Raw genomic sequence first — 72,089 nt, forward strand, 5'->3', positions numbered from 1 at the left:
GCGAAACGACTCTCGAAACAAATAATTTACTAAAAACGAACCCTCTTTGAACGACGTCATATTTTAAAAGAAGAAGAAGCACATTTCAATATCACGAAACACCATTTCCCAAAATTTTACCTCAAACATATTTTGCCAATTTTTTTGTTAAAATTTTTTATTTTATAATGCATAATTGTATATTTGTATAAGGGATTGTGTCTCCTGCATTATTCTTCTTTCAAAAACCAGCCGTTACCGCTGCCTCTGGAATTTGCTACTAGGAAGAAGCAACGATGTGGAGCGTTGTGAGCAGAGTTTTCCGTCACAAGAAACTGAACCCTCTCACTATTCGCACCTTCTCCTCACTACCCACTGGTCTCTATGGCTTTCACCATTTAAATACCCCAAAAGGCTTTCAATCATTCGTTGATGATGCCATTCAAAGGTAACCAAATTTCACTTCACAAATAACACCATGCCCTTTTTTTTTTTCAATTAATTTATCCACGGTTGGTTAATCGGAAACTCAACTAATCTGGTTCCATTTCATTTTCTCTATTTCCAGCTATAGTGCTATCGTTTGAACTATTGATTGTTTTTGCCACATGCATTTTTAAATTTCCTGGTTGTTATTAGGATTGATTGCGCAATCTTAAAACATGGGTATTATTATTATGGTATGTCAGGTCTGGAGAACTCATCAGTTACATTTCTACAAGGCCATCGGCTTCTGAAATAATGAAAACAATGGATGAGATTTCTGATACTGTAAGTTTGGATTACTTGTAGTTGTATTGTAGTCATTGACTCTTAACTTAATGCTATTGTACCCAAGAGTTGTTGATTTAATAGTTGCGTTGGGATTTGACTTGCCTAAAAGATAGTAGGTTCAATTCCTGAGAATCGCAGTAACTCCTGAGAGGGTGGAGAGGCTTAAATCCGAAATTGGATTAGTCGGGCCCATTCGGGCTTTAGAAGTATCTATAAAAAAAAATGCTATTGTTTTGCATTTACTTGGAATAACTTGGGTGTTTGATGTGTCAGGTGTGTTCTGTTGTTGACTCTGCTGAATTGTGTAGGCATACTCATCCAGACAGGTTCTTTTTTTTTTAATTGATTCACATTCATGTTTTCTTGTGTAGTTAGTAATTTATGAGTTCTTTCGGTGTTAGAATGGTAATTCTTCTGATGTTAGTTCATTTTATTTTTTGGTGAATCAGGGAATTTGTTGAGGAGGCAGGGAAGGCATCAATGAAAATTAATGAATATATACATGTGAGGTGACCGGTGATTCTCGCTGCTTGTTTTTCTTGTTATTTTTGTTGCCAGTAATTTTTGTAACAAGATCAGGTTTAGCTCCTTGCATTTCCTTTGGCAAACAAGACAAGTTTTTGAACAAGATTGTAGCCTGAGAAGAAGAAAAGATCATATGTTGTTGTTGTTGTATATCTATTAAGAGTTTTGGTATGTGTATGCTTTGGTGTATGTTCATAATGAGTATATTTACGAACAGAAGCGGACTGAGGTAGCAAACTGAATGTTTTTTGTGGAGGCTTCAATGTATATTAACAACTTGGTAGACTATAATTTGGTTACAGGATCTTGGTAAGGAAAAGAAGAGACCTCTGCTTGCTTTTTGGTAGGAGTGAGTTGCTTGATGCTGTAAATTGGAAAAATGAAAAGGGGTCAAGCAGGGGTGCTGACGCTGCCACACTTTAGTTTTCTATTAGGTTTACATTAATATTAACGAGTGTAAACTGTAAACATCATTAATTTTCCCTTTTATTTATGTTGGTCTCATGTTGCATTCCACTCCTCTGTATCGTTTCTCAATAAGTTTAATTAATTGTTACGTCCTTTATTTTGTGTTGAAAGTTAGTCTAGCCACTAATTAAGTTTAGTTCTAGAAAACCTCCCTTGTCTTCCTTTGTTATTTGGAAGAAGAAATAGGAGAATCGTAACTTTTATAATGTGTAAGTTATCTTTTCAGTGTATTTTTTATATTAGGAAATCATCTTTCTTTTAGTTTTCTCTTGTATCATGAAAACTTTATGTGTCTTGTCATTTACTTTCCACTAGAACAAGTCAAGAAATAACAGAAAGAGTGAGAAAAAGAGATAAAATGTGTGTGAGAGAAAGAAAGTACTTGTCTCTGAATTTTGAGGATCTATTCAAAACTAATCTCGCTAATGTGATGAGTCAGTATTTGTAATATAGAGTGAGAGATCAATAATAGATCTGAAGTACGTAACCAACTGTACTGTCTAACAACCTGACAACTCAACAGGTAACTAACTGATGCTGACATAAGCTGAAATCAGCTAACAGTAGTGTAACTAACTACAGCTATACAAATGCCTAGACTCAGAGATACATATGCTGTGTATACTCTCCAAAGCAACCTCGCAAACTCAAGGTGTTTGGAGCAACTGTAAGTGGTCCAAGACCATGAATTTGTCTTGAAGCTCACAAAGCTGAGCGGCTGAAAGTGGCTTGGTGAAGGTATTTGCAAGCTGGTTGTGAGCTGGGACATGACAAACCAGTAAACTCTTAGTCAAAACCTTCTTGCGAACAAAAAAGATATCCAATTTCATGTGATTTGTCCTGGTGTGCGAAACATGACTTGAGAGAGGACCACTGTGCTAAGGTTATCACAATAAATGTCTGGGATCTGACTTGGAAATTATAATGTGCTGATTAGAACTTCCAAGCTGACCATGATTTGAAAGAAAGCATTCGGGTAAAACTTAACCCATGAATATTTGGACTCTTCAATCTTGTCTTATAAGTAAAATGTAGACATTAGATTAACATATGATTAAACCGAAGTTACATAAAAATCTATTCCCAATACAAGCATTTAATATTTCCTCTATTTGCTGTGCAGTATCTGAACACAAATCGTGATCTCTATGATGCGGTGAAGAAAGCTGAGCAAGAATGTCATATACTTTCTAATGAAGCTCAAAGGGGAGTTAGAAACTTACGTATTGACATGGAAAGGGGTGGAATTCATCTTTGCCCTGGTAACCATTTTACTCCTAATGCCATGTATGTTCTCAAAAATAATGTAGGGAGCCTTTTCTCTTTAAAAAAGTTTTTTATATGATGTACTTTTTTTGCAGAGAAATTAGATCAAATAAACATGCTAAATATTGAAATTTCTCAGCTATGTAGAGAGTAAGTATGTTTATAATTGATATTTACGCATTAATTTGACACTTATTTTGCTTGTGGTGAAAAATGAACAATTAGTTTTCAGAGCAAACAGTCTGTTTCTCAAGCTTTATGTTTTTATTTCTACTATGTTTGCCCCCTCTTTTGTCTATTTGTTGGTAAACTGGTACCATATAAAAAGAATGGGTCCTTAAATGTTATATAGAAAATGACAAAAGGATTACATGGTTGAAAAATTTGCGCTCCAGTACTTTAATGTTATGAAATCACATTAACACATCTGCTGGACATTGAAATTCCTCATATATGTTTAGAGTAATTGTATGACCAATAAGCAGTGCAACATCGACAACCAAGAAGACTTTTCACACTATGTGGGGTTGGCTATATGGATTAGCTGATGCCATTGGGCTATATCAAAAACCTATGTTCAGTACAAACATTAATAGCAAGGTCTTTTTTATTGGTTTCTCCCAATGACTCTAACTTTCTCTGGGTAACTTACATTTTATGTTGTCTTTTTTGCATGTCCACTCATCCATCTCAACTCTCTCATATTTGGTACACATCGTTTTGTTTTAGTTGGCACTTCACTGCCAAGCATTTACTCATAGAGCATCGCTAGTCTTATTGCTTTTTGGTAGAATTCTCGTGTAATAGTCACTTTGCTAATTGCTATCACAAAATATGGTTGAATCTGTGTGACATCCCTATCAATCTCCCTACCACTTTGTAAGTGAATCCAGGATACCTATACTGTACAACTTGCGATAAGATATGGTTCCTAATTTCTACATTTATAACATTGCTCCCTTGTGTCTTACTGAACTTGCATTCCATATATCATCAATTAGGACTATATGATCAACATAAAACATACATCAGGCACTGTCTCTTGGGATTTGTGTAGTAAGATTTATAAGGAAGGCACTCAAGGTCGATCATTGTTGAAAACCATTTTTTATAGGAAAATCTTTTGTTACGCATTCATAAGTTTTCACAATGTTGTTGCCCTGGCAGACATACCTTTTATAGCCCAAATATGTGCAATTTGAACTCCATTCTTCTCTACAGCCTTCAAAGGACTCGTCATGGCACCCTATCTTAGGCTTTTTCTAGATCAATGAACACCGTATGTGGTCCTCTTCCCTTCCCCCCACCCTTATATAACTTACCCCAGAAAAAAAAAAAACCCTGCAATAAGTATATTGCCTCCATGGTCGACCTTCCTAACATACTACTAAATTGGTTTTCTAATATGCATATCTCTTGCCTTACTCTACTTTCAATCACTCTTTCCCACAATTTAATAGCGGCTCATGAGCTTGATCGGACTACTAATTGCTAAATTTTGTGTCTCCTTGATTCTTATAAATATATATCAAAGGGGTCCTTCTCCACTCATGTTGCATTTTCTTAGATGTCATTATCTCATTGAATAACTTAGTAAGCCCAGTTATACCTTTCACCGCTAAACACTTCCAGATTTCATTTGGCATATTATTTGGAGGTCCGATTGCTTTATCATTGTCCATTTTCTTTTGGTGCCTCCTTTGAATTATGCATTTGTTAATCCTCTCTAGTGGACAAACTAGTTTATTCTTATTGCATGCCCTTCAATGACATCTTTAGAATAACACCTCCATTTTCCTTGATATCTTGCTCAGATACTGAAACTTTTCCATCTTCATTTTTAATGTTTTTCGTTTTATCTAAATATCTTGCTTCCTCTCTTTTCCATCATCATTTACTCTTGTTTATAAATTCTTTCAAGAGACTGAGATTTTGGTGGTGGGTCAGTTATTGAATGCATAGTGATCTTAAATAATTTGTGAAAGTTTTGAGAATCATTATTTACAGAAAATTTGGTATCTTTTGTCATAAGTTAAATGTTACTTCCTAATAGATCCATTAAAATTATATTTACATGTATTCTTAAAGACAACATGAGTTCCATTATTTAAGAATTTCAAGGATGGGTCATTCATTGATAACATGGTAAATCAATTTAGCTTGAGCAACTCTAAACCCAAACAGTGTCTGTTATGATATGTCAATTCAAATGCCTGTAAAATTTAAAGGATCTATACCATTATTGTTTTTTTTAATTGTTTGCCCTTCCTATCCTTCCATTAGTAATCATTGTTACTCTTACTCGTACTCTGCCAATATTTTTATACTTGGATTTAACTTTATTATGAAACAGTTAAATGTAAAAGAATACGTTATGTATTGATCTGTGTCAGGGAGTTACAATATATAGAGATCCTAATGGGCTTAAGTGTAAGGCCCAAACCTAATCCAAACCTAATCCTATACAGTCAGAATACAGTCAGACTATTTACGGATAAGACAGAATCCAATCATATCTAATCAAATCTAATCATATCATATCTAATATTCTAACACTCCCCCTCAAGCTGGTGCGTATATATTATGAGCACCAAGCTTGTTACAAATGTATTCAACCCGAGGACCTCTAAGAGCTTTAGTGAAAACATCTGCTAGTTGATTAGATGAGTTGACAAAAGCTGTCTTGATTTCTCCTGACTGAATCTTTTCCCGAATGAAGTGACAATCAATCTCTATATGTTTGGTCCTCTCATGAAAAACAGGAGAGGATATATGTAGCGCAGCTTGATTATCACAGATGAGTGTCATGGGTTGTTTCTGTTCACAAAGATGAAGCTCCTGAATCAACTGCTTTAACCAGATCAACTCACAGGTAGTATTTGCCATTGCACGATACTCAGCTTCTGCACTAGATCGGGAAACAACAGGTTGTTTCTTGCTTTTCCATGAGATTAAGTTTCCTCCGAAGAAGACACAATAACCAGAAGTAGAGCGTCTGTCCGAGGGTGATCCTGCCCAATCGGCATCTGAGTAACCACAAATTTCTGTATTTCCCTGATCCGAATACAACAAACCTTTTCCTGGTGCTCCTTTGATGTATCGGAGGATCCTCACAGCAGCATCCCAATGTGAATCACAAGGGGAATCAAGGAACTGACTGGCCGTACTGACAGCGAAAGAAATATCTGGCCTAGTCACAGTAAGATAATTGAGCTTCCCAATCAGCCTTCGATAACGTCCAGGATCAGATAACGGCTCCCCTTGTCTGGGCAATAACTTAACATTAGGATCCATTGGTGTATCAACTGGCTTACACGCCAACATACCAGTCTCTTCTAGGATATCCAAGGCATACTTCCTTTGACAGATAGAAATGCCCTGTCTAGATTGTGCTACCTCAATTCCCAAGAAGTAACGCAGCTTCCCAAGGTCCTTTGTTTGAAATGCACTGAATAAATGTTGTTTTAACTGATGGATTCCGTCTTGATCACTCCCGGTGAGAATGATGTCATCAACATAGACTAACAAATAGATGCACTTATCAGGAGATGTGATCCTATAGAACACAGAGTGATCAACTTTACTGCGAATTAGGCCAAACTCCTGAACAGCAGAACTGAAGCGACTGAACCATGCTCGAGGAGACTGCTTGAGACCATATAAGGATTTTCGAAGACGACACACCTTCCCAGGCTCCCCCTGAGCAACAAAACCAGGTGGTTGCTCCATGTAAACTTCTTCTTGTAAATCACCATGAAGAAAGGCATTTTTGATGTCAAGTTGAAGGAGTGGCCAGTGACGAACAGCAGCAAGGGCAAGAAATAGGCGGACAGACGCCATCTTAGCGACCGGAGAGAATGTATCGCTATAATCAAGGCCGAATATTTGAGTAAAACCCTTTGCAACTAGGCGGGCCTTGAGTCGATCAACATGGCCATCAGGTCCAACTTTCACAGTAAACACCCAGCGACAACCAACTGTAGACTTCTGTGGAGGAGCAGAAACAAGGTCCCAAGTGCCATTGGAATGAAGTGCAGTCATCTCATCAAGCATCGCTTGGCGCCACCCTGGATGGGAAAGTGCTTCACCTGTGGTCTTAGGAATAGAAATAGAAGAAAGACTAGAAACAAAGGTGAGATGAGGTGAAGAAAGACGGTCATAGCTCAAAAAAGTATAAAGAGGATAAGGGTTACGAGTAGTACGAGTACCTTTTCTTTGAGCAATGGGAAGAGCCTCTGGTGAAGGATCCGGAGAGGAAGAAGCAACAGCAGTGGGCGATGAGTCAGCAAGAGTCGAGTCGACAGGAGGCATAGTTTTGCGACGCTGATAGGTAAGAAGTGGACGGTCCTCAGGTATAGAAGCAATAGGTTGCTCATTTGGAATAGAAGCACCTGCAGCTGGCAAAGACAAGTCAAGAAAAGGGACAGGAAGAACATGATCAACCTGTGACAACTGAGATGGAATAGAATTAAAGGGTTGTTGATCAAGAAAAGTGACATCAGCGGAAACTAAGTAACGCTTAAGATCGGGAGAATAACAACGATAACCCTTTTGAAGACGAGAATAACCAAGAAAGATACACTGAAAGGCTTTGGATGTTAACTTATCCTTACCAGGAGTGAGATCATGAACAAAACAAGTACAACCAAAGACATGTGGAGTTAGAGGATAAAGAGGAACATCTGGAAGCAATAGGTTATGAGGAATGTCATTGTTGAGCACAGATGAGGGCATGCGATTGATGAGAAAACAAGAGATGAGTACAGCATCTGCCCAGAAGTGAAGGGGAACCTGCATATGAAGAAGAAGGGTACGTGCAGTTTCAATGAGATGTCTGTTTTTACGTTCAGCCACCCCATTTTGTTGTGGAGTGTGAGGACAAGTAGTTTGATGTAAAGTACCTTGTGTGGCCAAGAAATTAGAAAAATCAATAGAAACATATTCCTTAGCATTATCACTACGTAGAATACGAATAGAAACACCAAATTGAGTATGAATCTCAGTATAAAATTTTTTATAAATGGAAAATAACTCAGAACGATTTTTCATTAAATAGACCCAAGTGCAACGGGAAAAATCATCAATAAAGGTAACGAAATACCGAAAACCTAAAACAGACAAGGTACGACTTGGACCCCAGATATCTGAATGAACAAGAGAAAAAGGGGCATCAGCTCGTTTATTGACTCGATTGGCAAAAGAGGAACGTGTATGCTTCCCTTGTTGACATGACACACAATCTAAAGACTGAAGACCGGATAAAGAGGAACCATTTTCTGCAACTTCGAAAGACTTGGATGACCGAGGCGACTGTGGATAAGTTGTGGAGATTCTGTGAGAGAGAGTGCCACTGAAGGACGAGGCACATCCAGATAGTAAAGCCCCCGTGACTCACGACCCACTCCAATCATTTCCCCCGTACCCGGATCCTGCACAGAAACAGAATGGTTAGAGAAAGTAATGGTGCAAGTGAGGGAGTGGATCAACTTACTAATAGAAATTAAGTTATAAGGGATGCCAGGAATGTAATAAACAGATGTCAAGGCCAAGGTAGAGGTCGGACGAGCTTGTCCAATCCCACGAACTGGGGCTTTGGTTCCATCCGCAAGGGTAAAAGAAGGTAAATGATCAGAATAAGTAAGAGATGTAAAAAGTTCCTTATTACCACAGAGATGATCGGTAGCACCTGAGTCAAATATCCAAGTGCCAAGTGATGTAGAATGAGAAACACAAGCAACAGGATTACCAGTATATGGTTGAGACTGAGGAGAAGCTTTCTTGAGAAGAGTTTGGAGTGCAGCATAGTCCGCAAGTGAGAGAGAAACTGAACCAAATGATGCATTGTCTGACTGAGCTATATTCGCAGCAAGAGAGGTAGAATCCTCCGAGAGATCAGTGGACGCTGCTGCCATTTAAAAACAGAATATAAAAGCCGTAAACGAAGGCAAACGATATCCAATCAAGGAGAACCACGCGTCTAAAGTGAGACCCACAAAGAACCAAGCACAGATCCAGAAAGAGGAGAAGAAGGCGAGAAGTTCTGTCCAAGAACGGCCGGAAAAATCCACCGGAACAGTGCACACGCGCCGGTTGAAGGTGGCGCGTGAGCACCACGCGCAGAGGAGAAGAACGGCGCGTGGAGGCGCGTTGATGACGCGACGGTGGTCGGACCACCACAGAACTGGTCGCCGGGATGAGACGGTCCTGATCGCAGGTAGTCTGGGCTGAAAACTCGCCGGAACAGTGCTCTGGTGGCCGGAACAGTGATGAGCGGCGGTTGTTGGCGGCCGGAAGTGGTTCCGGTGGCCTGAACAGTGACGAGCGGCGGTTGTTGGCGGTGGGAAGTGGTTCTGACAGTTGAAGAAACAAGCCGGAGAGACACACGGCTTAGAGAGAAACTCGCCGGAAGAATGCACGGTAAAGTAGAAGAGAACACCTAAGCAGTGGGCTTAGGGTTTTAGCGGAAGCGGATCCCCAGAGCGAAAAAGCTCTGATACCAAGTTAAATGTAAAAGAATACGTTATGTATTGATCTGTGTCAGGGAGTTACAATATATAGAGATCCTAATGGGCTTAAGTGTAAGGCCCAAACCTAATCCAAACCTAATCCTATACAGTCAGAATACAGTCAGACTATTTACGGATAAGACAGAATCCAATCATATCTAATCAAATCTAATCATATCATATCTAATATTCTAACAGAAACATTTAGAGCCTATTGGCTTCCTTCTCCAGAAAAAAGAAAGAATTGAATTTTACTAGGTGACATCATTGCTGTAAATTGTATTTTACTGGAGTTGATAGTACTTGTGAAATGTTTCCTTTTGTGATTGCAATTCAGTCATTGCTTCATTACTTATACTCCCGAACAGTAAACTATAGCATGTTGGAATTAGGCCTGTTTTTGCTGTGTTCTTGATCTGTTTGCATTTTGTTTGGTTTGGTTAGGTACAATGAAAATATTGTCATGGACCCAGGAACTGTTGACATATATCCTTCATCTCGCATCCCTAAAAATTTACATTATCTTGTTAAGCCTATCTCTCGGTCAGAATCTTTAATAACTACGGATAAATCAGGGTCCAGGGGCACCCTTAAAGAGAAAGGATTTCAAATCACAACAGACCCACAAACTCTTGCTTCTTTGCTACAATTTTCATCGGATGATGAGGTAGTTTCTATTTGATGATTTGGAAGTTTACTCTCATATGTTGATATTCGTACTAAGGATTACTCATGAGTCTTTTAAAGGAGTGTCCAGTAAGTTCAGGTGAACTGGAAAAGCATTTGGAATTACATTTAATCTTCGAAGCAACTTACTATTCTTGACTCTATAGTGCTGATGAATTTTGTTGGTATTCTCAAATGAGCCTAAGCAACAAACTTATAGCTCATTTTTCCATTTTGAATTTAGTTAATTTTGTGTGCTTCTCTCTTATGTATTTTAAGGTTAGGAAAATGGTATATATAAAAGGAAATTCTGTTCCACATGCAAATGTTGATGTTCTCAAGAGGCTCATATCTGCTCGACACGAGCTAGCTCAGGTCTGTATCATCATTAGGCACTCTAACTCTCTTTAAGCTCTCTGTTATGTTTTTGCCATAGCATAAGAGTGTACGTTGTCTCTTTTACTCATTTTATATTAATTTTTGGTGCACATGATATCTAGATCCCTATCATAAATTTCTATAAGAATGTAGCCATGGGAACACATTTGACATTCTGTTTTTTTATTTTTTTTTTGTAGAAAAAGAAATTTATTAAGGAAGGAGAGAAAAGTACAAAGAAAGAGGATAACAAATCCTCTCTAGAAAACATTATTGTCTTGAACCAAATTGTTGTAAATATGGAATATTGTTTCCTTTATTTGTTAGAATAATCAGATTAGTGTTTCCTTATTTTTTTATTATTTAGGTTTATTCTTTTAGGCCCATTAGTCTCTCTATATATATCTTATCGCTTTGTACATGTACTTTTGAGAATCAACAATATTTTTTAGTTTTTCTCCTTTCAACTTGGCATTAGAGCTTTGATCTAGGAGCTTTTTGCTTCCGCAACCATTGCCTCTAGTGCGGATCCTTCTTTATGCCTTATGTATCCAAGTCGCCGCCTTTAGTATGGATCCTCTTTCACAGTTATCGTGTCTCAACCTCTGGCTACCAGTTGCCACCAGAAAATGTTTCCGGTGACTTTTTCGATCAAGAAGACAACTTTTTTATTCATAATTTCTAGATCTACAATTCTACTGCACCTTTGCGTACCAGAACTGCTCTACACAGCGGAAAGTTTCAACTGCTGTTTTTATCTCCAGTTGACCACTTTTCCAACCATTTTTCAGACTAGTCAGTCCCAAGGATCTGACACCATTTGGGTCGTGGGTCTTTGTTTTCCCATAAAGCTTAGATATTTTTTTGGTTCGTTCAGGCTTGCGTTGCTCAGATCTGACATTTTTGTCGCTGTTTGGGGACCTCCAGTAACTCAAGAAAGTTAGCGCTCTAGTTTTTGGATCCTTGTGGATACCTTTAGGAAGAAATCTTATTGTTGCTTTTGTGCTATGACTGGTAAGGACACATATACTCAATATTTTTTGGTTTCCGCACTGATTTTGAAATGTTATGGATTGTTGACTCTGGTGCGACTAATCATATGACTTGACAGCTTGATACATTTATCTATTATCAACCACCACTAGTATTCGTACTATTACTGTCGCTGATGGATCCCAAATACTATTCAAGTTCAACCCTCCTTATATCTAAAACATGTTCTCCTTGTTCCCAAACTCTCTCATAATCTTCTCTCCATTCACAAACTTGCCACGGATTTGAAGTGTACTGTAATATTCTTTCCTACTCATTGTCTTTCAGGATCTCACCATCGGAAGGACGACTGGAGTTGCTAAGGAACATGGTGGGTTGTACTATCTCTTTCAAGAACATGTAGCAAATAGTGCTTGGGAACAGTTGTCGATGGCTCATAACCAGTCCACTTCAAAGTCTATGATTTGACTTCAACACAAGCATCTGGGGCATCCACCTTTTAGTCTTCTCAAAACTTTGTTTGTGACCCTATTCAAATACGTGTCTGTTGAATCACTTCATTGTGATGTCTATGAGTTTGCAAAACACTATAGTAGATCTTTTCCTTCTAGCTCCATAAAAAGTGTCGAACCATTTGATCTTGTTCACTTCGATGTTTTGGGACCATCTAAAGTACATAATATCTCATGTGCTAAGTGGTTTGTTTCATTCATTGATGATTGTACCCGAGTAACTTGGATTTTCCTAATGAAGGACAAATCGGACATGCCATTGTTATTCATCCAATTATATCACTTGATTGAGACCCAATTTGGAAAAAATATTAAAAGACTACGGATTGATAATGGTATTGAATACATCAACCAACAACTCTCACAATTTATTAAGGATACCGACATAGTTCATGAACTCACATGTGTAGATACCCCTCTGTAAAGAACCAATTCAAACCAAAAGCTTAAGCTGTGGGTGAGGCTACATTAATAGTTTTATACATCTCTAACATGCCCCCTCACACGAGAGCCCATTGGGCTTGAAGGGTGGATGTTGCATCAGGCCCAACCTACCTGTGCTAAGAAACTCCACAAGACTTAATTAATTATTAATTAAATGGGAGGCGGTGAGAATCGAACCCGTGTCACTGAGGCTCTAATACCATGTAAAAAATCAATTCAACTCAAAAACTTAAGTTGTGGGTTAGGTTACATTAATATTTTTATACATCTCTAAATCCCTCAACAAATCGTGGTTGCTAAGAGGAAAAGTTGTCTCCTATTTGAAGTGGTAGAGCATTACTTTTCTAGACATCTATTTCCCAGCTCTTATTGGGAAGAGGCTGTGATAATTGCAACATATTTGATCAACCGGTTACACTCTCGGATTCTTGGAAATATAAGTCCTGTTCACCTCATGACCTCTTGTTTCCCATCTATCCCTATTATGCAGAGCCTTCAATCTCGCGTCTTTGGGTGTGTTGCATTAGTTCATGTTTGTAAACAACATCGCAGTAAATTGGATCCCTGAGCTCTTAAGTATATCATCCTCCGAGTCGCAATTTTTTTGTCTCCATGGATGTCACTTTTAATGAGTCTGAGTCATTCTTCACTAGTCCTCAGCTTCAGGGGGAGAATAGTTCATAAGCTTCGTCCATTTTCCTCAAGTTTAAGTCCCACTTACCTTTCCTCAAACCTCGTGAGTTAGACTCTATTGAATCTGCCCCAGTTACTACACTGTATGATAATGAGCAGCAAGACTTAGTTGATGTTGCTGATAATGAGAATGTAGACCTAGTTGATGAGGCTGGTAGTTCATTTGATACTTCATCCAACATACCTCCCCTTATCAATTTACAGAAGGATAATCTACACAAGGTTGGGACACCCGAATTATTGTATAATTAGTAACTGCAATCGCTTGAACCATTGGTGAGAGTACTGAATGCATTACTATCTCTATTCCTGAGCCTAGTATTATAAATTCTAATGACTTACCATTGCCTTAAGGAAAGGGAAAAAGTCTTGTACCTAATACCATATCTCTCATTATGCCTCTTCTAAGAAATTTTCTATGCAGCATAAAATTTCTATTTCAACACTCTATTCCATTTCAATCCCAACATCAATGCAAGAAGCGCTAAAAGATGAGAATTGGGATCAAGCCATGCTTGACGAGATAAAAGCCTTGGAGAAAAAATAGAACACGAGAAGTTGTTGATAGGCAAGCAGAAAGAAAGCAGTGGGCTGTAAATGAGTTTGTACTCTGAAATATAATTCAGATAGTACTCTTGACAGGTGTAAGGTGTAATTAATAGTCAAGGGTTACACATAGACTCGTGGCATTGATTATGAGGAAACGATTGCTCCAATGGCTAAAATGAACACCGTGAGAGTTCTATTGTTCGTTGCTGCTCACTTTGATTGGGACTTGACCCAATTTGATGTGCATAATGTCTTTCTTAATGGTGAGTTAGAAGAGGAAGTATACATGGAGATCCCACCTGGATTTGACTCCACAACGGAGAGAATAAAGTCTGTAGGTAGAAGAAAGTCCTATATAGGTTGAAGCAATCCCCACATGCTTAGTTTGAAAGATTTATCAAGGTTATGATGTCATTGGGATACAAGCAGCATCAAGGAGATCTCACACTTTTCTTTAAAGACTCCAAAGGAGGTAAGGTTGCTATTCTCCTTGTTCATGTTGATGACATTATTATTACAGAGGATGATATAGTTGAGAAGCGTGCCCTACAAGAGAAATTAATAATTGAATTTGAAGTTAAAGTGTAAAGAACCAATTCAACCCAAAAACTTAAGCTGTTGGGTGAGGCTACATTAATAGTTTTATATATCTTAACACGTCCCCTCACACGAGAGCTCACTGGGCTTGAAGGGTGGATGATGCACAGGTCCACCTACCTGTGCGAAGAAAGAAATTTCACTAGAAAGAAAGTGGGGGGCGGCGAGGATCGAACCCAGTACACGGAGGCTCTGATACCATGTAAAGAACCAATTCAACCCAAAAGCTTAAGCTTTTGGGTGAGGTTACATTAATGATTTTATATATCTCAACACGTTCCCTCACACGAGAGCCTACTGGGCTTGAAGAGTGGACAATGCACAGACCCACCTACCTGTGCAAAGAAAGAAATTTCACTAGAAAGAAAGTGGGGGCGGTGAGGATCGAACCCGGTACACCGAGGCTCTGATACCATGTAAAGAACTAATTCAACTCAAAAGTTTAAGCTGTTGGGTGAGGCTACATTAATGGTTTTATATATCTCAACACGCCCCCCTTACACGAGAGCCCACTGGGCTTGAAGGGTGGACGATGCACAGGCCCACCTACCTGTGCGAAGAAAGAAATTCCACTAGAAAGAAAGTGGGGGGCAGTGAGGATCGAACCCGGTACACCGAGGCTTTGATACCATGTAAAGAAGCAATTCAACCCAAAAGCTTAAGCTATTGGGTGAGGCTACATTAATGGTTTTATATATCTCAACATAAAGATTTTTGTAAGCCGAGGTATTTTCTTGGGATAGAAGTAGCTCATTCAAAGGAAGGCATTTTTATCTGTCAGCAAAAGTATGTCTTTGATCTCCTTAAAGAAGCAAGAAAGCTTGGATGTAAATCTTCCAATATTCCTATTGCAAATTGGGGAATGAAGAGGAGAGTCCTTCAGTTGACAAAAGACGATACCAACGACCGGTGGGAAGATTGATATATCTAGCTCATACTAGACTTGATCTAACTTAAGCAATTAGCATTATTAGTCAGTTCATACATGACCCAAGGTAAAAACGCATGCACACAATAGGCAAGATTATGCAGTACCTTATGTCCACTCCAGGATTGTTATTCCGGAGTAAGGGGAATCCCTAGAAGTTTATATTGACGCAGATTATGCCAGGTCTGTGACTGATCGACGAACTTCTTTGGGCTATTGTATGTTTTTTTGTGGAAACGTAGTAATATGGAGAAATAAAAAACAAAATGTGATTGCTAGGTCGAGTGGAGAAGCAGAATTTCAAGCCATGGCTCAAGGTATTTATGAATTGTTATAGCTGAAAATCATTCCAGATGATCTAAGGTGAGATGTGAAAGACCTATGAAGTTACTCTATGATAATAAGTCAGCCACTTGTATAGCATACAACCTAGTCCAACATGACCGAACAAAATATATTAAGATCGACCGCTACTTCATCAAAGAGAAACTAGATAGTGGACTAATCACCACTCCATATAAAACCATTAATATAGGTTCACCCAAGTGGTCACGGGTTCGATCCTCATCACCCCCCGTTCAAATAATAAATAATGAAGTATTGTGTAGTTTCTCAGCATAGGTAGGTGGACCTGTGCATTGTCTACCCTTCTAGCCCAGTGAGCTTCGGTATGAGGGGGCATGTTAGAGAAATATAAAAATAATTAAAAGTGCCTTAATTTAATAATTTAAGCTTTTGGGTTGAAATGGTTCTTTACATGCGTTGACCAAGGGACTTCCCACTAACAAATTTCAAGAACTTATTAGCAAGCTGAAAATGATAAATATATATTCCTTAGCTTGAGGGGGAGTGTTAAATATGGAAAATGTTTGTAATATTTGTTTCCGTTATTAGTTAGATTAGTGTTTCCTTATTCTTTAGGATTTGGATTTATTCTCTTAGGTCTGTTAGTCTCTCTATATATATCGTATCCCTTTGTACATATACTTCTGAAAATCAATAATAATTTTCGGTTTTTCTCCTTTTAAGTCAAATCTCCCCAAAACTGAATCTATTGGATGAAAACAGATGAATTGTTGTGTTACATTTCTAACATGCCCCGTCACGCAAGATTCCTAACTTATGCTAAAATTCAACAATTTTATTAGAAGAATAAGGGTGGCAAGGATCGAACTCTAAACCACTTGGTCATAGAAGTTCTATTACCTTGTTAAATAGCGAGGAAACGAGAGAAATATAATCTAATATGTGTGTTAGAATTACAAAGTGGAGCCTATATTATATAGCTAATAAAATAATTACATAATAATTACCAATGTGGGGCTACATTCCTCGTAGTGTTACTACACTACTTACAATACTTACAACATATTCCTAAGAGATTTTCTAGGATACTTCTAATTATTTTAAGATATAATCATGCATACGATGTTTTCTAGATATTCTAACAACATCATTACACCATATACCAATATATATATATATATATATTCTATTATTAAGAGTTTATTATCCCTTTTCTTCCTTCTCTATCAAAACCCCTATAATTTCAACATATATTTCTGTGTTGTGAATTATAAGTAAGTAGGTTTGACTTCTTGGAGGCCATAATTTTATATTTATGGAAAAGTAGTTAAAATGCATCCACATTGACATAGCTTGATATGTTTTTCCCAACAGAGCCAAGTGTTTCTTCTATTTTGACTTCACAACCTATTGATTTTAACATCTGCTTATTTGATCCAGATGATGGGGTGTAGATCTTACGCTGACTTTGCTGTTAAGCCTAACATGGCTTCATCACCAAAAGTTGTTATGTCATTTTTACTTGAGATGAGCAAGATGGTCCGAGCTAAGGCAAAAGAGGTATAGATTCCTGTATACTTTCTAGGGCAGGAAGGTGTTATAGCCATAGTGGCTTGTGCTTGTAACTGGAACAAGTATTTTGTCTTTTCCTTACAATCTTAGGAGCTTAAGTTACTTACGAAATTCAAGAGAGAAAAATCTGGTCAAAGTGATGGAGATTTAAGGCCGTGGGATGAGGCCTATTACATGACAATGATGAAGTCCTCTGCCTATAAAATTGATTCTTCGGTAAATATAATATACCTTAAATTGGATTCTTTGGTAAATATAATATTCCTGCATGTTTTTTTGTCATTAATGCATACCAGTGTTTGTATTTTCACGTTAATGCAAAATCATGTATGCAGGTTATAGCATCATATTTTTCTTTGTCAAACTGTATTGAGGGTTTGAAGGTGCTGGTGCAGTCATTGTTTGGTGCAACCTTTCATAACATCCCTCTGGCACCTGGTGAATCATGGGATCCACAAGTGCTTAAGCTGTCTCTTTATCATCCTGAAGAGGTATTTGGTGTAGAAATCTTTTAATGACTTTGGATCCAATGGATAAAACTCTAAAATTTTGTGATAGAAACTTTTTAGTTAGACAATGATGTTCTATTGTCTAAGCTTTTGTATAAAACTTATCTATGAATAATGAATTCAATATTGAATTTTGGTTCAAAATTTATTAAATTTTATGGTAATATATTTTCATTTATGTTGTGGGGCCTGTATATGTTATTATGTCTCCTTTTAAGAAGTAAGGAAGAAAATCAAATTTAAATGATGAAGTAATGAAGGTATGTGTGTTAGTAATCCCGTATTTAGGAAATTAGGTGTAAAGAACCAATTCAACCCAAAAGTTTAAGCTGTTAGGTGATGCTACATTAATGGTTTTATACTTCTCTAACACGCTCTCTCACTCGAGAGCCCATTAGGCTTGAAGGGTGGACAATGCATATGCCCACTCACCTGTGTTATGAAACTCCACAATACTTAATTATTTATTAATTAAATGGGAGGCGGTAAGGATCGAACCCGTGACACCGAGGCTCTGATACATTGTAAAGAACCAATTCAACCCAAAAGCTTAAGCTGTTAGGTGAGGTTACATTAGTGATTTTATAATTATCTATTAGTAGGTTATAAGGAATAATGATGGACTCAAAGAACCATGTGGGCCAGCTTCAGTTAGTTAGGTCATTAGATTATGTTAGAATAGTTGTTCAGTGTATATAATAGAATAGTCCCATCTTGTGGGCTTAGCCCATTAGATTATTTAATCTCTTTAAATAGATAGCTCTTGTACATTGTAATGTACAATTTTATTAAATCTCAAGTTGGTTCCAGAGCTCTTTCTTCTGGGAACTTTCGCTTCCGCAAAAACCCTAAGCCCACTGCTTAGGTGTTCTCTCCTTCCTCTACGCCGTGCGTCCCTCTAGCTTGTTCCCGTTCACCCAACACTGTTCATTGATGGTACTGTTCTCGCCAGGTACTGTTCATCATCGAAGTCACTGTTCACCTCCGGAGTTACTATTCCGACATCCTTTTTGGGTCATTCCAGGACAGAATTGCTCTCTTTATTTAATTTATTGCATTCATAATGGCAACATCATCTCCTCTTCACTTAGAGGTTAATTCTCCTCCTACTCTTGCCAAAACTTTCGCAAGTATCATCTTCACTAATGTTTGTCCCATTACCTCTTCCAAATTGAAGGGTTCTGATAACTACAAGAATTGGGCCACCTCTGTTTGTGTCTGATTTTTTGGACAGGGTATGGGCATCATCTCACTGTTCAATCTACTGATGTCCCTAAGGTTGAAAAATCTGATTGGGAAATGATTGATAATCAACTTCTGAGTATTTTTTGGCAGTCTATTGATCGAATTATTTTGGATATTTTCTATTCTTTTCAGATACGTTATGAAGTGTGGGAGGAAGCCAAACACCTTTACACTAATGATATCACTTGAGATTAAAGAATAATTGTATATTGAATAATCACATGGTGTATTACAATGTACAAGAGCTCTATATTTAAAGAGACTAAAAGACCTAATAGGTTGAGCTCATACGATGTGGGACTATATATATACTGAACTATTTTTACAACTATTCTAACACTCCCCCTCAAGCTGGAGCATATATATTGTAAGCACCCAGCTTGCCACAAATATATTCAACCCGAGGACCCCTAAGAGCTTTAGTGAAGACATCCGCGAGTTGATCATTGGAGTTGACAAATTCCGTTTTGATTTCTCCTGACTGAATCTTTTCTTGAATGAAATGACAATCGATCTCTATATGTTTGGTTCTCTCATGAAATACAGGATTAGAGGATATATGTAGTGCAGCTTGATTGTCACAAATGAGAGTCATGGGTTTCTTCTGTTCACAAAGATGGAGCTCCCGAATCAACTGCTTTAACCAGATTAGCTCGCAGGTAGCAACTCCCATTGCACGATACTCGGCCTATGCACTAGATCGGGCAACAACAATTTGTTTCTTACTTTTCCAAGAAATCAGGTTTCCTCCAAAGAAAACACAATAGCCTGAAGTAGAACGCCTATCCGAGGGTGATTCTGCCCAATCGGCATCTGAATAACCACAAATTTCTGTATTTCCCTGATCTGAATATAATAAACCTTTCCCTGGTGCTCCTTTGATGTAACGAAGGATCCTAACAGCAGCATCCCAATGAGAATCACACGGAGAATCAAGATCAAGAAACTGACTAGCGACACTAACAGCAAAAGAAATGTCCGGCCTAGTCACAGTGAGATAATTGAGCTTCCCAATCAACCTCCGATAACGTCCAGGATCAGATAATGGTTCTCCTTGTCCGGGTAGTAATTTGATAGTAGGATCCATAGGTGTGTCAACTGGCTTACACGCCAACATACCAGTCTCTTCTAGGATATCCAAGGCATACTTCCTTTGACAGATAGAAATGCCCTGTCTAGATTGTGCTACCTCAATTCCCAAGAAGTAACGCAACTTCTCGAGGTCCTTTGTCTGAAATTGACTGAATAAATACTGTCTTAACTGACAAATTCCAGCTTGATCACTCCCGGTGAGGATGATGTCATCAACATAGACTAACAAATAGATGCACTTATCAGGAGATGTGATCCTATAAAACACAGAGTGATCAACTTTACTGCGAATTAAGCCAAACTCCTGAACAGCAGAACTGAAGCGACTGAACCATGCCCGAGGAGACTGCTTGAGACCATATAGGGATTTGCGAAGACGACACACCTTCCCAGACTCCCCCTGAGCAACAAAACCCGGTGGTTGCTCCATATAAACTTCTTGTAAATCACCATGAAGAAAGGCATTTTTGATGTCAAGTTGAAGGAGTGGCCAGTGACGAATAGCAGCAAGAGCAAGAAATAGGCGAAAGAAATAGGCGAACTGACGCCATCTTAGCGACCGGAGAGAATGTATCGCTATAATCAAGGCCGAATATTTGAGTAAAACCCTTTGCAACTAGGCGGGCCTTGAGTCGATCAACATGGCCATCAGGTCCAACTTTCACAGTAAACACCCAGCGACAACCAACTGTAGACTTCTCTGGAGGAGCAGAAACAAGGTCCCAAGTGCCATTGGAATGAAGTGCAGTCATCTCGCCACCCTGGATGGGAAAGTGTTTCATCTGTGGTCTTAGGAATAGAAATAGAAGAAAGACTAGAAACAAAGGTGAAATGAGGTGAAGAAAGACGGTCATAGCTCAAAAAAGTATAAAGAGGATAAGGGTTACGAGTAGTACGTGTACCTTTTCTTTGAGCAATTGGAAGAGCCTCTGGTGAAGGATCCGGAGAGGAAGAAGCAACAACAGTGGGCGATGAGTCAGCAAGAGTCGAGTCGACAGGAGGCACAGTTTTGCGACGCTGATAGGTGAGAAGTGGACGGTCCTCAGGTATAGAAGCAATAGGTTGCTCATTTGGAATAGAAGCACCTGCAGCTGGCAAAGACAAGTCAAGAAAAGGGAAAGGAAGAACATGATCAACCTGTGACAACTGAGATGGAATAGAATTAAAGGGTTGTTGATCAAGAAAAGTGACATCAGCGGAAACTAAGTAACGCTTAAGATCGAGAGAATAACAACGATAACCCTTTTGAAGGCGAGAATAACCAAGAAAGATACACTGAAAGGCTTTGGATGTTAACTTATCCTTACCAGGAGTGAGATCATGAACAAAACAAGTACAACCAAAGACATGTGGAGTTAGAGGATAAAGAGGAACATCTGGAAGCAATAGGTTATGAGGAATGTCATTGTTGAGCACAGATGAGGGTATGCGATTGATGAGAAAACAAGAGATGAGTACAGCATCTGCCCAGAAGTGAAGGGGAACCTGCATATGAAGAAGAAGGGTACGTGCAGTTTCAATGAGATGTCTGTTTTTACGTTCAGCCACCCCATTTTGTTGTGGAGTGTGAGGACAAGTAGTTTGATGTAAAGTACCTTGTGTGACCAAGAAATTAGAAAAATCAATAGAAACATATTCCTTAGCATTATCACTACGTAGAATACGAATAGAAATACCAAATTGAGTATGAATCTCAGTATAAAACTTTTTATAAATGGAAAATAACTTAGAACGATTTTTCATTAAATAGACCCAAGTGCAACGGGAAAAATCATCAATAAAGGTAACGAAATACCGAAAACCTAAAATAGACAAGGTACGACTTGGACCCCAGATATCTGAATGAACAAGAGAGAAAGGGGCATCAGCTCGTTTATTGACTCGACTGGCAAAAGAGGAACGTGTATGCTTCCCTTGTTGACATGACTCTAAAGACTGAAGACCGGATAAAAGAGGAACCATTTTCTGCAACTTTGAAAGACTTGGATGGCCGAGGCGACTGTGGATAAGTTATGGAGATTCTGTGAGAGAGAGTGCCACTGAAGGACGAGGCACATCCAGATAGTAAAGACCCCGTGACTCACGACCCACTCCAATCATTTCCCCCGTACCCGGATCCTGCACAGAAACAGAATGGTTAGAGAAAGTAATGGTGCAAGTGAGGGAGTGGATCAACTTACTAATAGAAATTAAGTTATAAGGGATGCCGGGAATGTAATAAACAGATGTTAAGGCCAAGGTAGAGGTTGGACGAACTTGGCCAATCCCACGAATTGAGGCTTTGGTTCCATCCGCAAGGGTAAAAGAAGGTAAATGATCAGAATAAGTAAGAGATGTAAAGAGTTCCTTATTACCACAGAGATGATCGGTAGCACCTGAGTCAAATATCCAAGTGCCAAGTGATGTAGAATGAGAAACACAAGCAACGGGATTACCAGTATATGGTTGAGACTGAGGAGAAGCCTTCTTGAGAAGAGTTTGGAGTGCAGCATAGTCCGCAAGTGAGAGAGAAACTGAACCAAATGAATCATTGTCTGACTGAGCTATATTCGCAGCAAGAGAGGTAGAATCCTTCAGTTTGGAAGATGTAATGGGCCCAATATTAGTAGAGATGACTCCTGAGGAAGTTTTGACAGGAGGACAAGGAGAGTTAACCTCCGAGAGATCAGTGGACGCTGCTGCCATTTAAAAACAGAATATAAAAGCCGTAAACGAAGGCAAACGATATCCAATCAAGGAGAACCACGCGTCTAAAATGAGACCCACAAAGAACCAAGCACAGATCCGGAAAGAGGAGAAGAAGGCGAGAAGTTCTGTCCAAGAACGGCCGGAAAAATCCACCGGAACAGTCACACGCGCCGGTTGAAGGTGGCGCGTGAGCACCACGCGTAGAGGAGAAGAATGGCGCGTGTGCGACGGTGGTCGGACCACCACAGAACTGGTCGCCGGGATGAGACGGTCCTGATCGCAGGTATTCTGGGTTGAAAACTCGCCGGAACAGTGCTCCGGTGGCCTGAACAGTGACGACTGGCGGTTGTTGGCGGCGGGAAGTGGTTCTGACAGTTGAAGAAACAAGCCGGAGAGACACACGGCTTAGAGAAAAACTCGCCGGAAGAATGCACGGCAAAGTAGAAGAGAACACCTAAGCAGTGGGCTTAGGATTTTAGCGGAAGCGGATCCCCAGAGCGATAAAGCTCTGATACCAACTCCAAAAGCTAGCTCAAAGGGTGGGAGTGCCCAAGGCCTTATAAACTCCATATTAGTTGCACATACAACCAATGTGGGACTATATATCTCAACACGCCCTCTCACACAAGAGCCCATTGGGCTTGAAGAGTGGACAATGCAACAGGCCCATCCTACCTTTGCTAAGAAACGCCACAAGAGAAAGTGGGGGGCGACGAGGCTTTGATACCAACTTGAGATTAAAGAATAATTGTATATTGAATAATCACATGGTGTATTACAATGTACAAGAGCTCTCTATTTAAAGATACTAAAAGACCTAATAGGTTGAGCTCATACGATGTGGGACTATATATATACTGAACTATTTTTACAACTATTCTAACAATATCCAGCAACTCTATTCTATCATGTCTCAACTCATGAATTTGCGCAAATCATCTGATATTCAGATGGAAACATATGTTGGCAAAAATCGATCTTTGATGCAGGCATACTTGGACATGTTACCTTATCCTTCTGATGCTTCTGCATATTGAAAACAGGTGGAATGTCTCTATATGTTTACTACTCTTTTTGGTCTTCCAAAGGAGTATGATGCTATCCGTGACCCTATCTTGACTAGTGGGGATCCTAGTCTATCACTGACCTACCTACACCTCTTGAATCTCAACAAGAAACCTTTTCCTGCTCCTGATTCATCTTCTGTTGTTGATTCCACTGCTCTTGTTTCCCGTATTGACACTCGCTGGAACAATTGACATGGTCGCGGTCGTGGCGGGGGCCCTGGCATACGTGGTCAAAGACCTCGTAATTATTGTCAGCAACTTGGTCATTTTGAAGATCGTTGTTACACGAAGTATCCTCATCTGTGACCTTCTCTTGCTGTTAATATAGCTCAGTTAGACACTGCATCATCTGGTTCAATCTCTCTCACACCTGCAGACTATGTTGCACTCCAGTCTCTTTTTAGGAAGGCTTCTCCTCAGTCTCAGCCCTCCGCTTAAGATACTGGTAATCCCGTTGCTTGTGTCTCTCATTCTACATCACTTGGTTCTTGGATATTTGACTCAGGTGCTACCGATCACCTTTGTGGTAATAAGGAACTCTTTACATCTTTTATTTATTCTGATCATTTACCTTCATTTACCTCTGCTGATGGACTAAAGCCCCAGTTCGTGGGATTGGACAAGCTTGTCCGACCTCTACCTTGACCTTGACATCTGTCTATTACATTCCTGGCATCCCTTATAACTTATTTTCTGTTAGTAAATTGACTCACTCCCTCACTTGCACCATTATTTTCTCTAACCGTTCTATTTCTATGCAGGATCCAGGTACGGGGAAGACGATTGGAGTGGGTCGTGAGTCACAGGGGCTTTATTATTTGATTGTGCCTCGTCCTTCAGTAGCATGCTCTCTCACAGAATCTCCACAACTTATCCATAGCCGCCTTGGTCATCCGAGTCTTTCAAAATTACAGAAGATGATTTCTCTTTTATCCGGTCTTCAGTCTTTAGATTGTTTGTCGTGTTAGCAAGGGAAGCACACACTCTCCTCCTTTGCCAGTCGAGTCAATAAACGAGCTGATGCTCCCTTTTCTTTTATTCGTTCAGATATATGGGGTCCAAGTCGTACTTTGTCTGTTTTAGGTTTTTGGTATTTTGTTACTTTTATTGATGATTATTCATGTTGTACCTGGATTTATTTAATGAAAAATCGTTGAGTTATTTTTCATTTATAAAAAGTTTTCTATTGACGTTCATACTCAATTTGGTGTTTCTATTCGTATTCTACGTAGTGATAATACTAAGGAAAATGTTTTTTTTGAATTTTCTAATTTCTTGGCTACATATGATACCTTACATCAAACCACTTGTCCTCACACTCCACAACAAAATGGGATGGTTGAACGTAAAAACATACATGTTATTGAAACTTCCCGTACCTTTCTTATTTATATGCAGGTTTCTTTTCACTTCAGGGCGGATGCCGTACTCGCTTCTTGTTTTATTATCAATCGCATGCCTTCATCTATGCTCAACAATGACATTCCCCATAATTTATTATCAGATGCTCCTCTTTATCCTCTATCTCCACATTTCTTTGGTTGTATCTGTTTTGTTCACGATTTCACTCCTGGTAAGGACAAGTTAACATCCAAAGCCTTTTAGTATATCTTTCTTGGTTATTCTCGTATTCAAAAGGGTTATCGTTGTTATTCTCTTGATCTTAAGTGTCATATTGTTTTCGCTGATGTCACTTTCCTTGATCAACAACCCTTTTATTCTATCCCATCTCAGTTGCCACAGGTTCTTCTTGTTCCTTTTCTTGACTCGTCTTTACTAGCTGTAGGTGACTCTCTCCCTGATGACAACCCTCTTGCCTCCTTCCCTGTGAACCTCCCTTTTCTCACCTAGTAGCATCGTCATAAACTGCCTTCTGCGGACTTGACCCTGGGTGACTCATCGCCTACTCTTGTCACCTCTTCACCTCCGGCTCCTTTACCAGAGGTTCTTCCCATTGCTCATAGAAAAGGTATACGTACTACTCGTAACCCTTATTCTCTTTATACATTTTTAAGCTATGACCATCTTTCTATTCCTCATTACACCTTTGTTTCTATTTCTAAGACCATAGGTGAAGCACTTTCCAATCCAGGGTGGCGCCAAGCGATGCTTGATGAGATGATTGCTCTTCATTCCAATGGCCATGTTCCTGCTCTTCCGGAGAAGTCTATTGTTGGTTGTCGACGGGTCTTTATTGTCAAGGTTGGACCTGATGGCCATGTTGGCCGTCTCAAGGCACGCTTAGTTGCCAAGGGTTTTACTTAGATCTTCAGTCTTGACTATAGTGACACATTCTCTCCTGTCTCTAAGATGGTGTCTGTCCGCATGTTTCTTGGCCTCGTTGCTGTTCGTCACTGACCACTCCTTCAACTAGACATTAAAAATGCTTTTCTTCATGGTGATTTACAAGAAGACGTTTACATGGGGCAATCACCTGGGTTTGTTGCTCAGGGGGAGTCTGGGATGGTGTGTAGACTTTGTAAGTCCTTATACGGCCTCAAGCAGTCTCCTCAGGCATGTTTCAACCATTTCAGTTATACCGTTCAGGCCTTTGGCTTAATCCGCAGTAAGGTCGATTTTCTGTGTTTTATAGATTCACATCTCCTGACAAGTGCATCTATCTGTTAGTCTATGTCGATGACATTATTCTCACTGGAAGTGATCAAGTTGGGATTCGCCAGTTAAAATAGTATTTGTTTAGTCAATTTCAAACAAAGGATCTTGGTAAGCTTTATTACTTCTTAGGGATTGAGGTAGCACAATCTAAACAGGGCATTTCTATCTGTCAAAGGAAATATGTCTTAGATATCCTAGATGAGACTGGTATGTTAGGGTGTAAGCTAGTTAATACACCGATGGATCCTACTATTAAATTACTGCCTGGACAAGGAGAGCTATTATCTGATCCTGGACTTTATTGAAGGTTGATTGGAAAGCTCAATTATCTCACTATGACTTGGCCGGACATTTCTTTTGTTCTTAGAGTGGCTAGTCAATTCCTTGACTCTCCTTGTGATTCTCATTGGGATGCTGCTGTAAGGATCCTCCTGTACATCAAAGGAGCACCAGGGAAAGATTTATTATATTCAGATCAGGAAAATACAGAAATTTTTGGTTACTCAAATGTCGATTGGGTAGGATAACCCTCGGATAGACGCTCTACTTCAGGCTATTGTGTCTGTTGTAAATAATTGTATTTGTTTATTTATTTATTTATTTATTATTCTAGAATCTTCTTTGGGCTTAGCCCATTAGGTTATTTAGTCTATTTAAATAGAGAGCAATTGTACAGATGTAATTGTAAAGAACCAATTCAACCCAAAAGCTTAAGCTGTGGGGTTGGGCTATATTAATGGTTTTATATATCTTAACACGCCTCTTCACACGAAAGCCCACTAGGCTTGAAGGGTGGACAATGCACAGGCCTACCTACCTGTGCGAAGAAAGAAATTCCACTTGAAAGAAAGTTTGGGGGGGGGGGGGGGGCGGGGAGGATCGAACCCGGGACACGAGGCTCTGATACCATGTAAAGAACCAATTCAACCCAAAAGCTTAAGCTGTGGGGTTGGGCTATATTAATGGTTTTATATATCTCAACAGTAATATACAATTTTATCGATAAGATTATCTCTTTTTCAACTGTGTCTTCTTTGGAGGAAACTTGATTTTTTGGAAAAGTAAGAAACAAACTGTTGTTGCCTAATCTAGTGTAGAAGCCGAATATCGTGCAATGAGAGTTGCTACCTGCGAGCTAATTTGGTTAAAGTAGTTGATACATGAGCTCCATTTTTGTGAATAGGAACATCCCATGACACTCATTTGTGATAATCAAGCTGCGCTACATAAATCATCTATTCCTGTATTTCATGAAAGAATCAAGCATTTAGAGATCGATTGTCACTTCATTTGAGAAAAAGTTTAGTAAGGAGAAATCAAAACGGCATTTGTCAACTCCAATGATCAACCCGTGGATGTCTTCACTAAAGCTCTTAGATGTCCTTGGGTTGAATACATTTGTAATAAGCTGGGTGCTTACAATATATACGCACCAGCTTGAGGGGGAGTGTTAGAATAGTTGTTCAGTGTATATAATAGAATAGTCTCACATCTTGTGAGCTTAGCCCATTAGGTTATTTAGTCTCTTTAAATAAAGAGCTCTTATACATTGTAATATACAATTTTATTCAATCTCAAGTGATTATAATAGCATTCACGGAATACATATAGGGGAGTCACACAGTTAGTAAGCAGCGAGGCAAGGCCAGAGATTAGAATTTCTTCAAAAATTCTATATTGGGTTGTATTTCTCAATAAGGAGAGGTTACAATATATACAGTGAACCTATGAGTAAAAAATGAAAGCTAAAAAAAACCACTCCCCGTTGATAATTATAAAAAACCCTATGTATTAGGGATGTGATAATTTCCTAAAACATTGAAATATAAGGATTTCCTACACTCCCCCTCAAGTTTGGAGGTATATATTGATCTTTTTCAACTTGCATACTAAGTCTTTAAAGGCTGGTCTATGCAAGATTTTAGTGAGAATGTATGCAGATTGCTCTTTTGTGGGAATGTATGTCATACATACACACACTTCCATCATCTAACCTTTTCTGGATGAAATGATGGTCATCTTCCACGTGCCTGGTCCTTTCATGATGATATTTCTAATTGCTATGGTAATATTTCTAATGTTCTGATAATTTTTTGATTGTACCTAGATTTTATGGTTTTGGAACTTATTTCATTTATGTGTGCTGCCAAAGATCTGATCACCCATATGTAATTTACATTGTCTCTGATTATTAATATCAATACTGTTCTGCATTTTTTATCCATTAATCAGTTTGAATGAACTGAGACTCAAACTCATTTCAGGGTGACTTGGGATATCTCTACCTTGATTTGTACTCGAGAAAGGGAAAGTATCCTGGTTGTGCTCATTTTGCAATCAAAGGGGGCCGCAGGATTTCTCAAACAGAATACCAACTTCCAGTATGTGAAATTTTCTTTATTTCCTTAATAAGATTGATGCATTTAACTAGCAATTATGGTTTTTGCCTTCTGTCACTCAAATATGCAGTGCCTTTTGATGTGAAACACTTTTTGCTTTTAAATTTTTCATAAAGAAGTTATATTAGAGAGAAAAGAGAACAGATACATCTTCCAGTGGAAAAATAAGGTTTTAGAAAGAGAAAGGAAAATTGAAGGAAACGTGAGACTAAGAGAAAACTATCACACCGATTGATCATAATAGTCCAACCCTGTATTTATACTTGTTGTAAAGTTGAAAAATAGGGTAGTAATACTTAAAGGATGAAGTCCCACATTGGTAAACTATTATTATGTGATTATCCTAATCCACCCGACGATATTTTTTTTTTTAAAAATTATGTCATCTATCCAGTTTCTTGCATCTCCTGACGTGTTGTCGTTCCGGCAGCACAGTCATCCAGCGTATGGTCATGCCTTTTTTGTCATTATTCTCCATTCCGAGCTGGTCTCTGATCTGCCTACATCCATGGGTGTCGTCCCCTTCAAAGTTTGTTTGGAGGCCTTATCTTTCTTTGTGACCCCCTTCATTGTGCGTTCGGCCTTTGTTTTGCTGTTTGGTGTGACCCATTGCCAAATTTGGTTCCTCTGCCCCTCCTAAGGATGTTCTAAAGCTTGAGTTGCCCATTTTCATTAATTATGTCAATCTCCCTCTTCGTATAGACAAGTTGGATAATACCAACTAGGACAATTGGGCATTGAATACTAAACTTTGGCTTACTGGCAAGTTTATGTCGACCACCTCACCACCAAGGCTGAATTTGTGCCTGATGTTGAAAGTCATTGCTAGATTAAAATTGATGCCTAGTTGTGCAGTGTCATCATATCCACCATTCATCCATCCTTGATGCAGATTTTTTGCTCTCATCTCACTTGCAAGTCCATTTGACAGCATGCCAAGGATCTCTATGCCAATGAACACAATGTTTATATGGAGTTTGCCGGATCTACTAAGCATTGTTGCGCCTCGGCGGCTTGATGGCTATATGTCTTCAGATTTGGGGAAGATTCATGGCTTTGCCCATCACTGCTACGAGCTCTTGCCCTGCCGAGATACCTGTCAAGGATCTTGAGCAACAAAATACGTTCATGTTGTTAGCCCTTTATAGTTTGCCTCTAGAGTATTATGCCAATCCTAATCAAATTTTGGGCTTACCAATGATTCCCTCTGTTTGGTTCTCTTTGATCTGGATATCATCCAAGCATCTCGATAAGCCTGATGTGCCTACTTCTCTTGTTGATTCCTTAACTCTTGTCCCCAAGGGTTCTGGTCGTGCTTGTATATCTAACAAATTTTTTCCTCAATGTACCTATTGCCATAAGCTTGGTCATTCTGTTGATAAGTGATGGGATCCTGTTGATCGCTCTGCTCACACGATCAACTTTGCCTAGGCCTTCTATTGTAGAAAAAGGGTTTTTGTATATATTGATATTGAATAAATTACATGAGGAGTATTTATACAAGAAAGAATAGCTAAGAATGACTCAGCAATGACTAATCAATCCTAATCACAATCAATCCTAATCAATCTTAATCAATCTTAATCAATCCTAATTAATAGGAAATAAAAACGGAAAATATTTGAATTCTGATTTTCTAAACTCCCCCTCAAGTTGGGAGGTAAATGTTGATCATTCCCAACTTGCCAATCAAGTCTTCGAATGCTGGACGGTGTAGGCCCTTGGTAAGGATATCTCCAGTTTGCTCTTTGGTTGGAACATACATCATACGCACACTTCCATCATCTAATTTTTCTTTGATGAAGTGACGATCAACTTCCACGTGCTTTGTTCGATCATGATGCACATGATTTTGAGCAATGCTAACAGCTGCCTTGTTGTCACAATATAGTTTTATTGGTAGGGAATATGAAATCTTTAACTCTTGAAGAAGTCTTCTCAACCAGATTCCTTCACAAACTCCATGAGCTAAAGCTCGAAATTCTGCTTCAGCACTACTTCTTGCAACCACTGTTTGCTTTTTGCTTCTCCAAGTAACAAGATTTCCACACACATAGGTGCAATAGCCTGAGGTAGATCTCCTGTCTACTGATGAGCTTGCCCAATCTGCATCAGTGTAGATTTCAATCGTCCTTTTATACCCCTTTTTAAAGAATAATCATCTTCCTGGAGTGTTCTTGAGGTATCTAAGCACCCTATAGCATAGTTATTAAAACCGGACCGACCCGATCGGGTCGACCTGGGAATCGGTAAACCGGTCATATAACCGGTCCGGTTGAAGCAACGGACCGGCCATGCATCAGAACCGGTGCGACCCGGCCGATTTTCATGAAAACCGGTGACCCGGCCCGGTCATAAAAAAAAAAAATCCAAATTTTTTTTTTCAAAAAACTAAAATCATAATGGACATATTTGAATATTTTTTTGCTTATTGACTTACATAAATTATGTACCTACAACATTAATATTATCTCAATTGTGCATTATGCAGAAAATTTTGATTTGATTTATAGTTAGAGATGTCATTTTCTGAATTTAAAATCCCGTATCACGATCATTATATTTTTATTTGATCCTTTATTGGATAATAGTATGTGATTTATTATTTTTTATATTAAAATATTTGAAATATTTATTATTTTTTTTAGATATTTGAGTATATTTATAATTTTTTAATTAAATTATAAAATTGCATATAATTACCGGGTCATGCGGTTGAACCAGTGCCCCACTGACCCAGTACATCGACCGGGTCAATGATCGAGCCGATTTTAATAACATTGCCCTATAGACTGCACTAAGATGCTTCTCCTTGGGTGAGTGCATGAATTGACTAATCATACTCACCGCAAAGGCAATGTCAGGACGCGTATGAGATAAGTAAATTAGTTTACCAACCAATCTCTGATATTGTTCTTTATCCACCTCATTCCTATCTTCAATACCTAACTTGGTATTAGGTTCCACGGGTGTCTCAGCAAGCTTACACCCTAACATTTCTGTTTCCAACAAAAGATCTAGAACATATTTCTTTTGTGTGAGAGTGATGCCTGTTTTGCTCCTAGCAACTTCCACACCAAGGAAATATTTGAGAGTGCCAAGATCTTTTAGTTCAAATTGAGCTACTAGATATTTCTTCAAGGAGTTCAATTCCTCAATATCATCACCTGTTAGATATTTCTTCAAGGAGTTCAATTCCTCAATATCATCACCTGTAAGAACTATATCATCTACATATACAATAAGAATAGCAATTTTACCATCCTTAGAGTGTTTGTGGAAGAGAGTATGATCAGTCTGTGCTTGAATGAAGCCTCTTCCTTTGACTGCTTGTGTGAATTTGTCGAACCATTCTCTAGGAGACTGTTTCAACCCATATAGAGACTTTTTTAGTTTACACACTGATCCATTTCCCTTTTCAAAACCAGGTGGAGGATCCATATAGACTTCTTCATGTAAGTCACCATTTAGGAATGCATTCTTCACATCTCACTGTTGCAGAGGCCAATCTAGGTTGGCAGCAAGTGATAAGAGAACTCGGATGGTATTGACTTTAGCAACTGGAGCAAAAGTCTCATGATAATCTATCCCATGAGTCTGCGTGAAACCCTTTGCAACCAATCTTGCCTTGTATCTGTTGATGCTATTATCTGCATTGAATTTTATTGTAAACACCCATTTGCATCCTACTGCCTGTTTTCCCTTGGGTAGGGTCACTATCTCCCAAGTTCCATTTCTTTCTAAAACATTCATTTCTTCAAAGACAACATCCCTCCATTTTTGATCATCGAGAGCCTTATGTATATTTCTCGGTATCTTTGTACTATCCAACATAGTATTGAAAGCACGGAACCCTGGGGACAACTTTCCATATGAAATATGAATAGAAATAGGATGAGTAGTACAAGATTGAGTACCTTTTCTGAGAGCAATAGGCAAGTGTAGATCATTTTCATCATGGCACTCAAGTGTTGGGGTGCTGGAACTAGAACATGGTTCAGAATCCTGGCAGCATGGTTGTTAAAACGTCGTTCAACTCGGTTGGAATGAACGTTTTTACGTTTTTTTGGCCAAAATCGTTTCAGATCGATGATAGAAACGGATTTTGGATAGACTCGGTTGAAACGTCGAGTTAACTCGGTTGACTCGACGTGTTTACCGAGTTAAACTGAAAAAAAAAAGTGAAAGAAATGGACTCTGACGTCGACACAAATAGCCTCATCTTCTTCGCTCTCCGAAGCTGAAGCAGAGGATGTCGATAGAGGGCCCTGAATCTGATTGCTCCGCATCCTCTTTCTGATGTGTGATGCTTCCATCTTTTGCAATCTGTCTTCGTGCTTCGTTCGCTGGTAATCAGGGTAAGTTGAGCGAAGATGGTTGACGAGTTCATCAATGGTAGAATACTTGAACTTGCAAGACTCCAATCGATGACAATGGGTTTCTTGCAATGACCTTCCCCGTTTCTTCTTCCCATCTTCCCACCCTTCTTCCCTCTCTGATTTCTCACCTCTGTTATTCAACTCATAAACCCTAACAAAACTGTTGCGTTTCATATTCTTATCGACTTGGGCTCAATAGTTATTGGATTGGGTTGGCCTAGTTTGCTACTTATGCTTTTTTTTTTTCCATTAATATATTACAGTGTATTAATTGAAATTATTTAGAATATATTCACACACTATAATATCTATAAAATTATAGGAAAAAAATTCAAAAACTCTATCATTTATCTTTTATATTTTTTTATTTCTTATCTTATATGTGAATTTTTTTATCCAAATTCATTTTAATAATGTTAAATATTGGGTTATTTCATCTAATTAATGTTTGGGTTTTAATTTGTATCATGATGACTGAGTTTAAACTTCATTTTTATTTACTTTAGTGTTTGAACTTAAATTTGTAATAACTTATGTATTGGTGTAATATATGTTGGATATATTTATTTATATATATATATTTTTAGTACGTAGTAAACTCTTACGTTTCGTTTACGTTTTTCAATTTTACGTTTTTGCTCACCCCCACCGTTTCTGCGTAGACTCTACGTTTTAAAAACATTGCCTGGCAGTGTAGAGGCTCTGGGTTATTCACACTTTGAGGAGGCTTTCGCCTGCTATAAACTTGTCCCCATTTTGAGGAGGCTCCTGATGGTGAGGATTCTGTAGCTCCCCCTGTTTCCAATAGTAGAGGTAATACTGTGGCATCAATAGGTTCCCATGACTGATCTTCATCTGCTCTTATAGACTCCCCCTGAAGAGAAGTCAATGGAAAGAAAGGTTGATTCTCAGAAAAGGTGACATCCATAGAGACAAAGACCTTACGAAGAGAGGGTGAATAACACTTATAGCCACGTTGAGTAGGAGAATAACCAATAAAGACACATTGGAGAGACTTAGGATCAAGCTTAGATCGTTGATGAGAGGGAATATGGACAAATGCAATGCAACCAAATAACTTGAGAGGCAAGGAAGAGACGCCTCGGAAGGAAGGGAAGGTGCGGAAAAGACTAGAAAGAGGAGACTGAAATTTTAGAATACGAGATGGCATTCGATTTATCAGATACGAGGCAGTGAGAACGGCTTCTCCCCAAAGATATTTAGGAACACTCATAGTAAACCTAAGAGCCCGAGCAACTTCAAGGAGATGTCGGTTTTTTCTTTCTGCAACTCCGTTTTGTTGGGGTGTGTCAGGACACGAGCTTTGGTGAAGGATGCCATGTTGGGAAAGATATTCTCCAAGAATAGAGTTAAAATATTCTTTGCCATTCTCTGTACGAAGAATTTGTATAGCAACTTGGAATTGGGTTTGAACCATGGCATGAAATTTTTTAAAAATGGATGCAGCATCGGACTTGTCCTTTAGAAGATATACCCAACAAACTCGGGAATGGTCATCAATGAAGGTAATGAACCATCTAGCACCTGAAATATTTTTAACACGGGCTGGACCCCATATGTCACTATGAATTAAGGAAAATGGGGAAGAGTCATTGGGATAAGAGGTGTAGGAGAAGACATGGAAGGTCCAGACTCAAAGATAGAAGGTGATGAATCTACTGAAGAACTACTCTCACCCTGAAGATGAGGACTTGTGAAAAAAGACTCAGATTCATGAAATGTGACATCCATTGAGACAAAGAATTTCTGACTAGCAGGATGATAACACTTGTAGCCTTTTTTATCGAGGGCATAACCAAGGAAGATACATTTGAGAGCTCTAGGATCCAACTTACTGCGAAGATGTTTATAAACGTGGACAAAGACAACACACCCAAACACTCGTGGCTGAAGACTCTGCATAGAGGGAACAAAGGGAAAGAATGAAGTCATTGAGTGAATAGAGTGAATAGGACTTACATTGTCAAGGACCCGAGAGGGCAAGCGGTTGATTAAGAAAGCTGCAGTAAGAATGACATCTCCCCAGTAGCACTTGGGTACATGATTTTGAAAAAGTAAGGCACTAGCAACTTCAAGAAGATGACGATTCTTCCTCCCAGCAACTCCATTTTATTGAGGAGTGTCCACACAAGTAAGTTCATGAATCATGCCCTGATCTTGGATGAATTTGGAAAGACGCTGATTGACATATTCAGTACCATTGTCGAATCTTAGTCTTTTAATTCTTTTACCAAATTGGGTCTCAATCATTTTATAAAATCGAAAGAATAACTGTGGTACCTTAGATTTTTCATGCATTAAATAAACCCAGGTTACACGAGTGCAATCATCAATGAAAGAAACAAATCATTTATTACCAGAAGTAAAAGGAACTTTAAAAGGACCCCAAACATAAAAAATGAACAAGATCAAAAGGCTCAAAACTTTTAATGGTACTAGAAGGAAAAGAGATCTGATGGTGTTTAGAAAACTCACAAACATCACAATGAAAACACTCAACAGACTTAGAAATGATGGAAATAAAGATTTAAGCAAACGAAATGGAGGATGCCCCAAGCGTTTATGATGGAGCCAAATCAAAGAGTCGGCAATAGACTGAGACTGAGTCAATAAGGTGATCCTTAGCATACTTTGCAGAAGATTCTAGCACCAAATGCTGGTAAGTCCTGAATCTCTTGTTTCTGAACACGATATTCTTGTCTCTGATGACTTACTCATTGCTTCTGATAATTTACCCAGTGTCTCTGATGACTTACCTATTGCCTTAAGAAAAGAAAAAAGATCTTGCACCCAACATCCTATCTCTCAATTTGTTTCTTCTATTAACATTTTCATGCAGCACAAAATTTTTATGTCAGCACTAGGTTCCATTTCCATCCCAAAATCAGTGCACAAAGCATTAAAAGATGAGAATTGGGTTCAGGCCATGTAAGAGGAGATGAATGTCTTGGAGAAAAATAAAATATGGGAGGTTATTGATAAACCTAATGGAAAGAAAGCAGTCGGGTGCAAATGAGTTTATGCCCTAAAGTATAATTCTGATGGTACTCTATAGAGATATAAGGCTCGGTTAGTCGCCAAGGGTTACACTTAGACCTATGGCATTGATTATGAAGAAACTTTTTTCTCGGTAACAAAGATGAATATTGTGAGAGCCTTGTTGAAACTTGCTGCCCATCACAACTGGGATATAAATCAATTTGATGGGAAGAATGTTTTCCTTAATGGTTAATTAGAAGAAGTTAACATGGAAATCCTGCCTAGTTTTGACTCTATGGATGGAGAAAATAAAGTTTGTAGGTTAAAGAAGGCCTTGTATGGATTGAAGCAGTCACCTCGTGTTTGGTTTAGGAGGTTTTATAAGGTTATGATGACCTTAGGATACAAATAGAGTTAAGGAGACCACACACTTTTCTTTAAGCACTCCCAATATGGGAAGCTTTCTGTGCTCCTTGTATATATTGATGACAGTATTATAACAGGGGTTGGTATTGCGGAGAGACATGTTCTACAAGCAAGACTAGCTTCTGAATTTGAGATTAAAGACCTTGGGAGATTGAAATATTTCCTAGGGATAGAGGTAGCTCATTCGAAGGAAGAAATTTTTTAAGTCAGAGGAAATATGTCCTTGATCTTCTTAAAGAAGTAGGAAAACTTGGGTGTAAACCCTCTAGTACTCCTATTGAGTAGAATCACAAGATTGGTTATGAAAAGGAGTCGTCCAGTTGATAAAGGACAATATCAGCGACTAGTTGGGGGACTGATATATTTGGCTCATACTAGACCAGACCTAGCTTATGCTGTTAGTATTGTGAGTCAGTTCATGCATAATCCAAAAGAAAAACACGTGCTGGCAGTGGAGAGAATTCTTCAGTACCTTAAAGCCACTCCTGGTAAAGGACTGTTATTCCGGTGTGATGACAATCTCTCTTTAGAAGTTTATACTGATGCCGACTATGCTAGATTTGTGACTTACCGTCGATCTACCATTGGTTATTGTATATTCCTTTGTGGTAACTTAGTGACATCGAGGAGTAAGAAACAGGATGTGGTTGCCAAGTTAAGTGCAGAGGCTGAATTTCGATATATGGCTCAAGGCATTTGTGAATTATTGTGGTTGAAGATTATACTTGATGATCTTAAAATAAGATATGAAAGACCTATGAAGCTACTTTGTGATAATAAGTCAGCCATTTGTATAGCTCATAATCCAGTTCAACATAATCGGACTAAGCATATTGAGGTCGATCGTCATTTCATCAAAGAGAAACTGGATAGCGGGTTGATCGTTACTCCATACATTCTTCTGGGTGTCAATTAGCTGATATTCTGACGAAGTGACTTCCATCAGATAGATTTTAAGAGCTTACTAGCAAACTGAGAATGATAAATATCTATTCCTCAGCTTAAGGGGAGTGTTGTAAATAATTGTTTTGTAATTATGTATTTTTATTTATTTTTCATTCTAGAATCTTATTTGGGTTTAGCCCATTAGGTCATTCAATCTATAAATAGAGAGCTCTTGTACATTTGTAAAATATAATTTTCACATAATACAATCCTACTTTTCAAGTTCTTTCTTTTCAAGTCTAATGGCTCTTTAATTTTGTCACATGGGGTTGGCACTGCCAATCCTTTTCCTTCTATTTCTATTAATAATATGCTTTATGCCTCCGGCACTGCCAATCTCTTTATTAAAGATTATGTTGTTTTGTAAGACCGATGTTTGGAGAGGACGATTGGCAACGGATGAGTCCAGTGACCTTTACTAGCTTTCAAGCCCTACTCATGTTTGCTCCGTTATGGATTCTCCTCTCATTGTCCATGCTCAGTTGGGTCATCCTAGTCCTTCCATGCTATAGAAGATAGTGTTTTGTCTGTCAAAATTGTCTACTTTGCAGGGTGTGTCGTGTCAGTTTGGGTAGTTCGTTTCCCTAGAGAGTTGTTTGTCGTGCTTTGTCTCCATTTAGTTTAGTTCATTTTGATATTAGGTGTCCAAGTTGGACTGTGTCTATTATGGGATCTAGATACTTTGTCACTATTCTCGATGTATTTTGGTTACTTTTAATGGAAAATCGGTATGAGTTATTCACTATATTTCAACAATTTTATAACGAGACTGTCAGAAGGACACACGGCGCAACAGAACTATGGTTTCTTCAACAGAGATGGGTCAGAACCTGCTTTGATACCAACTTGAATATTAGAAGAATGTGTAAGAAACTGCAAACATGACTTATAAGGGAACACTCCAAAAGAATCAATGGTCTAAATTCTCTTGTTTTGATTGAAAGAAAAATGAGAAGAATCAAACCAAATCAGAATGGACTGAAGCTTACTACTCTTATTATTCAGCTCCTTCTGAAGTGATGAAGCAGAGTTGAATGGAAAAATACTGACTAATATTTCTTTTGAATAATATTGTACATTAGTTCAGTCTATTATAAAGTCCTAACTAAATAATTACTTGCCTAAAATAATGACTGGTCTATGGAAACAGAATCTTTACAATAATTATAATGATATACAGTGAATATTATGTGACAAGTAATAGTAAAAGATATGGGACTATGACAACATAGGAAACATGAGGGTGACAAAAATAAGTTCAATTCTTTATTATTCTTGTAAATATAAGTATTTATTGTTCCCTGTATATATAAACATCAGTATGCTGAGAGCAGAACACTCAAGCAACTCAGAGAAACCTCTCCTAAAGTTTATTCTGGTTTCTTCTCAAGTGCATAATGGTGAAAATGAGGGTGAAATCAAACTCCAAATAGGGACCTTTTCATACCACTCTCAACTTAAGGTTAAGCAAATTTAGATGTCATTCTTTATTGGAATAATATAGCATTTTTCACCTATTGTGGGGGCAATGATTGCATCTCGTTGCACTCATAGTTATCAAATGCGGATTGCGGCATGTCGCGGCCAACCTCGAAAAACGCTATAGCGTTATAGCGGGTTGCGGTTGTGGAATAACGGAATGGATATATGACAGAAATAATGACAAAAAGAAACATTTTTTAAAGGCAGAGAGAGACGTGGATAGACTAAAAAATCCTTAAATTTTTTCTTTTACACATTTAAATTTAGGACAAAATTGACATTTTGCTTTATGACAGCAATATGGTCGCAATTTGGCCGCAAATGCGATCGCGATGGCCGCTATTGCGTTCCGGTGTGGCGCGGTTTCTTGCGGAGAGGGACCGCAACACCCATACGGCGCGGCTTGCGGCGCAATTAACTACTATGGTTGCACTTTCTGCAACTTTTAGTGAAACTATTCCATATATTTTTCATGGGATAGGTTATTCTACCTACCATTTTTTCTGCCTACCTTTGCCTACCACCCTCCAATACCGTTAGATCAGAATCTTAAGAAGAGAGAGAAAGATAAATGTTAGTTAAGATTCTGATCTAATGGTGTTTTAAAGTGGTAGGCAAAGGTAGGCAGAAAAAATGGTATGTAGAATAACCTATCCCATTTTTCATTTGCTAATTATGTTATCTTTGTTTATGACATATTGGAGATGGACTTCTTATTTCTATTAAACTTATTTATTTTTGGATACCTTGAAACAAGCTACATGTTATTTTCCCTCATGACCTAAATGTTAGGAGTACTTAGTAAATTGTGCTTGGATAACTGATGATAAAAAATAGTAATAAACTGTTTACATTTTCTTGGACTTATGTACTGTTATTGTTCAATAAATATTTTTTTCCTAAGAACAAAATTTATTTATTTTTTAAACAAACATTAATACTCATCTAAGCACACTTTACTGACTAAATTGCTCTATTCACTATAGAGGAGGCAGACTGTTTATTCTTCTGGATGTTGCTTTATTTTTTGATTTTGCAGATTGTAGCTCTTGTCTGTAATTTTTCGGGTTCACGTAATCCATCGGCTGTAAGGCTTAACCATTGGGAAGTGGAAACTCTATTTCATGAGTTTGGACATGCTCTTCATTCACTGCTTTCAAGAACGGTATTCTCTTGAACTTTTGATGAGCAAACTGTTGCTTTACAAAATGAGGACAAAGCTATATGAAGTGGTGGAATCAAAGATGAACATTTGGGGAATTTCTGTTGGTAATGCAAATTAGGCAATTATAATATAAAATAAAATATCAGTTTTCAAAGCTAAATACTTTTGTTTTTCAAATATCTCTACAATTGTGTTCAAGTTTACATAGGGAAACCACATTGACAAATATGCTTTTCAAGAATTATTAAAATGATATTTAGATTATGTGAGTGGTGCTTTGAAAACATGCTGTATTTGTTTTATTTATCATTAATGTGTTATTCTCTAAAGAATATAAAATGTATCCTAATAATAGGGTTAATCATACTTGAAAAACCCTAAACTGTTTGAATTTGCTTGAGAGAAATACTATCACCTCTCATTGATTTATATTGAAAGGTTACTGTTGAGATATATAAAACTATTAATGTAGCCTCACCCAAAAGCTTAAGCTTTTGGGTTGAATTGGTTCTTTACATGGTATCAGAGCCTCGTGTCCCGGGTTCGATCCTCGCCGCCCCCCACTTTCTTTCAAGTGGAATTTCTTTGTTCGCACAGGTAGGTGAGCCTGTGCATTGTCCACCCTTTAAGCCTAGTGGGCTCTCGTGTGAGGGGGCGTGTTGAGATATATAAAACTACTAATGTAGCCTCACTCAAGAGCTTAAGCTGTTGGATTGAATTGGTTCTTTACAGTTACAAAGTCAAATCCCTCAATTTTAGATTTCCAAAACTAAAGTTTACAATGAATGTCAACAATATACAAGGAATATCAACAATCAAATTGTATAAATAACAAAGATAAATACATAATAAAGTAAGATTTACTCCAGTTCTAGTTAATGTAATGATTGTTAGAGATGTAATATAAAATCACGGATGTGTCTTCACCTAATAGCTTAAACTTTGGGAGAGTTTGTTCCTAACATGACATTAGAGTCCCTGTAACCAAATAGTCTAGAGTTTGATCCTTGTCATCCCCACTCTTTTACTTTAGTTTCAGCACAAGGTAGGTGAGCCTGTATATTGTTCACTTTTTAAGCTCAAATGACTCTTGCTTGAGGAGAAATATTAGAGACATAATATAAAACCAATCATGTGTACACCTAATAGTTTAAGTTTTGGGAAAGTTGTTTCATGACAATGATAATGCTATTTCTTTCTTTCTTAATTCAAGAGTTGGCATATTGAAGCACAACCCAGAAATAACAATTATTCAGGGTCAGAAAGCAATGCTTCCCCCACATAAACCATATACCATAGCTTCTCTGTTGGCTACTGTATCTTTATGATTTATATTATTAGCACATTAAACATGTTCAGTTATCAGTATCATAACGTATAATTTATAGCAGTGAAGTATCTTTCTCATCAAATATTCTGAAGCCATAAATATCAACATGATTTGTGCAAATAGACTTAAATTTAAAGACATTGTTTAAATGAGTTTTGAAATTCTAATTATATGAACTGTCTTACCATATTGTGTAATGAACCAAACTACCTTTGCAAACATTTAATGAACATTAGTAATAGAAAGGTTTGGAAAAAAAGTTACTGCTGTCATTTTTGTAATGTGATGCTGTCATGTTCTCATTGCAGGACTACCAACATTTTTCAGGCACCAGAACAGTTCTTGATTTTGCAGAAATACCATCCAACCTCTTTGAGTGAGTAGAATTTGCTTTTACTGTGATGATGAGTAGAATGTTGCCAAAACTATGCTCTTTAAGTCTTAACCCTTAAATCAAGGTGGTATATAAAATAAAAAAGATGTTAAGTTGTTTAAATGGATGATGTTAAAAATATAATAAAATAAAAAATTATTCATCTACTTTTACCTAATTGCTTAAGCTTTTGAGAGAGTTGGTTGCGTGACATGGTATCAAAATTTCCCAAATGATCCAAGTTATCCTTGTCGCTTCCATTCATCTAATAATTTTTTATTAAATATTGTTGTATTTCTTTGCACAGATAAGTGGGCGTGTGCAGTGTCCACCCTTAAAGCCCAACGGGCTCTAGTCTAAGAGGACGTGTTATAAATATAATATAAATATGAAATCATTGATCTGCCTTTACCTAACAGTTTAAACTTTTGGGTTGAATTGGTTGTTTGACAGATGATACTTGATTTAAAGTTGTGTAATTGCCTAATTTTCTTTTCTTTTACAGACTTAAACTCAAATATAAACCCAAATCTGTAAAATTTTATTTTCTTAGCCTGTTAATTTTTTACTAAAACACTGATTTAGTCCTTGACATCTAACTTCATTTTCATTTTTTGTCCTGATATTTTAATCTTCCCAATTTAGTTCTTGATATTCATAAGTTCACTTTGATTTGGTCCTTCTGTGCCTCTATGTCATTACCCACCAAATGGAACTGATGATGTCTAAATGTTAAAGATTCAAGTGGACTGTTATGTCCAGCATGGCACTTCAGGAGTGCTGACTTGTTTTTTTTTATAATAAAATTAAAAATGCCAACTCAAACTCATAATTAAGTCCCTAATGTAATGCCCCGTTCTAAAACGGTTTGTTAACATTGCTTATAATATTAAGCGTATTAAAATCAGAGTAATTAAATGCGGAATTAAAATAAGATAAACGCGGAATTACAAATAAACTTTTTCTTTCTTTACAAATATTAAAACTCATATATGCTTCCTTTAACAATACTTAATTATTGCTTAAATACTTCTAAGTTATCATATAATAAGTCCTCTAACTATTTTTCCTTGATGTATCCATATTTCATCACTGCTCGCTAGGATGCTCGCTTAAGCGAGCTTGTGTCCGCGAGCATTAGGCTTCCTCCCTGATCTGCTTGCTAAAGCGAGAAGTGTAACACCCCGTATATATCCGGTAGTATTATCATTACATCGTATTAAGCTACGCTTAATTAAAAATGCGGAATATTCTTTTTCTTTTCAATTTTGACGTCATTATCAATTACCAACTTGATTACTTAATCAATTTCATAAAATATCGCCTGAATGTAAATTGCAATAAGACATCTACTGAAATACCTCAATATAACATATAAAGTGAGTATCTAAGTCACGGTATTACATCACGTAATCCGGACAATATCCTGATACATTATTACAACTCCAAATAAAACTAAGACATGACTAGTCTATGTGTCATGGACAATCCCCATGCTCACCAAATCAACAGCGTCTCAACAAGATAATCATAAACATAAAATGAAGCTCAAATCATAAAAGCAGCATGCATATCCAGCATCCAACAAGTCAGCATGCATATAACCATACCCCCATGGGACATGGTGGAACCACAACATGGCTAAACCGAGGACACGAAAGCTTACCTTGCAAGCTCACTATCCAATGCCAAGAGTCCTCACAGCTCAAGTCCAACACACAGCAGATCACAATCTGATTTAGGACCAGCAAGTGTATCAACATACATAGCTCAAAAGCATTAACATAAAGACTACGTTCTCCTTTTACGATTTAAGTCTTAAGGCTTCCAACAAAGCCACAAGCCCTTAATCACATGATTCTGACTTAGTTCATTAATTACAGAAGTTCAACTTCATCAATCTAGAGTCCACAAACCCCCAATAGCCTACTGTCCTCACAGCACAGCTACTGTTCTTCGAAATCCCAGAATATTCAGATATTCCTCGGGGCATATCCGGATATGCAATATCCAGATATCTCTTTGGAAATATCTGGATATCAATATCCGGATATCCAGATCCCCATATCCGGATATCAATATCCGATACATATATCTGGATATCAATATCTGGATATTTCACGAGCAAATATCCGGATATTTCGCGACAGAAAGCAGTTTATGCATTTCGCGAAGATATCCTTCAAAGGTTCCATTTTTAATCCAATGTAACGTCCAAGCATGCATCTTTAATCAATTTTAGGTTCAACTAACAGTTGGTTACATGTTAAACTCATTTTCATGCAAAGACACCTCTTTTAATCATCAAAACACATGACCAAAGGTTAGGCAACTCACCCCAAGGCTTAAAACAGAGGATGAAGTGCTCTTGGAGCTCACCAGTGGCTCCTCACAATTCTGACTAAGAAGGTGTACGAAAATGCACAACAAGATGGCTCCTTTCTTCACAAAGATTGACATTTGGAGCTCACAAATGGCAAGACCAAGGCTTCCACTACTCAACCTCCAAACTCAGCCCTCAAGACTGACTCAAACAGTGGCTAAGACTCAGAAAATGCACCCTCCAACCCTCACAAGGATAACTCTCAAGTGTATACAAGCTCAAGGATGAAGAACCCAAGCAAAGGTGACAACTTGAGCTCCAAAAATGGTGAAAAGAGGCAATGGAACAGTAGCCAACCCTCAGCCACCTAGTGAGTCACGTAGGAAAATCTGATTTTAGGGTTTTATGCCCATAATAAGGGTATTTATAGCCACTTACTCAATAAACACACAGTATTAACTTTAATTGCTACACTTAGCATTTTAATCTCAAACTTTGGATTCTTAACCTACTCAATTTTACAAGAATTATCATATTTTTATTATATTTTTCGGAGCACCTTTCCGGTACGCGCTTTTCATAGCCAGTATCAGTTTCTGGCACCAGTTCTCATTATATTGACTTAAAACTCGTTTTACAAGTCCTATATATTATTCTAGTAATTATCATGTACTTATTATAATTTTCCGGGATACTTTTTCGGTACGCATTTATACCGACTAGCAGAACCGGTATCTGCACTTTTCTTCCGAAAAGCGACTTTCAGCATTCTTAATCACTTATCATAATTATTAAAGCCTCTTAATAATTACTAGGGTCAATTATGGAATCATTTCCTAATTTAACATAATTAATCAGTTAAATTCCTTATTTAACGTGCGGGTTCTTACAAGAAGATTAGCGAGCAATTTATTTTTCAAACCGAAGCCACTGTCATCATCAGGCTAGCTCGCTTAAGCAAGCAATTCAGCGAGCAGGCCCTATTTTTCAAAAAGTAATTCCTTTGTTTTCCACTAACAACCTAGAGATGCAATATTCCATTTCTTTACATTCAAGTGTACCTAGTTGATCAATAAATGGATTCCATAACATGTATACAATATCACACCATCTCAATGGTTTTCAACAACGTTCACACATGTTTCACTATACTTTTCAACTACATCTTTAACCATATAATACACAATTGTTAAAGTGACAATTAACAATAGTGCATTGGAAATTTCATAAGTCCTTTACATCAATCCTTATAAAATGGTAGATTATGGCTTCTACACAATAAATAGCATTAAGATACAATGTTTACAAAATACATTAATCCTTCCAAAAATCTTGATTAATACATATGCCAATGTCCTCAACATAATTATCTTGGCTCAAAAGTTCTCCCATTTTGACATAATTACATACATAACCAAAACATACAATATACAACTCCAAAATATGATACCAGCATGCTATTATGTCAAAGGGTACAAAATAAATACAAATATCCACATTCCCTACTTGGGCCTCTTGCCACGGGAAACATCATCTGTGCCACTCGGGGTACCTGAAAAATAATCCCCACATGGGGTGAGATACAATCTCAGTAAACTCAGGGTCCTTGGAGACTCCTCCAACCCTGAGCTCACTTCCATGATATGCAGGCATCAAAATGGCGTTTTGCAACAAAACTCATAAATAATCAGCATATAACCATGCACAAGGTGTATCAACACCAACCAAGTCATTCCTCAAGTCCATCGGCCATCCCCGGAATGCTAGTAACAATCAATTCTACTGGCCAGAGAATCTATCCAATCGTGCAATCATACATAGCACATTACATTCACAATCTAAAGCAACAACACCCAATTTCAATACCAATACACAAATATGCCATACAAACCCAACTCCTCATGGAGTGTGGTGGAACATCAAAGGGAAAAATCCCTCAAGGTCTAAGAGTTTACCCGTCATGGTGTTATCCTCTTGCTCCTCTAGGTTCCCAAAACAGTCCCAACACTTCAAAGTTCACAATACCAAAATCACCAACAAGACCTATTCAAAGTGTGTGGTTACAAACAATGTTACATAAACACAATTATCACAACTCAAAGCTCATGAATAATCAAAAAATAGGCTCAAAACTTACCTCCTTTGCTGAAAATCTCAAGAGCCTAGCTCAAGGGTGGTTCCACACCAAGATCATCACCACCAACATCAACCCTATGCATAACAACATACAACACCAAGCATCAAACACCAAATCTAAGTGCCATTTTCGGTTTTCCCCAAAATACCAAGAAAACCCTAACTCTCATTTCATGACACTCAACAAACTCACCAAAGCTCACCTCAAATCAACCCCAACCTTCACTTCAGTGAGCAAGCCAGCGAGCAGTCACTTGATGTCATCTTGCCATTTTGCTTCACAAACCCTCATTTATCCCCCTTAATGACACATCTATACCCAATTAGTGACTTTTAATTATGCCGGTTATTATACCTAACATTTGAATTCTCTACAGTTTGGTCCCTGGCTACAAAAGCTCACTTTGATAAGTTATTAAATAACTGTCAAATCTCATTTACAATTGAGGCATAACAAATTTTCCTTGAGAATTATATAACAATAGAAGACTGATCAAGATAAAGAATATCATAGAACCCTTATAATATTAACACAAAATTTTAGCGAAAGATTATATCACTATGATTTGAGTTTTGTTTTCCATATAATGTGTCTTGATCATTCTTCTATTATTATTATTATAAAATTTGTAGGGCTAATATGTTATGTCTTAACAGTAAACGAGATCTTTTATTTTAGTCAATGACCAAATTGTGGGTGAAATCGAATTTCAGGAACCAAATTGTGAGTTTTGTTCTCATTTGTTTCCTGAAGCAACCTAGTAGGCACTGTCCAAGTGCCATGCTGGAATATAACGCATAGTGCCTATGTAACCCTTAACGGTTATACATCATCATTTCCATTTAGTTGGTAATGGTACAGAAATGGAGGGACCAAAATTAAAGTGATTTTGTTAATATCATGAGAATACTAAGAGTTAGGGATGAAATTAAGAACAAAATCAACTGTCAGGAACCAAAATAGGGTTTCAGTCATTTGTAATTGACTTATTTATTAAAAGTTGTGGCTTTGGCCATGCATTTGTAATAAAATGAAAGGGACTTAGCATCATAAATGAAATAAGAAAAATAATAGGGTTTTTGTGATTTGAGGGACCTTGAAAAGTATCTGATTTTTGGTTTTGAATTTTCACTTATATATAATATCTAAATGCATCAGATGCAAACATTTTCATTCTGAATTTGATTTTTCCTTAGGTAGCATTAGACGTTTGTTACTGAATTTCTTCTCAACAAAAAATTAAGCTCCAAATTTTGTAATGCTTGAAAAAAAATTTCATTTTAAGTCTAGAAATTGTATTAAGGGAAAATGTTGGCATTTAATATGATAATTAAAGGATACTTTTGGCATATGATAAGATAAATAAGGCTATATTAAAGGAAAATATTTTCATTTAATGATGTAAATAAGGAAAGAGTTGCTGCTGCTGATGCTGTGGAATTGATCTGCTAGATTGTGACTGACTTGGTACTATTTTTGGTGGATAGATACTATGCATGGGATTATCGAGTTTTGAAAACATTTGCTAGACACTGTTCAACTGGGGAAGAAATCCCTAAGAAGCTGGTTGAGGCAATGCAGGGTGCCAGAGATATGTTTGCTGCAACCGATTTGCAACGTCAGGTGTTTTCTTTTTATCTTTATGTCTGTGTGGGGGACAGGATGGTGTCTGAAGTCAGTACAATTTTGTATTCATGAAAAAAAAAAAAAAAAAAAACATAATTAACATAGTTTCATTGTGTTTTCTGTCAGATATTGTATGCCTTAGTTGACCAGACACTTTTTGGAGAACAGCCATGCCCTCTTGGTGATAGTAGTTCTGTTGTTGCAGAACTGAAAAGAGAGCATACCAATTGGGAACATGTGGAAGGCACACATTGGGAGACCCGATTTAGTCATCTCCTTAATTATGGTGCAGGTGCGTCTGAAGTCTGATCTTTGCGTTAATCCCTTGAACTGTTTCATTGATGTTTAGCATACTGAAATGTCAATAAATTAATGTTTGTTTATATCAACATATGCTAGATTTATGAGAACTGAGAAGGATAGGATTCATTAGTTTTCAATAGTGGGTTTGATCAGGAAATAGTTTATTCCCTTGGATAAAGTGCTTTCCTCTATATTGTGCTTCAACAAGGTTGAACACTTTGAATTTAATTTTTAATATTAATAATGCCAAGGGTTTTGTACATGTTAGAGAAGTTAATAATGCCATTAAAGTGACCCTTAACACTTTGAATTTAATAATGCCATTAAAGTGACCCTTAACAGTTTGAGCTTTAAGGTGAGATGGATGTTTAACAACCTTCAAGCCCAATGAGCTCTTGTGTGAGGGAGTGTGTTAGAGAAGTCTAATATAAAACCATTAAAGTGGCTCTTACTTAATAGCTTAAGCTTTTGGATTAAATTGGTTCTTTACGGTACATTTGATAATTGTTATAGTTTTAATTATCCTATTAATGCCACAAAAACATGTTCCCTTGCAGCTTGAAATTATTCAATTATAGTAATTTTCAATTTCAGTTGAACATTTTGTTATACTTCTTTTTCATTTTTGTGCAGGGTATTATAGCTATTTGTATGCCAAATGTTTTGCTGCAACCATATGGAAGAAATTGTGCCAGGAGGATCCGCTATCACTAAATACAGGATTTGCTTTAAGAACAAAGTTCTTACAGCATGGAGGAGCTAGAGAACCAGCTTCTTTGTTAAATGATTTAGTAGGGGATGGGATATATAGGTATTATGATGGAGGGATAATCCCTGATATTTCAAGTCTCTGTGATGAAATGAAACTGATTGAAGAATATCAGCAACAGCAGATCCATTTGTTGTGAATTTAAAGAAATTGGACTCAACCCAACTAGCACCTAGCAACAAAGATATCTGCCACTGGGACACTCGGCAAATGAGGCAGCACTAATTTGATTGAGTTCCAGATCTTAAACTATGCTGTCAAAAATTTTGTGAGGCTTTGTTTAGGTCCTTGTGTCTATTTCTTTATTCATGTAACCTTGTAATATTAAAAAAAAAAACTCACATGAGATGAATTCATTTTCAGATTAAGGCACAATTTCATATGTCGATCACACATGTACTCACCTTAAAAGAAATAAAATGAACATTTCTAACAGCACATCTAAAAGACTGGCTACACTTGAAGCAAATGTTTGCTTATCTCAGAGAATTGAGGTAATTAGTGCTTCAACAACTATAAAGGGCAGTTTGCTATTATAAAATCCTCACTATGCACAGAGTTCAAGTAAAGATCAGACCTTTACAAAGAGAAACATAGTTAACAGTTGCGGTCATAAATTTGTTCTGTTCTATAAAATAGTTTAAAGATGTGCTTATTTCTAAGCTTGAATGTTTTTGGATTAGTTACATGACCATATTAGTGAAGGGAGTAGAAGTTTTTTTTGGTTTTTTTTTTTTACGCACACGTTGAACACTAATTCTCTTTTGCAATCGAGAGCATTCTCATCTTCCATCATGTATAGACACGAGAATTTATTCCATGGTCCCTCCTCTTTTTCTTCTCCCTCTCTCTCTCTCCTTCCTATTCTCTCTACAAGGACCACAAGGCTGGGAGCCTTGAATATTGTCTCGTATAGACACACCCTTTGATTTTATAATTGGACAGTTGGCAGGAGGTTTTGATTCATCCCAAAAATATTTCATGGTCCCTCCTTATTTCTACCTCTCTCTCCTCTCTCCTCTCTCCTCTATTTTTCTCTCACTCTCTCTTTTCCCGACCCACATGTGCCGGGACCACTAAATATTCACTCCCTTATCAAGCATCTTCGCTACATATCCATAGAAACACCAACTCCGGTTAGCTGAACATTTCTTGTTCAATCAAACAATCAATCGAATAAACTGCTTTTCATATTTCAATAAATATTTCATAGGAAAAAAATTAGTCTTTTTAAAGAACAGTCATTTTAATTAAAAAATATTGTTTTTTTATTTTCTCTCAATGTGATAACGTGATTTCTGTTTCTCTCATCATAAAATACAGTAATTTTAATTAAAATAAGATAATTTTATGTCTTTTAAAAGAATAAACACTAATATCATATTTTATATATGAAATATTATTAATAGGAAAACTATTTCTGCTTTTGTTGCAGAAATACTTTGTCTGCCACAATTACGTAAAAGTGAAAGGGTTCTCTCAAATTTTTCTCTTTATTCTCTTAACAACGAGACTCGCTCATGTTTATGTGAGTGTAATAGACCAAATATTTCTGACATGACATCATCAACCAAAGTTAAACCTGAATTGGAAATCCTTATAAATAAAATTTAATGTTTCGTCTAAATTTAACATTTCTCTCCTCACTTTTCTCACTAGTTTTTATTTTTATTTTCCACCGAGCTCGATGGAACTCCCATAGGTATACCACTGCCCCTAAACCAATTTTTTACGCCAAATTATTTTAAGAGTAAATATCTTGTTTAGTCCCTGGAAATATCCACGAAGCCCTTTTCAGTCCCTAACAATAAAAAAGGACAAATTGGTCCTTGAAATAACAAAAAAGAGGCCACGTTCATCCTTCCGTTAACTCCCACCTAACGGCCCAACTAACGGTGCACAGTTGGCACGTTAGTTTGCTGACGCGGCTTGGATGTGGGACACCGTGAAAGACGAGACGACGACGTTTTGGTCCCTGTCAAAACCACGAGGGCCATTTTTGTCCCTGTCAAAATGCACGAGGACCTTTTTAGTCCCTGACAAAAAGCACGGGGCCCTTATTGGTTCCTAACCAGAGAAAAATAGGCACATGACTTCATTGCTTTTCTATGCAGTCCAATTTTGCAAAACAAAAGTGCATTACATCAGAAACAGGAGTGCAATCAAATTTTGCAAAATAGGAACATGACATTAAATTGGATTTGTATGCAGTCCAATTTGTTAAACCAGAAGACATGGATGTACAAGAACTACAACTACGTATATTAGTTAAAAAACATCAAAAATGGTAAACTTAAACATTCATCAACCCTGTGAAACATAATAGCTAGAACATGATTTGAGTATCATTATATTTGATGACATGGATGTACAATAGTGCATTACAAAATAAAGCCAACTGCCAAGAATTAAAAGAAAGGCCTCCAAATACATAATGGCCAGAATTTTCAAAAAAAGTCAGTCACATAATAATAAACCCTTCTCAGTTGGCTCATGCACTACTCCCAGGTCATATACAACAGCAGGTCATTTTCTTGAGGCAGACTTTGGTGGCCTAAAACCAGGTGTGCTCATGAAGGCCAATAATCTACTTCGTGTACCACTGGTTGTTGCATTCATTGTTTCATTACTCAATAGCTTATTTGCCTGTTGTGGATTTGATAGAGGTGGACTGCTTCCTCTCAAGTTGCCTTCATGTGGCTGAGAACTACCAACTGCTGCAGTCCAGTCAACTGCTATGTATTGCAATTATCAACAACCATTTACCTGGCTTCTTCTCTGATTTTTCTATGTATTTAAATATCAACAATCATGCAATTATCTTTTATAGAAAAATAAATAGTATAATTGTATTACTACACTACTGGAGATATTGTTCGTAAATCGCATAACGCTATGTCTTATACAGACTAAGAGAATTAAAGAAGTTCATAGTATTCTAGAGATCGTAAAAGCTGTTTGCAAAAGCCAAGAATCTCTTTTAACAAAGTGGGAAGCTTAATTAGCATTGAAAAAGAAATGAATAATCGTTAACAAGGTCGAAACTTCAATTAGAAACACAAACTTTATTGAAATAAAATGTCAAGAAGGAGTATTTTACTTTGTGATGAAATTTAGTTTACTTACTTTGTGATGAACAAATGGATTGCACTCCTGTTTTTGATGTAATGCACTTTTGTTTTGCAAAATTGGACTGCATAGAAAAGCAATGAAATCATGTGCCTATTTTTCTGTGGTTAGGGACCAATAAGAGCCCCGTGCTTTTTGTCAGGGACTAAAAATGTTCTCGTGCATTTTGACAGGGACCAAAACGTCGTCGTCTCGTCTTCCACGATGTCCCACATCCAAGCCGCGTCAGCAAACTAACGTGCCAACTGTGCACCGTTAGTTGAGCCGTTAGGTGGGAGTTAACGGAAGGATGAACGTGGCCTCTTTTTTGTTATTTCAGGGACCAATTTGTCCCTTCTTTTATTGCTAGAGACTGAAAAGGACTTCGTAAATATTGCGAGGAACTAAAAAGGTATTTACTCTTATTTTAAATTGACCTTCTTTTCAGATTTAGACAATTCTCTAACAGTAATAAAAGTTGGACCGTAACTCAACTAACAGTTAAAAACATTGCGTGACTAGAAAGTTATGTCTTAACTAACAGTTATAAGGCTTACTGGTTGTTGCATAGAAAAAAGAGAATCACGTAACCTTCATAACCTAACGTTCCTTTCTAATGGTCTCGTTCTCATTGCAACTTGTTACTTCTTCTTCTTCTTCAGTTCAATCCTTATACCTTGAACCTTTCTTGATTTCGGATTTTCCAATGGACATGGATGGATCAACGTCGTCAACATCAACGTCTTTCCATGATTTTCTCCATCGCATGCGACACCCTGCTTCCCTTAACCTCGTACGACCCATCAAGAGGCAATTAACCTAACCCTTTTAGTTTTTTTTTTTTTTTTTTGTTAATGAATTTCAATGTTTTGTGGTATCTTTGACTTTGTTATGCATTTATTTGTTCTAGTTTTGCCATTAGTTGTAGGGTTAAGAGAAACATTTGTCACAAATTTTTTTAGTCCTTCCTTTGCATCGGAATAGTTAACAATACAAAAAATTATTATGTGATCTGACATTTATGCTGTCCTTTTATGTTTATATTGTTTATATTGTCCTTTAATAAGCATCAAACGCCGTTTATATGTCAAGAAATTTCATTGCACTAAACATTTTGTGGTGATTTCGATAAAAGTGTTGCTCTGTTCCAGTTGATGTTGGTCAAACGATTCCAGTTTCAACCATAGGAAATAGATTTAACATTCGTGCTTCTGTAAAATTTTGTATGGTCTTGGACTTGAATATTGTTATGCTTCTGTCATTACTAATTGCTTCTGTAAGATTTTGTTCTCTTTTTTGTGCTTATCTTACTCCTAATGGGAAATTATTTTATCAGCTTCATTGTATCATTTTCATTTTACCAACCGAAACCTGAAAATGATGCAAATAGAGTTCAAGACTTCTTTCTATCAATGGAAGTTGCAATCAGAGATCATCCACTGTGGGCCACTGCTACTGAAGAAGACATTGATTGTGCGATGGAGGTACATTCACAAACATAACTATGTATGCTATTCTGTGTGTTAGTTCTGAATGCAATTTTGTCTTAGCAAGTAGTTCAGGGTAGAAGTTACATTAAATACAATAAGGCCTTTTCTGTCATGCTGCCATCTTGCTTAGTTATCTTTGCAACAATACTTGTTTTTCTGACATCTCCAACATCCTTGAGTTGTTTTTCCAATCATGCTTTATGAAACGAACTTTATATTTATGTTGTTTACTTTTTCATTTAAATGATAACTTGCAACAAGCTTAAAACTAGCTTCAGCTTGAGGGGAATGTTAATACAGCACAAAAAATTAGGACAATTTATGTTAGATTAGAGATAATTGTGGTACCTTATTTTTTAGAGATCTTATCTTGTTAGGAACCTTATTTTGTTCTTAAGAATTTTATTCTATCTTTAGTAAGTTCCCTGTTCTCATATTTGATTAGGACCAAGAGTTCAGTAATTTTCCTAATTTTTGGTATAAATAAAGATTAGTAATTTATCTTCTGCATCACATCATAATAATAATACACCATATCAATTTAATATCTTATTATTCTGGGTCGATATTCTCACTTTTTCTCCTTCCTCTTAAGCAAACCCTATAATTTTAACAACTTGCTTCTCCATTTGATTGTGGAACACACAAAGGCTGAGCACCGCCTATAAAATCTAAACAACAAGGATACTGAATCATTCAACAATATTATATTTGTTTCGGAATATAATATATGTAGTTTCCCAAATGTAAGTTACTGTGGTAATATTGTAAGTTGATATTGGCTCTTAAGATTTTCAACCGAAGCATAGGGATGTCTCTATTTCCCTTTCATCATGGAGGATGCCTTTGATTTGGCATATTTATCTAACTACTATGTATTATCTGCAGGGTTTAGAGAAATATATAATGACTAAATTGTTCTCCCGGACATTCTCTGCTTCTCCTGAGGATGCAAAGATTGACCATGAAATCTCCGAGAAAATATGCTTGCTCCAAACCTTTCTGAAGCCTGAACATTTGGATATACCAGCAATTCTTCATAATGAAGCTTCATGGCTGGTATGCCTCATCAGGATGCATGATTATGTTAAGCTGTTACTTTCTGATGGCATGCGTTTCATTTCTAGCGAGTTATTACATTGGATAGGCTTTGTCTTACCACATTGCATAATCATACTTTTTCTTACCATTCAGTTTTTACCAACTGTTCTCAATGAAATTATGTCAATACAAGAAGAAGAAAATTGTTAATTTATTAGCATTTTAAGGCCTGAGAAAACAGTTTCCATGGATAATTTTATCTTGTGAACAGTAGCACACACCTAGAAGAAATGTCTAAGAAAATTTTCACCTAAGCCTTGGAAAACAAACTTACTTTCACTCGTCTTATAAATTATTCAACTTTAGCATTGATAAAAGGTTGAAGGGGATGTGCAGCCCGGTTAGGAGAACTGGTGATTTACTATATGAACAAGCACCATATCTAAATCACAAATGGACAGAGGAATTTGAAAATTTAAAAAAGGGATTTAAAACTGTATTAAGTTAACATCAATTCCATAAATTCAGATAAAAGGCCTTCGGCTTTTCTACTAATATGAACTATTTATAGGAAGTATGCCTAATTTCTTGATGAGTATGATGACTGTTGACAACATTTTCCCTTTCCATGTAGCTTGCAGAAAAAGAATTGCAGAAAATCAATGCTTTCAAAGCTCCCCATGAGAAACTCTTGAGCATTATGAATTGCTGCAGGGTCATCAACAATCTATTACTCAACACTGCAATATCTGAGCATGTGCCAGCTGGGGCTGATGACTTTCTCCCTGTGCTCATATATGTCACTATCAAGGCAAGCCCCCCTTGGTAATAAGGCATTCTGCTGATTGTCAAACATAGTTTTGGGTCATCAACAATCTGTTGCTCAATGATAAGCATGCTTGATTTCTACTGTTATTATTTTTTTTATTTGTTTGTAAAATTATTTGAAGTCAAAATAGATCTGAAGACCAGAAATGCTCATGAGTAGAATACTAAAATGCTTGGCTTGAACCATAGCTCAAAGCTCAGCCTCCACTAATTTGATCCTGGAAAATTCATTCTTGAGCCCGATTTAAAAGGCTCTATTTAGAGAATTTAGTATTAAGATTTTTTATCAAGAATAGGAATGCATTGTGAGGGCAAGCCTTCAGTAGTGGTAACGTTGCTCCTATATAACTAAAAGGTCACGGGTTTGACCTATCCACTACCCTTGCAAAGTAAGGAAGCCTTCAACAGTGGTAACATTGCTGTTTTATAACTAAAAGGTCACGGGTTTGACCCTATCCCCCACCCCTGCAAAGTCAGGAAGCCTTTGAGCACAGGGGTTTGCCAAATAAGAATGCATTGTGATTTCAATTTCTAGTGCTGATAAGCCTCCTCATGATGCAGGCTGCAGTGTCATGTACACATGAAAATGTTTAGATTAAAGATTAGTTTTTCCTTTGATTGATTTTAGGCCTCTAGTGTCCACTTCATCCGACCCTTTGATATTAATTTCTTCCTTTTGGCTTGTCACTTTCAGGCAAATCCTCCAAAATTGCATTCTAACCTCAAATTCATCAAGTTGTACAGAAGGCAAGCAAAACTTATCTCAGAAGCTGAATATTATTTCACAAATCTTGTGTCAGCCAAGACATTTATATTGGACTTAAATGCTAAGTCCCTTTCAATGGATGAAATCAAATTTGAGGAGAGCATGCAAGCAGCCAAATTGACCTATAATGTCACAAGTAAATTATCCTCTACGTGTCAAATGAGCCAGCAAGGGAAGAATGAGTGCAATTTTTCAAACAAAATGCACAACAAACTTGATGATACTGGAGGTTAGTTTAACTTGTTATTCTATTAATAAGTCACTTATATTATGGTAGTTGTTTATTATTTGCATGCTGCTCGAGTTCTTGCCCCTATCGCAATCACTATAACACCTTGCAGTTTGTCAAGCCCTGCAACATGGATCTAATTATCCATACATGGAAGCAAAAAGTGAAGAGCTAGCAGTTGAAGATGTGGACATATTATTAAGTCACTACAAGGATTTAGTTGCTAAGTACACAACCCTGTGTAAAGCTATCAATTCCCTTACAAAACAAGAGAGAGAACCACTCCTTCATCATCTAGAAATGCAAGGAGCAGGAAGTCTGCTTTCACAGCACTGTGGAATCAACACCCACAAATGATCAACCCATGTCCAGAAAAATTGCATATATGTGTATATATATTTATGCAATTACTATTTTGGCATGTTTACTTAAGATCATGTAATATTTATGTAGAAAATCAGGATTAGAATCTTTCTGTTTTTATTTGGGATGCAATCATATCCCTGATTAATAGCCTATTAAGCAGAGATTTATTTTTTCCTATAATAGGGATTTGAATTTGTTTCTGTTTTTTCTCATTTACTCTTGTATAAATTATTGATAGGATACCCGCAATAAGGGTGCAATTTAGAAAAAGGTATAGAGGATTATTCTCTAATGCTGAGTCAGCAAGGTTGTTAGAAAAGAATATTATGTAAGGTGTAAAGGAGGATTCTGTTAGCAACGTGAAACAAATCATGAAATGGGAATAAATAGAGAAAACGAGGAGTGAGAAGGGGGAGACTGGATTTTGGAATTGGACTTGGGAGAGAGCGCACCTCTCGAATGTGTTGCACCTTTGGCTGTTCTAGTTATCACATTGTAATAGCTTTATTTTCTGCATTTCGTTTCTTTCTCTTTTCTTTACTGTAATTGTGTTTCTTCTTCAATATATATCAGAAAATCTGGATTTTCTAGAACAAAATGCTTGTGTTATGTTATTCTTTGTTGAATTTGTAATTTGGATCTTATCAACTGGTATCATAGCTCTCTGATCTGGGGAGCTTTGTACACCAAAAAAAAATGAGAAATCAATTTTACAGAACGAAGATTCCTACATTTTCTGGGGAAGAAGAAGCTTGGGGATGGTTGCTTCAAGTTGAGCGGTACTTCGAGGCAAAGAGAATTCTAGATACTGCAAAGCCTTGGGATGTTAGGAAGGCGTTCACTGGTCAAGCTCAAATCTGGTACCGATACTGGTATAATCCAAGAGTTAATTGGTGGACATTTTTAAAAGCTTTCTTCAATGATTTCCAACCAGAGGTTTGTTTGGACGATGGATCACAGAATGAACTTTTGAGTTCAAATGTGAATTCAGAGACAGAGATGAGACGTCCTAGTTATGTAATGGAGATGAAAATAGAAGAGAAGGAGGAAACCACAGAGGGGGGAAAACTGGAAAGGTGATTGCGGCAGAAGATGAAAATGATTTTTTCGTCTTTGTGATAGAGAAACCAGAGAACATGGAAGGGAGGAAAGAGATTGAAACGATTGAGAAGAAGTATGCAATCAAAGAGGTGGCTGGCGCGACTCAAAGATAGTGGAGAAGCCATGGCGAAACAGTGACAATATATAGAAATTAGACACTAGTTGTTGCACTAAAAGAGCATGACAAAGACGACATATGCAGTAAAGATCAAAGGAAAATGAGGAAAGTTCAGATTGTGCAATGTTGATCCTCCACCATTACCAGAGCCACCAGACGTGAAATGTTTTCAGAGAGAAGAAGAGTGCAGACGTGAATGGAGAAGGCAGCTACAAGGTGAAGGACGAACGTCAGAGAAGAGTATTAGGTCAAGAGGGGGAATGGGCCAAATATTAGATCCAGCCCAAATTAATATCCAGGTTCTAAAATCAACCCGAAGGAATGGTAAAGTGGGCCTGTGAATTTGATAAAAAAAAAAAAAAAACACCAAAGGAACGGGCTTAAATGGGAATTTCCAGTGAAGGGGCAGAAACATATATTGTCAAAAGAGGGGCAAATCTCAGCAACACCACCCATCGACTACAATGGTGTTACACTGCCCACTGACGTCACAAACCAGGACACATTTGCAGTCATTAAAGACGAAGAGGAGAGAAGCGTAGTCGCCAACGTCATGCTCCTATAAAATGACTGCTACAAGAGTGTGCAATCGAGAGTGTACAATCTGACAACAACACCAACCAACAAAAATGTTCCAGCCACGGGTCTTTGTTTTTTTTGCCTTCTGTTTGGTTCACTTGCAACGATTTTCTGGTTCAATCCTTTGGGTTCGGCATCAAAACAGACTTCAAGCATGAGCCGCCTGGTGATAGTTATGCAGAATATGGCGGAGGAATAGTGAGCTTGGGTGCAGCTCTGCTTGGCGAATTAATGGCTGAAGAAGAGGGAAAATTGTGGGAAGAAACATTGCAGCAATTCATAGTTTCAGGTTATGTGGAAGGAAGGGGTGAAATCAAAGAGTTTCTGTTGCACAAACAACGTAGTGGAGGTGGCAGTGACCATGCTGATTTTGCACAGGTTCCCTTGCGAGATTCGTCATTGAATTTTTTGGAGCGTGAGGAGTTGGCTAATTATAATTTTCAAAGTGAATTTATGAAGTTTTTGTTCATTTCTATGCGAAAGGATAATGTTGTTACAAAAGAGGAACTAATAATTGTTACCCAAATGGTTTTATCTAGTGTCAATAATGCCAAATCAGGATTGAAAAGCACGTTAGTGGAAGTCACAACAGCGCCTGATGATTATGCAGCTCAGAAGGTGTTCGACAAAATGCCTCAAAGAAGTGAGAATGATTGGATTTCAAGGGTTTTCATTTATGAACATAACTCGTTTGCAAATGCAATAGTGGTGCTGATTCACATTATGCAAATTGATTTTGTAATTTTTGTTTTTACCTTATTTGCTTCAAGTAATTCTGCAATTGGAAGTTATCATACTTCAAGTATATGTGGGTCTTTACAATTCAAGCAATAGGATCCTGATGGAAGGTTCTTAGGGTCTGAACCTCACCTTGAGGGCAAGGTGAGTGTTTTGGAGGGGAGTATTGATAGGATACCCACAATAAGGGTGCAATTTAGAAAAAAGTATAGAGGATTATTCTCTAATGCTAGTCAGCAAGGTTGTTAGAAAAGAATGTTATGTAAGGTGTGAAGGAGGATTCTGTTAGCAACATGGAACAAAATCATGAAGTGGGAATAAATAGAGAAAATGAGGAACGAGAAGGGGGAGACTAGATTTTGGAATTGGACTCGGGAGAAAGCGCACCTCTCGAATGTGCTGCACCTTTGGCTGTTCTAGTTATCACATTGCAATAACTTTTTTTTCTGCATTTCATTTCTTTCTTGGACAAAAATACTTGTGTTATGTTATTCTTTGTTGAATCTGTAATTTGGATCTTATCATATACCCTTTCTGTGTAAATCAAATAATGTCAAATCAAAAAACCTTTTGTCTTACATCTTACAATATGGTATCAAGAGCAGGTTGGTCCTGAGAAAACTCAGCCACCACAACCACCGTCAAACCGGTGGCACATCGCCGGTATACTCAACCTTCAGCCATTGTTAAGGCTATTTTCCCTTCCTAGAAAGTCCCAAGAGCAAAGTAAGGCTGTCAATCAATGCAGAAGTCAAAAATTAGAAAAATCCCAGCCTTCCACCTCCATAAACCACCGTTAGTAGCCGCCAGAAAATTTTTCCGGCGACATTTTCGGCCAAGACCCACACAATTTGAAACAGAAGGAGCCTATCTACAAGTTCCAAGAAAGGACCACCGAATTCTGCTAAGCCACAAGCCAGAGAAAGGACAGAGCGTCCTCCCCACACGCGACCACGCACAGCCACCATATAATGCGTGCAAGCCACACGCCTCCCTACAGTGCTCTGTTCCGGTTCAGAGATGTATCATTCAGCTCGTCTCCCTCTTTCCTATCTATTCGAAGGCTCAACTTGGGGTTGATGATTGGTAGTGCTAGAGAGGAAGAAGAGGTCTATTATTTTGAAAAAGATCCTTGTGAAGAAAAAAAATTTGTGAACCACTCGGTATGTTTGTCTTATGATTGTAATGATGTTTTGTTGTGGCATCATTGGTTAGGACACCCAAATTTCATTTATCTTCAGAAGTTGTTCCCAAACTTATTTATCAATATAAATCCTAGTTCTTTTTCTTGTGATATTTGTCATTTTGCAAAACATTCTCGTGTTTCTTATCCTCCTAGAGTTCATCATGATTCTTCTCCATTTACCTTGATTCATGGTGATATATGGGGTCCAGCCCGTGAAAAAAATATCTCTGGTGCTCGTTGGTTTATAACTTTCATATATGATCACTCTAGGGTATGTTAGGTATACCTTCTAAAGAATAAGTCTGACGCTACATCCACTTTTAAAAACTTTCATGCAATAGTTCAAACTCAGTTTCAGACCTCTATCCAAATTCTTTGAACTGACAATGTTACTGAATATTTTAATTCTGTTCTCAAAAACTATCTCATCCAACATGGTATTTTTCATCAAAGTTCTTGTCCTTACACCCTTCAACAAAATGGGGTGGCTGGAAAAAAAAAATAGACATCTCCTTGAAGTTTCTCGAGCTCTTATGTTTACCATGCATGTCCCTAAATATCTGTGGCGGAAACTTGTCTTGACTGCAACATACCTCATTAATCGGATGCCTTCTTGTGTCCTAAATTTTCAATCTCCTTTATCTAGTCCTACCCACACCTTTCTTTCTTTCTGTGCTCACTCTTTCCTTCCTCCCAAGTTGTTTGGGTGTGTGGCTTTTGTACATGTTCATCCCCATCAAAGGTCCAAGCTCGATCCTAAGTCTATTAAATGTGTCTTCATAGGATATCCTCCTAACCAAAAGGCTACAAGTGTTACTCATCTTCTCTTCGTAAGGTCTTTGTTTCTATGGATGTCACATTTGATGAGAGACAATCTTTTTTTCCTTCGACTTCTCTTCAGGGGGAGTCTATTGGGGTAGATGAAGATAAGTCTTGGAAACCAAATAATTCTATTGTTTTGTCTTTGCCATTGGAGACAGGGGGAGTCATTATGCAAAAGACAAGGGGAGCTAATGTGTCAGATAATGGAGACCCTCCTGGTAAATGGGGAAAGTTTTACAGCAGGCGAGAATCACCTCAGGAACAGTTAGACTGCCAGGATTCTGATTCAAGTCTTAGTTTCAAAAACATTGATACAGCCGACCTAGATTTCCTATTGCTCTCCGAAATGGTACTAGATCTTGTACTGCTCATCCTATTACTCATCACATCACGTATGAAAAGTTGTCCCCAGGTTTTCGTGTTTCCAACACTATGTTAGACAGTACAAAAATACCAAAAATATTCAAGAAGCACTTGATGATCCAAATTGAAGGAATGCAGTCTTTGAAGAAATGGATGTGCTAAAAAAATAGAACTTGGGAGTCTGTAGCATTACCCAAAGGAAAGAAAATAGTAGGTTACAAGTAGGTGTTCACAATAAAGTTTAATGCAGATAACAACATCAACAAGTATAAGGTCAGATATGTTGCTAAGAGATTAACTCAGACTCATAGGATAGACTATCAGGAGACATTTGCCCCTGTTGCCAAGCTTAACACTATCCGAGTTCTTTTATCACTTGCTGCCAATCTTGGTTGGCCCTTGCAATAATTAGATATAAAGAATGCCTTCTTGAATGGTGATCTACATGAAGAAGTTTATATGGATCCACCACCTACTTTTGAAAAAGGAGACGGTTCAGTATGCAAGTTGAAGAAGTCTCTCTATGGTCTTAAACAATCCCTAGAGAGTGGTTTGAGAAGTTTACTCAAGCTGTTAAGGGAAGATGATTCCTCCAAGCTCAGACTGATTACTCTTTATTTTTAAAACACTCTAATGGTGGTAAAATTACTATTCTCATTGTTTATGTTGATGACATAATTGTCACAGGTAATGATTGTGAAGAGATAAGCTCTTTGAAAAAGTGTTTAACTGATCAGTTTGAACTGAAGGATCTTGGATCTCTCAAATATTTCCTGGGCATGGAAGTTGCTCAAAGTAGTGCAGGAATTTCTTTAACTCAGAAGAAATATATTCTAGATCTATTACAAGAAACTGGAATGCTTGGGTGCAAGCCAGCAGAGACTCCAGTTCAACCCAATATTAAATTGGGAATTGGAGATGGGAAAGAAGTTAACAAAGAGCAGTATTAGAGATTGGTGAGGAAGTTGATCTACTTATCTCACGCTCGGCATGATAATGCATTTGTAGTTAGCATGATTAGTCAATACATGCATTCTTCTAAGGAAAAACACTTGAGTTCAGTTTATAGAATTCTGAAGTACCTAAACACCCCAGGTCGAGGATTGTTCTTTAAAAAGGTACACAAGAGGATGATTGAAATATATACATATGCAGATTGGGTTGGCTCTGCATTGGATCGAAGATCCACTTCAGGATATTGCACCTATATCTGGGGAAATCTTGTGACCTGGAGAAGTAAGAAACAAACAGTTGATGCCTGAAGCAGTGCAGAAGTAGAATTTTGGGCTCTAGCCCATGGTATTTGTGAAAGAATTTGGTTAAGAACACTCCTTGAGGAATTGGAGATCTCTTTTTCCCTATCTGTCAGAGTGTATTGTGATAATAATGCTGCTGTTAGTATTGCTCAAAATCCAGTTCACCATGACAGAACAATACATGTGGAGGTTGATCACCACTTTATCAAAGAAAAAATAGATTATGGAAGTGTATGTATGATGTATATTCCAACCAAAGAGCATATTGCAGATATCCTCACTAAGGGCCTACACCGGCTAGCCTTTGAAGACCTGATTGGCAAGTTGGGAATGATCAACATTCACCTCCCAACTTGACAGGGAGTGTAGAAAATCAGGATTAGAATCTTTCTGTTTTTATTTGGAATGCAATTATATCCCTGATTTATAGCCTATTAATTAGAGATTTATTTTTTCTTTTAATAGGGATTTGAATTTGTTTCCTTTTTTCTCATTTACTCTTGTATAAATATACCCTTTATATGTAAGTCAAATAGTATCAAATCAGAAAACCTTTTATCTTACATCTCACAATAATTTAATATTTCCTAATGGTGGAAATTTTTAACACGATACAAAAAATTCATGATCTGGTCAACCCTTTTTCAAATTCGTGTAAGGGTTTGTGTTGGCAAAAACTAACTAGAAAAAATTCATTCATATCATGTCGAATGTCAACCGGAGAACTTGAAATTGACTTACGTCAATCTTTGTAGAGGATATTTGTGTCGTGTCATGTCCTAAACAGGTTATTCGTGTCGCGTCGTATCAATCCACATAATAAGCAAAATAGTTTAGGGTTAACAAGTTATTCATGTCGCTTGGTATCAGTCTGCATAATAAGCGACTGAGTTTGCAGGTTATTCGTGTCTTATAGTGTCAACCTGCAAAATAAGTGATTTGTATTCATGTTGAAAATTTTAACACAATTTCAAATTTGTCTTATTTGTGTTGTGTGTATTCATATTCGTGTTGTGTCAACCTGAAATGCAATCCCTATTATTTCCTTGCATTCAAAGTTGGATCTGTCAAAAGGGTGGTATACAAGTAGAGATACGTATTTTAGCAACTGGATTGAGAGGAAAATAGATAGATGGAAGGGATTGTCCACATAGAGCTTGTTTGTGAGTTAGTTTTAGGAGGAAAAGGAAAGGAATAAGAGGGTTTTATTAATCTCTTATCTTGTTTGTGAGTTTAAAAAATTGAGGGGAAAGAATTGGGGATTTTCATAAAACTCTCCAAAACCCTTCTTGTTCTTAAAATTTAAGTTTCCCCATTTTGGGGGGGTTTGAGGTAGAGAATATTAGAAATTACTTATTTAGCGATTCCAAATGTGCACTCCAACCACCATGAACCAAACCTACATGACCGCCACCATCACCGCAAGCCGCCGACCACCGCGAGCTCCACCATGTCGTCAGTGCCGCCTATCTGACCACCATACCAGACCCATGGTGTCGAGCACCATAAACCATTCATATCCAAAATCGACGCGCGCGCGAGTGATCACAAAAACGACCATGTTGTGTTGCATTGTCTCATTCTCTATTGCGCCATTCACGCTACCGTTGCAAGCTATTCCCATTTTGCTTCACGATTCCACCTTCTCATTCTCTGTGTTTATGAATTAGGATTTTCTTTCTTTCCTTTTTTTAGTACATATTTCTTTTTTCTTTTTTTAGTTTTCATTTTAGTCCAACCCAAAAGTAATAAGTGAGTGTGTTTTTTTTGTTTTTAGATTTTCACGTTTTAGTTTTTGTTTATTAATTTATAAACACAATTGACTTTCCCTAATTAAATCTAAAAGCTATTAGAATTGTACAAAAGACAAAAAAAATATTAATTTAAAAAAAAGGTTAAAATGGTAAAATTATCTCTTTAACCTTCAATTTTTTTCTCTTACCATTTTTTTAACTCCAAAATAAGGGGAAGAAATATCTTTCATTTTTCTTCCCTTCCCCTTGAATGCCTTTCCTTTCCTTCCCCTCCCCTCTCCTCCAAACTCCCAAACAAAGCCTTAGTACATGGTGAATAGGTAGGTAACTACTGGAAAAATTGACATTGCAAATTGGCACACGAAAGGTTGCTGAATCATCTCATAAGCCTATTCCAGTTACCAAACCTGTCTTGAATTTTCTTTTGAGGACTTAATTGAAATACTTCAAATAAGCTACCGTTATCTCATTGAGATTTGTATTGTATAACTTCCAAAAGCAAAAACAAGAAACATAAAATGGTAGAGAAAGGCCCTTTTAATAATAAACAAAACAGGTGAAAGAGCTTGAACTCTCAAAAATCAGAGGCTCGCAAACACTCGACAACCACCTGACCCTCTTGGTATAATGAAAAAACCTAGCCAAAAACAACTAAGAGCTATACAAGCTATACAATCAACGTACACTAAAATTTACAGTCATGTTATAGGCAACTGCAAGATTATCAGTTGCAGCCACTTGACCTCTGCAGGTTGTGTTGAATTTACAAGCCTTGTTAGCTTCCACATCAGTGTCTGGCAATTTTTTGGCTTCCTTCCGGTACGAGTTGAGGCATTTCAAACACACAAACTCTGAAGGAATAACGTCAGAGTTATAAATTCCAGCACATCAAGTATGCTGCCAAACATCACAGGTATCACATGCTAACATTCTTTCTCCATCATCATCCTTAGTCCCACAAGAGCAATCAACTTTCCATGTCTCTTTTCCTCTTTCCATTCGGAATCGATTTAGCCCATATTTGGCCAAGCATTTACCTTGAATTTGGACAGACCCACTTGTTCCAAGCAGGATTTTCAAGGTTAAAGAATCACTGACTGATCCATATCCTAGGAGTTTCTTTACTTGAAATCTCTTATACATTACATATACTTCTTGAAAAGCGCTAGTGGCTTCACTCTTGAGGTTAGCAATAGTAGCATTCAAAGGCAAAATGATTAGCTCTGGAGGTGGGGATGGATCATCTTTAGGCTGATCAGAAAGCTCCACATTGCACCACAACCTAATGACTGAAAGCTATTCCACTGCCACTTTTTCAGGCTTGTAATCCTTCATAAACTGCTTACAGTCTAGGATCATTCTTGTTGAATCCGCAACTCGTTTCTTCATAATCCGAGGTCTGTTGCTAACCATTTTATCAGGGTTCATAATTGAATCAAATAAAAATCTCAGATCAGATAGCACTTGCTCTTCAGATGGATAGCTTGAATTTGTACCAAATCCATTTTGCACAATACTCAATGGTTCAAGCCTGGTTGTTAAGGATGAATGAGAAACAGAATTATATTATGTTTTCATAGAAGCAATTCACAAAAGGCAAAATATAAGTATATTTCCACTCTTACCTGATCTCCACGGCACTAGAAATTGGATTGCATTGTGAACGAATTACCTTGCCATTGGCAGCTAATTTCCCTCCTAAGTGCTTGAGACTATAATTTAGAAGCTTAGGAGATGCAACCCCTTTAAACATTGCACCCTTAAGAGCACGCTGGCTAACCCATTTGTCCTCACTATAGGCACCTGATGCAAGCAACACCTTGATGAAAGCTTGTTGCAAATCTTCAACCTCACGACTAGTCCAAGCACACGATACATTAGAAATGCTGGTGCATTCATGCTGTTCAGATGTTTCTGTCATCAGGGGCTTGCGGAATTCGCGAATCAATGTCAACAAAAATGAGAAGAGATCTTTAATTGTTAAAAGTTTAGTATCTGCCAAAGATTGGTAAAGAGAGATCACACGATGCAGGTGGTTTTGAGGCCCTCGACCCCGGAACATGAAAGAGGACAAGGGCATGCATGATAAGGTATTCACTGCTTTTTGGTAAACATCTTAAGTAAGAGCATAGCTTCCAGTACCAAATTTATAACCCCAATTGCCATACCATGAGTGCCCTTTGGTGATTGCATGAAGCAATCGATATTCCAGCCCATATTTCTTAGATAAATCCATCAGACTAACCTTCCTGTTCAAAGATAGCAAACATACTATTCACTAAAATGCAATCAAAATTTGTAAAGAGCTTTTCTTCTTTTTTTCCTTTTTTGGGGTGCAAAAAGTGTGAGAATTTTGAAGGATTCATACCTAATAGAAAGTGCAGCACAAAGCCTGTCCCAGAAACCCAGAATATCTGATCCAGATAGAAGCTTTGAACCACCTTCTCTTCCATTAAGTGTAAGCAGATGACCATAACCATTGGAATGAACAACACCATGTAGAAGATGAGTGTTATCCTCAATTTGAAGATACACCAAATCCGCTATTTCATCAGCAGTAATTGCATATTTACACCTGCCAAGATTTCAATTAAACCAAAACTAAATATTTATGCATTCAAAAATAAAAAAGGTGGAAAAAAACAAAACAAAATAAAATAAAATAAAAAATTGTTGAATTGAAACACACCTTTGTTCAGATAATTGAACAAGATTTGAACATCTTGAACAAGGTCGTTGATAAGGTTCAATGGCATTAGTTGAATCAACCCTTATTATAAAATGGTATCGCTTTCGGCACACAGGATTCCCACTCCACCCTTTTTTATTTTATTAAATCCAACAAAATAGTCAAACGTTAGAAAAATCTTTTCCACCAAACATCGCATGAAATGAAAGCTTAGCTTATCAAATGTTTCATTTATCCCCCCTTTCCTTCACATCCTTTATCTCTGTTTTTAATTGCTCAAATAAAAATAATTTAACTTTCCTGATAAATTATTACGAGGAAGGTTATACTTACAACCATATCTTATCACCGTTGATTTCCATCAATCAACGGTTATCATTTATTGTGAATTAATAATTAATTAATGAGTTTAATTTGTTAAAATGATAACCGTTGATGGGCGAAAATTAACGGTGATAAGATATGATTGTAAGAGGTTGTAAGAAAAAAAGGTTGTAAGTATAACCTTGTTCAATTTAAGGAAACGTAATCTAAATTGTTTAATTCTTTTAATTTTAATGTGAATTTAATGAAAATAATAATAATCAAAAACTATTTTCGCTAAGAAAATCAAGATTTCAGGCCTTTGTCTTTTTTTTTTAATGTGGAAATTAAATAGATAACTTAATACAACTTACTCAATCCCCTAATCACTTGATCCTTCGCCTCTTTGTCTTTCAAAACCTAATAATGGATCAATATACAATGTTATATTTTTCAAGAACTAAATTTTAGATTTAAATATTTTTAAAAAAAATTTCTCTAATCAAATCATCATATCGCTAAGCTCGGTAATTTTTTGTCCCAATTAGGGATGTTAACGAGCCGAGCTGAGCTTTGGTCTTAAAAGGCTAAGTCTGTGTTTAAATGTGTCAGCCTGACCAAGCCTGTTACCTGTTATAAATATAACTATCGGCCTGTGGCCTGACTTATTTACAAAAAAATAAAAACCTTGTTTAGTCTGTTATCCTGTTTAAAAAAAAATAAAATAACAAAAGTTTATCCAAACAGAATACACAATCAACAACCCTAGTAATTCCATAAATATTCATAAATTCAATTTATATCCAAAAAACATAATATAGAACAAAATCATTCAAAATGTTTGTTTAACCAATAAAATAGGGTGAAATGGATTGAGGAGAAAGAGATGGCTATTACAAGTAGTATAAAAAATATAAAATATAAATAAAAAATAATATACTAGGCCAGCCTGAGAGGCTTTAAGGCCGAGCTTTTAAATTGGAGTCTGAGACCTTTTTTATTAAACGAGCTTTTATAAAAATCCAAGCATGTGCCAACAACCAATTTTAGACATATAAGCTCAGGCCTTCACGAGCCGAGCCAAAGGCTCCTAATTTTAAGATCGTGTTTTATTTATGGTCCTTTTTTAGTTGAAAAAAAAATATTATTAGTTCAAAAAATATATAATTATAATATTAAATTTTGTTTTTCTTTAGGTTGACTGACAATTTTTCAGGATGAGTACTAGTTATATATAGACTATATAAAATAATTTTTATTCTGGCAAAAGTATGATTTCTCTTTATTTGTTTATTTTTTTTTTTTTGATTTGTGTTGCTACCCACTCAGTGAGTCCACTCACCAATGACTCGGCACTGGTCGCAGTAGATCGAGTTCCGAGACCGAGTTACGTCTTCCTCAACGATGTCTAAGGCGACCATCGCCGGCGACAGATCCGGCCAAGATCTGCCACGTCACCAGGAAGGGAAACAACGAGGGAGGGAAGGTGAGGCGCGCGTGGTTAGAGAGGAAGCAGTGAACACTTCTCCGAAACGGTTCGCCGGCGGCAGAAACTTCATCATCAACGGCGGCCGGAAAGGTAACAAAATCGTAGGGATTGGTGGCGACGATCCTCTTCGTCCTCTTCAAGGGTCTCTCGTTCACAGCCATAGTGTAAGAACCAACACGAAGTACAATCGAACGAGAGGGTTCTGATTTTGTGTTCGAAAGAGAGAAGCAAAGGAGAAGAATAAGGATTTTTGAAGTAAGACAAAAGCTTCTTTAAGGTCTGTGTGTTTATTTTTTTCAAAATATATATTGGAATTAGTTTTTGTTATTTTAATGGATAAACATATGATACGATAAGATTCTATGATATGATATTATATTATGGGAGCATTTAATCTCATATTGTAGGAGATACTTCTTTCATGTCATAGATCCAACACATGGTGGGTCCCATCATGTGTTAAAAAATAAATAATAAATAAATAAAAAGCACGTTTGTCGATGTATTTATCACATAAAATAATTCTCTTCTATGACATGAGAGAATAATTTTCCTTATATTATATAATATGATTCATAAGATATATATGATAATATATATCTTACGATACGATAATTACAAAAATTAAATCAAAAAATATAATTTTTAATATAAAAAAGAAATAAGATTTTATTTGTGATTTAAATTTTAGAAGAAGATAATGGATTAATTATGTGTACTGATAGTTAGGGGTGAAAGTGGGCTGCGCAGGGCCAAGCTTTGCCTCGAAAAGTCCAAGTCTTTGTCAAAAAAATTGAATTTGGCCTAGCCCAAGCCTAGTACAAGTCTAACTGTTAGTTTGACTTGACCCGTTTATAAAAAAACAAATGGTCTGGCCTAGCCCATTTGCCTGTTAATTTTAACTTTCAAGCAGAACTATGAATCAACTTTACAAAATATTCAAATTATGTTGCTAATCCAAAAATCATAATTTCAACCTCCAAACAGAATCATGAATTACAACAAAACTCAAACAATCTGCATTTAAGTCACTTTCAAAAGTAAAATTCTCAAACTAAATAACATATATTTCATTATATCCAACAAATAAATCTATACTATGTAAATTAAAATAACTACATGAATTCAACAAACATATCATGATGTTTGTAGTAAGTATAACATCTCGCAAAAATCTTTTAATATATTCATGGCAAAAAAATTTAATTATTGTATTTTAATTAAATAATTACGCATTTATTACTATTTGAAAAATAATTACAGATGTATTGCACACTGTGACGCCCACGTTCAAACGTCACACCTTAAGGAGAGACGCTCGATGGGGCGTCATAAGGGGTCCCATTTTCTTATTACCCAACTTTTATTACGATTCAAAATTCATCGCCTATAGAAATGTATGAACCGTTCAGGAACCTCGGCATTTGTGATAAAGGTAACAAATAGCAAGAATCCACTCAAATCCAGGAACCAAAAATAATAATCTCACCGTCCATCTCCTCGGCATTTGTGATAATTTTATTATTTTTGTTTAATTATTTTTTCTGTGTTTTCGACAGTTATGTTTTTGTAATTTGTTATTTAAAGAGTTACAAAAAAAAAACAAACTAAAATATATAATTTATTATAATCAAGCAAAAGTATATACTTATAATGAACAATTTAAAATCAATAAAAAAATGAAAAGAAAGTATTGTTTAAATATATTATGGGTCTCGACTTCTCCTACGTTGAAAGACAAAATTTAAATCGCAAGCGCAGTTTATTTTGTGATTGGGACTCCAGAAAATACTTGAATATTGTTGGTGATCTTAATAACTTATGATTTAAAAATAGATGAAGTAATTATTTATTTATTTACACTTTAGCGATCCCTCTATGTATTAATAAAGTTCTATATATCTTGCTTACCAAAAAAAAAGTTCTATATATCTTTTACCAAAAAAAATTAAAAATTCTATATATCTATAAAAAAAAATTAATTGCATGATTTCTTTCTCTCTAGTTTTTTTTTTATCTCCTCTTTTCTCTCATTTCTTTATGCCGAAGTTATATCTCTCCCTGAATTCTAAAATAATATATACATATGGATAAAATAATTCAATAAGTCTATATATTTATGTGTATTGGTTGCTACTTGCTCACACTATTGGCTCAATGCTCACACTGTCTAATTCTTTTCAAAATTTTAATAAATACGTAATTAATTTATTAAAAAGCATTAAATATTATGAAAAAAAAGATCTCAGTTCATTTTGGATCCCTAACAAAAAATTCAATTCCCACTTTAGTTCCTTACAAAAATTTAAAATAAAAAATCAACTTTTGGCCCATCTACAATTTCAGTTCTTTGAAAATATAATCACTTAAGAATTCAACGAAGATCCAATTTAATCTCTAAAAAAAGATTAATATGGACTTTTTTTGTAAAGAACAAAAGTGGAAACCGTACTTTTTGTTAGGGACTCAAAAGAGACTTTACTCTAAATATAATATATATTCCATAAATTAAAAATATTATTTAATATCAAAACATGTCAAAATCTTAATAGAAACGTGTCAAAACATTATTTAATGTATCAGAGTGTCTATTATATCAATATCAATGCAACATAACTTCCGTGTCCAAATTACGAAAACAATGTATATATTTAAAATAATAATTAGAAAAAACTTTCATGAAGGAGTGCAGGATATTCTTAATTTCTATTATAAAATAATAAAATTTAATCCCTGTATAAGGATTATAAACACAGTTTTATAAACTAATAGTGGATAAGGAAGTATTTATCACAAATGCCGAGGTGATGGACGGTGAGATTATTATTTTTGG

General features: G+C 37.0%; 2 protein-coding genes and 1 pseudogene across 3 annotated transcripts; 2 read left to right on the forward strand and 1 right to left on the reverse strand.

Annotated features, from left to right (window-relative positions):
* Positions 1 to 233: 233 nt before the first annotated feature.
* On the forward strand, positions 234 to 49,421 carry LOC133315382 (mitochondrial intermediate peptidase, mitochondrial). Of its 2 annotated transcripts, none has more exons than XM_061516989.1 (17): positions 234 to 427; positions 669 to 750; positions 1,027 to 1,079; positions 1,203 to 1,257; positions 2,870 to 3,008; positions 3,108 to 3,162; positions 9,963 to 10,185; positions 10,464 to 10,559; positions 17,025 to 17,144; positions 17,247 to 17,372; positions 17,492 to 17,647; positions 28,638 to 28,754; positions 40,044 to 40,169; positions 41,808 to 41,875; positions 47,820 to 47,955; positions 48,085 to 48,250; positions 48,895 to 49,421. In XM_061516989.1, exons 1-17 carry the CDS (start codon positions 276 to 278, stop codon positions 49,167 to 49,169), a joined length of 2,145 nt encoding a protein of 714 aa, XP_061372973.1. In that variant the 5' UTR covers positions 234 to 275; the 3' UTR covers positions 49,170 to 49,421. The 2 variants fall into 2 exon arrangements, with proteins under 2 accessions (XP_061372973.1, XP_061372981.1); XM_061516997.1 differs by having other exon boundaries at positions 47,820 to 47,950; positions 48,164 to 48,250.
* Positions 49,422 to 52,772: 3,351 nt separating this feature from the next.
* On the forward strand, positions 52,773 to 57,425 carry LOC133315407 (vacuolar protein sorting-associated protein 9A-like). Its single transcript, XM_061517035.1, has 6 exons — positions 52,773 to 52,948; positions 53,475 to 53,622; positions 54,517 to 54,687; positions 55,304 to 55,480; positions 56,192 to 56,492; positions 56,605 to 57,425. Exons 1-6 carry the CDS (start codon positions 52,845 to 52,847, stop codon positions 56,847 to 56,849), a joined length of 1,146 nt encoding a protein of 381 aa, XP_061373019.1. The 5' UTR covers positions 52,773 to 52,844; the 3' UTR covers positions 56,850 to 57,425.
* Positions 57,426 to 65,450: 8,025 nt separating this feature from the next.
* LOC133315396 (PHD finger protein At1g33420-like) lies at positions 65,451 to 69,632 on the reverse strand (annotated as a pseudogene).
* Between the last annotated feature and the right edge of the window lie 2,457 nt (positions 69,633 to 72,089).

This window comes from Gastrolobium bilobum, unplaced genomic scaffold (assembly GCF_033153095.1).
Source record: "Gastrolobium bilobum isolate Gb01-03AN ecotype WA unplaced genomic scaffold, APGP_CSIRO_Gbil_v1 utg49266, whole genome shotgun sequence".
NCBI lineage: Eukaryota > Viridiplantae > Streptophyta > Magnoliopsida > Fabales > Fabaceae > Gastrolobium > Gastrolobium bilobum.

Bases quoted from the DNA above. Each gene is read 5' to 3' on its own strand.
- LOC133315382 (XM_061516989.1), top strand. From the start codon at position 276: ATGTGGAGCGTTGTGAGCAGAGTTTTCCGTCACAAGAAACTGAACCCT. The intron at 10,560-17,024 runs GTCTGTATCATC...TATTTGATCCAG, and splicing joins CTCGACACGAGCTAGCTCAG to ATGATGGGGTGTAGATCTTA. The intron at 17,648-28,637 runs GTATTTGGTGTA...AACTCATTTCAG, and splicing joins CTCTTTATCATCCTGAAGAG to GGTGACTTGGGATATCTCTA.
- LOC133315407 (XM_061517035.1), top strand. From the start codon at position 52,845: ATGGACATGGATGGATCAACGTCGTCAACATCAACGTCTTTCCATGAT. The intron at 53,623-54,516 runs GTACATTCACAA...TATTATCTGCAG, and splicing joins ACATTGATTGTGCGATGGAG to GGTTTAGAGAAATATATAAT. The intron at 55,481-56,191 runs GCAAGCCCCCCT...TGTCACTTTCAG, and splicing joins TCATATATGTCACTATCAAG to GCAAATCCTCCAAAATTGCA.